We start from the raw sequence: 71905 nt of genomic DNA, 5'->3' as shown, positions 1-71905 counted from the left end.
AAGGGAGGCTACACTTTCTTCTGGAAGGGACTGCCTGAAGAAGAGTGAAGAATACACGGAGTTGGCTTTGCTATCAGAAATGACCTGATGAAGCACCTGACTGAAGCACCCATTGGCATTAAGGAACGACTCTCAGCCCTCCGAAATAACCTTTCCAAAAACCAACAGGCAACCATCATAAGTGCCTATGCACCAACTCTAGATGCTGACGAAGACATCAAGGAAAATTTTTATTGTCAGCTGGACACCGTCCTATCGGAGACACCTAAGGAGGACAAAATCATCCTCCTGGGTGATTTTAATGCAAGAGTCGGACGGGACTCTGACCTGTGGCCAGGGATCATAGGAAAAGACAGGGTTGGGTAACAGCAACTCGAATGGCATCTTGCTTCTCACCAAATGCGGAGAGCACAACCTTGTCATCACCAACACACTCTTCCGCCACAAAAACAAGCTCAAGACATCATTTATTTATTTATTTCCCTCATTTCTATCCCTCTCTTCTCACCTGAAGGGACTCACAGTCTGACAAAAATTCAACACCAATATACAGTATCATGGAAGCATCCCAGTCAAAGCATTGGCACCTCTTCGACTATGTAATTACACATGCCAGGGACCACTGTGATATGCTTCTCACAAGAGCCATTACCAGTGCTAATGACTGCTGGACAGACCACAGGCTAATCTGATCCATGATGGCTATCAAGATTGCCCCCAAATGCAGACTCCAAGGAAGAAAAATAAGGCGTAAAATGAACACCCAAGCCCTTCAGGAGCCTTCCAAGCGAGCCCTTCTCCAAACAACACTCAAGGATCATCTACCCATAGAACACCCTGAAAATGTTGAGGAACACTGGAACAAACTGAAGACCTCCATCATCACAGCCTGTGAAGAAACCATTGGATATCAAACTAAGAAACATCAAGACTGGTTTGATGATAATGACAAAGAGATCCAACAGTTAATTGATAACAAAAGGAAAGCCTTCCAAACATGGCACAGAGACACCAACTGTGGTGCTAAGAAAAAGATCTATGCTAGTGCAAAAGCTGAGGTCCAAAGAAGGACCAGAGAACTCAAGAACATCTGGTGGACAAAGAAGGCTGAAGAAATCCAACACTTTGCAGATACCCATGATGCTTAGGAATTTTTCAAAGCAACAAAAATAATCTACGAACCAAGAAACTATGGCATACAGCCTCTACGCTCATCAGATGGAACCAAACTTCTGAAGGACAAAACATCAATTGCACTATGTTGGAAAGAGCACTACCAGAACCTTCTGAATCACAGCTCCAATGTGGCCGAAGAGACCCTCTCACAAATCCCGCAACAACAAACCAGGGATGAGCTTGCAGCACTGCCTAGTTTGGAAGAAGTCAACAATGCCATCAGCCAACAAAAAAACAAACAAAACAAAACAAAGCCAGCAGATTAAAAACATCCCTGTGTGTATTTCTGTTCACAATAATTTGATGAAATTTTTTGAGATGTGCATCTATCTTATCAGAACTGTGTGGAAATAGTTGTTTTTTCTCACAATGAGGTAAAACCTGTGGAAATTAGTCCTCACCTCTGCTGTGAAAATAATTGAATATTTACATGCCTATTTTCTCTTGCAAAATTTGTTAAGTACAGTCGTCCCTCCACAATCATTGGAGTTAAGGGCTTGGGAAAATGAAAAGATAGCCAGCTTCCACCAAAAGTTGACCATAGAACTGAAATGGAGGACCTAGAAATTCTTAAAATGACAATATTAATCAAATCCATGAACAATCAAATCTACAAATGTTAGACTGATAAATGTGGAGGGCCAACCGTAATGTAACTTTAGGACATAACTGTGAAAATACCAATGATATATGGGGAGAGAAGCATACTGTGATCATTGTAGGTCACTTGCTTCTGGAAGTGCTGTTATAGCAGGGAAATAATATACTGCAAAAGCATTTCTCTCCTTCTTGTGTTATGTATGTGCTTCAGCGAAGTTCAAGGAGGATGCCATTTGAGCAGTGATAAATCACGAGGCTTGTGCTGCTGTGAGTAATTGATGCTTACACGATTTAACAAGTCAAATACTCGGGAGCAATCTGTTTCCGCATGCTTGTCAGACATTGATCTAAAAGTTGTTCCTCAAGGTCCCACAAGTAAAAGCTATGATTTTTCCATGGAGTGTTTTCCATTGGTATTCGGTGCCAAACAAATAATAATCCACTGTATAATGTTCCAGCGGTGAACTGCAAGACAGACTCCAGAACCACTTCTACTTTTGTGTGATGATCAGAAAAGCTTTGATGGAGGTGGAAGGTCAGATGTTTTATCAGCATTGGTCAAGAAAGATATTCAACATGATTCACATACATAAATATGTCATTTTTGAATTCTAGGAATATGCACTGCTGTCAAAATTCTTTATCCGCTTCATCTTCTTTAAATATCCTGTGGCTTTTCAATGCCTCTGGATATTTATGAAATGTTACTCCAAATTATTTAAATCCTTTATTAACTTAAAAATACACAGGAGTTCTCCACTTACTTGATAGTTTAGGGACCAGAGCTCTGTCAAAACTGGAAATCGTCAAATTGTTTTCACTGTCATTCGGTTTTACTTTAAATCAGCTGAATTTTAATTTGGCTTTATTTTAATAAATAACCAAAGTACATACATTGAATATATGAGTTCTGCAATACAGTGATACTTTGACTTAAGAATTTAATTTGTTCTGTGACAAAGCTCTTAACTCAAAATGCTCTTCTCTCAAAGTGAATGAGGCACAGATGGTGCTTCCTTGAAGCCCTAAAGCCCTGTACTCTCACGCTAGTGCTTCCTCTGGCACTAGCTCTTAACTCAAAATGCTACTCTTATGCCAAAGCAAAACCTGGGCTGAATGACAGCTCTTAACTCAAAATGCTCTTAAGTTGGGATGCTCGTAAGTAGAGGTTCCACAGTATAGTAATTCAAAAACAGTCAAAATAGCAGGTCATTAAAAAAATTAGAGATATAATTACATTATAACCCATTACAATTTATTTTATAAATTCCTCATATCCAGAGCTTGGAAAAGTTACACCTTTTGGATTACAATGCTGAAAATCCTATAGCTTTTATGGATAGTGTTTCTGCTGGATAGAGGTTCCACAAGCTCCAATTCCCCAAACATTCATTTTTCAAATTTACAGCCATATTTGCTAATGTTTACACAAAAATAGTCAGTGGGTATTTGTTAAAGACGTTGAAACGGAGAATAGAAATAAAATAATACAGTCTTAAACTGCAGTTAACATTAGATACAAGCAAGGCTTATACATGGGCCCTTTTATATTATACCATTATGATGCTATGATTCCACTTTAATTGCTATTTCAATATTCTGTGAAATCTGGGGAATGGCAAATTAGAGAAGCAAATTTTGAATTTTCAGCCAGAAATTTCTTCCAATGCCTCACAAAATCATAAACCCCAGGATTCCATAGGAAACAGTAATGATAGTTGAATTGGAATCATACCGCTGTAATGTGAGAGGGCCTCAAATCCCCAGAGTCCATTATATTAACAGAGACCCTAGTAAAGATGCCACCATGTTACCCTCCTGGCAGCTGGGGATGTGGGGCGAAGAGCTCTTTTTGGATGAACACAATGTTTTCTTTACAGATTTGGTATTCAAAATTTGCATTCTCGAAATCTAGTGTACCCTACACTTGGTTAAGAGTAAAGCAACAGCAACTATTGTACAATCTGTCATTTTCTTCATTTCTTACATAAATCCATTGCAGCTTATATATGCAATTTATCAGTAGTTATCTCTTTTCTTTCCCACCTACTGTTCTCACTGACAATATTAAATCATTATGTATTTTTAGATTTGTATAGAATGCTTTTTCTGTTTGGTATTTTTCAGCAAATGCCAAATGAATGCTAGCAGTGCAGAAAGTTCCATCAGCATAATTCTGTTGGATCACTATATGAAGTATTGTGGAAAAGAAGATCAAAATCATAAAAGGGTAGCACCAGTTTACACTGTGAGGTAGTGACCACCTACAGTATATGCATAAGCAACAGTGAAGCTACAATGCTCATGCTACAGTCTGTTGTGTGTATGGTTTCTCTGATAAGGTCATGGTAAGAGGGTGGAGCTGTATGTGAGCACTAGGCTTATGTTCACTGGCTATGACTCAGACAACTACTTAACTTGCCCCTCCAAAAGGCTTTGCATTTGTATTTTTACATGATATGGTCCCTGCTCCCATAAGGCTCCATTGGAAACACTCTTCAAATTCAGGATAGAGGACTAAGGCTAGGACAGACAGCGTGTTTTTTTTATTATCAAAAAGATGTCAAAAGAGTGTGTTTGTATGTGTTCATGTGCGGATTTGCATATACTAATTTATATCTATCAATGATAATGTGGAAATACAGTATGATTTCATTTATCCACGTCTGATAAAACATATACCCTGCTCTCTAGGTTTTTTCTAGGTCTGCCAGAGGAATGCAATCTCGATGTGAACCCTCAATAAAACCTTGGTATACTCCACAGATTGATGACTGTGGGGTTGAACGAGAGTTCCCCATTGATTTTATGAACATCTTTGTGCTCTTTTTAGTTGAGGTGCTTCAGTAGAGTAAGAAATTATGTTGTGGAAATTCAGACACGTTTTCTGAAAAGATTCCTTAATAGGTGGGAAGATTAAGCCCAAGATATAAAGAGGAGATAATTAAATTCTTGGTTATGGTTTAGTGGGCTGAGTGTGTTTTGTCTACTCTGGCTGCTTTCTCCCTGTGTTGAAAGCAGTTGCTATGGTGGAAAAGTAGTTAATGACATCATAAAGCCCAGTGATGCTGGTCCTGTGAGGCATGTAAAGTCAATGCTGGCTTGAGCTGTTCTCCCAGTTCATTTCAGGGTTGAGTAAGAATTTGAATTCTGGTCTTCAACAGCGGGGCTTGCTACTCTGCTGACTGCACTTTAATGTTTATATTTCAATCAACTTTCAGGCTTTTTTCTACTGTTTAGGTGAGTAGTAACTAAAGAAATCTGCTAATTTTTAAATTCATTAATCATCATCTGTCTAGTTATTATAAGTGTTGGATTGCTTCTAGAAAATAGATTGCCGTTGGAGAATCTCCAGAAAATACTGTATAATATTTATATAGCCATTTATGAACATTCACAGAAGTTCACATGCATCTGTCTGACAATGACAGGCTTCCAGATATGCCCCCCCCCCCCATTTTAATTGAGTTTTCAACAAAATTCTCCAGATCTTGTTAGACTACACTCCCATCATGTCTATTCAGGATAGTCAGTAGTGGGTAATTATGAGTGTTGTATTCCAATAACATCTAGAGTTCATATGTTCCCTTTCTCTGTTTTAACAACAATTCTTCTGGTAGCTCAGGACCACAGCCTTATGTAAAGCTGAGATTTGAACTGGAGACTGCTTAGTGCACACCTCGAACCAGGACTGGGAGTCATGCAACATTCCAGCTGTTGTTGAACTGCAAGCTTAGGATCCCATCACAAAGGGCAGATTTCAGCAGCATATGCCGGCTCCACTTTACTTCAACCACGGAACACACCGGCCCCATCAAACAATGCTGGCAGGACTCTGTCACTGATGTGGGAAAAAGCTGGTGCATGGCGGTGCCACAGCAACACAGGAGGCTTCCCATCTTGTCATTATAAGCAATGGGAAACCCTATGGGTTCACCAAAAACTGGAGTTGGGCGATGCGGGGTATGGGACGCCAGGTTCCCCATGCCCCGACAATGCGGGCTGATTCCAGCAGCCATGTGACAATGTAGTAATCTAAAATAGCATAGCCAATGGAAAAGAATGCAGGGATTTGTAATTTGAAAACGTCTGGGGCACTGTCTAAATTTTAGTCCCTGCCTTAGTCATAGCGTTCTGTGCTGCTAAATCCAAAGTCAGATATGGATTTAGCAAATTGCCTTTTTTGCTTGCCTTTCCTGCGTTCTCCAAAAGTACACAGTACATACCAGAGCTGGCCTTAGGTATTTTTCAAGTGTAGGCAAACAGAATTTTGGTGCCCCCCCCCCAAACCAATCACTGAAAAATAAAAGCGTTGGATAAGCGAAAATGTTGGATAATAAGGAGGGATTAAGGAAAAGCCTATTAAACGTCAAATTACATTAAGATTTTACAAATTAAGCACCAAAACATCATGTTTTACAGCAAATCAACAGAAAAAGCAGTCTCAACTGCGCCCCCGTACCTTTTGTGCCCGAAGCAACCGCTTAATTCGCCTCATTGTTGGATCGGCTCTGGTGCATACAAAGGCTTCTGCAGTTCTTATAAACAAATAGTTAGATTGAATTTTTAGCTTAGAGCCTGAAGACTCAGAGTAGCTATTAGGAGCTATGAGCTAAATATGGGTCCATTAGCTTTTAAAAGCAGGTAGTGAATATATGAAAGGCCAGATATTAACAGCAACTCATATCAGTCCTAGGGCAAAGTAGGTGATGTAAGAGATTATGAGAATTGCAGTCCAGTAAAGAAAGGATGCTCCTGCTTTATAAGAGGAGGGGCAGTGGTGGTAATGATGATGATTACTAACAACCAAATAAATGGTTCAAAAATGAAAGTAGACTTCAGGGCAGGAGATCAAGAGTACTTGAGTCCCCACTAAGACTGAGATGGGGGTCGGAGTCCTTTCCAATGATCCGGCAAAATTGGACCACAAACAGAGCCGGACCCAGGTATTTTTCAAGTGTAGGCGAACAGAATTTTGGCACCCCCCCAAAAAAAACCAATCACTGAAAAATAAAAGCGTTGGATAAGTGAAAATGTTGGATAATAAGGAGGGATTAAGGAAAAGCTTATTAAACATCAAATTACATTAAGATTTTACAAATTAAGTACCAAAACATCATGTTTTACAACAAATCAACAGAAAAAGCAGTCTCGACTGCGCCCCCTTATGTTTTGCGCCCCAAGCAACCGCTTAATTCGCCTCATTGTTGGACCGGCTCTGACCACAAAGGTTCTTGTGTTGTTGCGCCTCCTCTTGAATTGTCAGGCAGAAGTATACTAAATGTTCAGCACTCAGAAATATTAAGACCGCTATTGTCATTGAGCCCTCAGTAAATATTGCTTGAAGTCTATCCTACGCACGCCTTCTTGGAAGTGATACTGAACTTCTAAGTACACATTTTAGTTGTTAAAATCTTCATATTTAAAGGTGGTTCAGTGCCAGTGCACTGAGAATGCAAATGATCTTTCCACAGCTGGCCCATGGTCAGAGTGATTTATTGCAGCAAGCTGCTCACCAGCCTGTGCCACAGCCCGGCCCCCCTATAGATTCTTTTAACAATAATTCAACTTATATTTTCATGTGAATTATTAGGAATTCTTATTCCCCCTGAATTTCTTTGTTTGACAGAGAAAGTTGTTGTTATTGTAAGCTTTCAAGTAAATGCTATGGCTCTCCTAATGATTTTGGAATTCTCTAGGATTATTGCACCAGATCCTTTCCAACTTTGTAATATTTTTGTGCTGTTTAGGTAATGTTTTCCAATTGAGGTGAGTATCCATTGGGTACTTACTGGGGAAATAAGAGAGATTTAGTGTATCTCTCTAGTGGAGCTTCTGATGTGCTGGGCAGAAGCGCATCGGCCCACTTCCTCCACACACAAAGAAAGAAATCAACACACTATACTTGTGCATATGCACACAGGTTCATCTTCTTGAAGAAAAGGTAATAAAACAAAAGAAAATAGTATTACACAGTACTAGGAAAATTGGAATGTATAAGAGACAGTTCCTATGACATTTGCATCATGGCTTGCAAAATGTCTTAAGAAGGGACAAGGGCAGGGCAGAGATCACAGTTTCCCACTCCAATAGGGGAAGGAAAGAGATCTGTGTGTTTCTCCTGGAACTAGGTCTGAAAAGGAGCAGAGGCAGTGCTATGAACTATCATTTCTGTATTCTGTCTATATATATAATTAAATAAACCTTCTGTGATCTCCTGCCATGAAAATGAACCCTGAGCAAATTAGCTGAACCCCAGAAACTTCTCAATGCTCAGAAATGGGGTATTTGTGTGCATCAGCATGACCAAGCTCTCAGTGGTATAATTGCGGCCATTGTTTACTTCATGTAGAGAACTATTTGCACTGCACTTGTCATAGATTGGTAATCATAGTGGCAGCAACAGTATCAGGTTGCTGTGGATAAAATAGAACCCCATGTGCTGTAAGCCTGCTGGTCTGGATGGGAATTCCGTTTTTGTAGTAAAAGTTTCCTCTACCATGAATAGTAAACAGCAGAACTTTTGGTTAATAGGAACAATGCTATGATCACTTTGAGTGTGCAGACCGAAAGGTCCCAGGTTCAAATCCCGGGAGCGGAGTGAGCGCCTGCTGTTGCTCCAGCTCCTGCCAACCTAGCAGTTTGAAAACATGCCAATGTGAGTAGATCAATAGGTACCGCTCCGGTGGGTAGGTAACGGAGCTCCATGCAGTCATGCCGACCAAATGACCTTGGAGGTGTCTACGGACAATGCCAGCTCTTCGGCTTAGAAATGGAGATGAGCACCAACTCCCAGAGTCATACATGACTGGACTTAACGTCAGGGGAAACCTTTACCTTTACTTTATGGTTTCCCAACATTCCTTTTAATTTTTAATTATTATTATTATTATTATTATTATTATTATTATTATTTAAAAAGTAGTTTAAAAATTGCTGAATACAAAGGAGTAAATTTCCTCCTATTATTCCCCCCCCTCATGACTTTTTAAGGCCAGGAGAGGTTCTTTTAGAACTATGAAGTGATCCCAAAGAGAACCTCAGCCATTAAGAAAAGTCAGTAACATTGTAAGGAGAATATACTGGGATGTGGGTAGAATGCTCTCTCACAACCCATAGCTATAGTATGAGAGGCATTACATAGCTGTGTATCAGCTGTTGAAGAATGGAAATGGGGGGGGGGTAGCTGTATTCATGTCCCATAATTGTTCCATCAACCCTACCCAATGACTCCTTGGTATACTGGTGATAAATAAGACTATTGGTTTTTAAGGGTTTTTTTTCAAGCTTAGTATCAGTTTAATGCTTATTATCAAAGGGCTCTTCCACACAGCCATATGACACGGAATATCAAGGCAGAATAACCCACAATATCTGCTTTGAAGTGGGTTATCTGAGTCCACACTGCCACATATCCCAGTTCAAAGCAGATAATGTGGGATTTTATTCTGCTGTGTGGTAGGGGCCAAAGACCATTGCAAGTGTAGAGAAAAGAAGTAACAGCTAATATATAGATAGATTGATATAGATATATGCATTTTCAACAATTATTTATAAAAAATGGCTTCTGAAATCCTACAAGTATTCAACAATACAAATCCTAAAACCATCGGTCATCCAGGGGACTCTGGGACATCTCACTTCCAATTATACAAAGCATTATCACAAATTAAAATTAAATATGAAACCTAACTGATGGGTTTTCACAAAGCTCTCTTGAATCTTCCCTGCTGCAATAGCAAATTCAACTATGTTATAAAAAAACCCCTACAGTCAACTGTCAATATCTTTCAAGAAAATTTTTATTTTTCTCTGTGTCAAACTGTCTGTCAAAAGAGTTAAATACATCTTTGGTCTGTCAAATCATCATCGCTCTTCTTCTGTTCTTGTGTTTGTTGATACAACTCTGTATACAACTGTCTGCCTTGCTTGGACTCATCTTGAGACTTTCTCTGGGGACTAACATGTGAAGAAATGCACTTTCAAAATGTATCCCTCCTCCTCCACTGCTATCCTGCATTTTCCCAGTTTAGGATCCAAGTCAGTTTACAAAAATTAATACAGATATAACTAGGAAAAAAACCACTTCATCATCCAAAAGTTGAAAATATAGTTATTTATTTATTTACAGTATTTATATTCCGACCTTCTCGCCCCGAAGGGGATTCAGGGCGGATCACATTACACATATAAGGCAAACATTCAATGCCTTTAACATAGAACAAGGACAAGACAAACATAGGCTCTGAGCTGGCCTGGAACTCATGACCTCTTGGTCAGAGGAATTTGTTACAGCTGGCTGCAGCTGCAGCCTGCGCCACAGCCCGGGCCCAATAGTTAGAATATCAATAAAAATTAAAAACAGTTAAAAGCAAACCAGTAAAAAGACAGTTAAAAAGAAGAACAAATAGCATATCAAAAGCTCCTTTTCCCTGAACATTCAGCCCACCAAAGCTTGCTGAAACCAAAATGTTTTCACCTGCTTACAAAAGAATAGCAAGGAGCATGCCAGTCTAACTTGAGAAGGAAGCTATGTAGCCTGAGAGCAGCTACTGAAATGAGCTTCTCCTGTGATGGTAGTGGAATGAGAGAAGAGCCTCTGCAGAAGATCTCAAGACATCAACAGCTCATATAAGGATACATGGTCCTTCAAATAACCTGGATTAAAACCATAGAAGACTTTGAAGGTTGCAGCCAGAACTTTGAAATGTGCCCAGAAACAGATACCCTGTTTCCTCCAAAATAAGACAGGATCTTATATTAATTTTTGCTCCAAAAGATGTGTTAGGGCTTGCTTTCAGGGGCAGTCTTAGTTTTCCAAATCTGTTGGGGGTGCTTTGAATGCGATATCCTGCTTCTTGGCAGGGGCTTGGACTGGATGGCCCATGAGGTCTCTTCCAACTCTACTATTCTATGATTCTATGATTCATACTGAAAAATAAATGTACAAATTGAAAGGAGACATGTCTCAGAATGCTGAAAGCCTTGTTTCCACCCCAAGTCCTCAAAGCCCTAAAGACCACCTTTTCAGCGTCCTGAGCTGTATCTCAATGCAGAAGACATATACATAGGGGAGAAAAAAACCCAAGAATGTTGACATTGCTTACAAAAATTCCTCCACCCCCCCCCCCCCCCCAAGAAGAAAAGAAGACTGATGTTTAAAACAGGTAATGATATCTTAATCTTGTTTTGCAAAGGTAACATCTCTAATAATAAAGATTTGGGATATTGAAGAAGCAAAAAGAGCCGCTTAATCACATCAGCTCGAAAGCATTCATTTGCTATGGCATCTTATACACCAGAGCTTTCTTGAGCAGAAGGTAGTCTAACATAAAGCTATTCACCTGCCCTGAATCTCACCTCCCCTCCTGTTTATGCTCATCCTAAGTAATGAAAGTCCTTCTCTGAGGACACATTGAGCCCAACATCCAGCCTGTCCCAATTAGTAAACATTTTGCATCACTGATTTTACAATTAATAGGACAATAGTCTTCTGCTCCTTATGACATATTGACTACATCTCAAACACTATTAATATCCCACTGTCAGGAGGGATATTTTGGTTTTCACCATTTTAAATTATGAGCATCCATTCCCCAGCTGAATTCACTTAAAAGTGTTTCTGTATGTTGATATAAACTGATTGATTGCACACCCGGGCTCTGTAGTTATTTCTTCTCACACTTACATCACCTGAATTCACTGTGAGGTTTGCTGGTTGTTCTCTCTCTTTCCCTCCGCCCCCCCCCCCCCCCATAAGACATCAAGGTTGCTGTCTGGATTAACTCTTATTGCTTGGAAACTCTAAGCATTATTTCTGCTGCAGGAACCGCAGGTAGGAGACTTCTTTTTTCTAGTGTCACTTTAGTTCTAACAGATAGTATTTGGGAAGGAATGGGAAACATGTGACCATACAGATAGTGATGGACTAAATTGGTTAACTAGTTAAATTCATGAGTAAACCAGGTTTCTTTTTTTTCGGGGGGGGGGGGGGGGTTGAACCTTTAAACCACCCCTCTGGCTATGGCCCTGATCTACCACCCATCAGTTTTATCCAGCACAGCTGATGATCTGGAATCATGGGAGCTATAATCTCCAAACATTTGGTGGGCTTGTATGTTCATTATCTCTGTGCTTGAGGCTGAGTTGTTGATGCTCAGATCTAGGAAGGAGTCCATCTATATTATATATTAGATATATATATATATATATATATATATATATATATATATATATATATATCTATATATATAAATGAGTGATGGCATCACGGCGACCCACAAAACAACAAAACTACAGGCCCCCCAACCTCGAAATTTGACAGCACAACCCATCATCCACGCCTCTAGGATGATACAACAAAAAGAAAAGAAAAATAAAGTCCTAATTAGAGGGAGAGGAATAATTGCTTTTATCCAATTGCTGCCAGTTAGAAGGCTAAGCTCCTCCAACTTGGTCTCCTAGCAACCCAATAAAAAATAATAAAAAACACTAAAAAATAATTAAAAACACCAAAAGATTAATACAGTAAAATACTATAACAGAAAATCACTAAAAATAATACAAGAAAATAATAAAATATAATAAATAAAAAGATATCTTACAATAAAAGATTAATACAATAAAATACTATAATAACAGAAAATAACTAAAAATAATACAAGAAAATAATAAAATCTAATAAATAAAAATATAACTTACAATAAAATTTAAAAAATGCAAATAACGTCAAATAAAAATTACACAACAATTTTTAACCAATACTACCACCACTTTGCCACAGCAACGCGTGGCCAGGCACAGCTAGTATATATATATAAATGTAATGCGCCGTTTTACTATGGAGTAAACAACAAAACCACTGAATCAAATCACACCCAATTTGGCCACAAAAGACATAGTCATCCAGTCTATGTCTTTCAAACAAAAATACCTAGAAAAATAAAGCCCAAATTAGAGGATGAGAAAGAGCTGTTTTCCCCCTTTAAAAACAGCTCAGAAAGCCCAGCACCCTTTAGGCCTCGCCCACTTCATATCCTAGCAATTCCTTCAGCCAAAATGGTGCCCAAGGCACAGGCAGAGTGCACTTAGACCTCATCCACACTGCTTATAAAATACAGATTATCGGATTTGAACTGGATTATGTGGCAGTGTAGACTTAAGTCCCTCCCACACAGTTATATAACCCAGAATGCCAAGGCACATAATCCACAGTATCGGCTTTGAACTGGATTATCTTGAGTCCACAATGCCATATAACCCAGTTCAGTGTGGATTTTATACAGCTGTGTAGAAGGGGCCTCATATAATCCAGTTCTAAGCAGATAATAGAAGATTATAAATATAATCTATAATAATTACTGTGGTATAATAATTCAGAACAATATAATCTCTAAAATCAGGACAGTAAATAAAGAACAACACTCTGAAAACAGGGAAATTCCAGACAGGAAAAAACCAGGGCCAGCTAACACCTCCCAACAAAGGATTCCCCCAGGCAGGAAGTATCCAGGCTTTAAAGCTGCAAGGACATAAAATGTTAATCAAGGTGACTAATTGCGGCATTCATACTTGCCACAGCTAGACTATTAATTGCCATTCAACCTGGGCAACCAAGGATTCCACAATGTAGAAAGTGGCCAGGCTTGAAAGCAGCAAGACTATTCAGTGCAATTCAATCTGGCCAAACAATGATTCCCCTACAAAGCAAGTAGCCAGATTTCAAAGCGGTGCTTTGACTGAGGGTGCTACTCCAGCTTGCCAAACAAGAATTCCCCTAGGTATAACACAGCCAGGCATTGAAGCTGCAAGGCTATTCAGTGCTATTCAACCAGACCAACAAAGGATTAACCTTGGTAGAAGGCAGACAGGCTTTGAAGCAGCGATACTACTCTGTACTATTGAAGCTGATCAACCAAAGATTCCCCTAGGTAGCAAGCAGCCAGTCTTTGAAGTAGTAAGGTTATTCATTGCAATTCTAGCAGCCCAAAAAACCATTCCCCTACAACGCAAACATCCAGCCTTCCAAGCAGCAAGCCTATTCCTTTGTATTGCAGCTCACCAAACAAGGATTCCTATAAGAAGAAAACAGCTAGGCTTTGAGGCTGCAAGGCTATTCACTGCATAACCTGGTCAAAAAGCACTCCCATAAGCCACAGCAATGTGTGGCCGGACACAGCTAGTTATATTATAGATTCCATAAAGAGGCAGTGATACTTGCTTACCTTTCAGTGTTGAATATGGTCAATGTGTCTTACCACTTCATCACATGGAGGTTGGGAAGCATCCTAGCACACTGTAGAGGAAGCATCCTGGCCAGGGGTCCTCAAACTTTTAAAGCACAGGGCCGGTCCACAATCCCTCAGACTGTAAAAGGGCCGAATTATCATTTGAAAAAAAAACAAAAAAAAACAACGAACAAATTCCTATGCACACTGCACATGTCTTATTTGTAGTGCAAAACAACAACAATGAAAGAACAATACAATATTTAAAAATGAAAACAATTGTAACCAACATAAACCTATCAGGATTTCAATGGGAAGTGTGGGCCTGCTTCTGGCCAATAAGATAGTCAAGTTAATTAGGATTGTTGTTGTTGTGTGCCTTCAAGTCATTTCAGACTTTGGGCGAGCCTAAGTCTAAAATTATTTATTTATTCATTTACTACATTTATTTATTACATTTATATCCTGCCCTTCTCACCCCAAAGGGGACTCAGAGCAGATGTATGTACATATATATTATATTATTAGTAAAGGTAAAGGTTTCCCCTGATGTTAAGTCCAGTCGTGACCGACTCTGGGGGTTGGTGCTCATCTCCACTTCTAGGCCGAAGAGCCGGCATTGTCCATAGACACCTCCAAGGTCATGTGGCCATTGGCATGACTGCATGGAGTGCTGTTACCTTCCCTCATGTTTTTGAACTGCTAGGTTGGCAGGAGCTGGGGCTAGCAGCGGGCGCTCATTCTGCTCCCGAGATTTGAACCTGGGACTTTTTGGTCTGCAGGTTCAGTAGCTCAGCGCTTTAACACACTGTGCCCCCAGGGGCCCCCATTATATTATTAGCATAGCACATTATTAGCATTATATATTACTATATTGAACTATACCACTATACTGTAATATTATATGTAATATATAACATATTATTATTATTATTATTATTATTATTATTATTATTATTATATGGTATTATTAGTAGGCTTGCTCAAATAATTCGTTTTCCCCGTTTACCGTTATTGATTCGTTTTTTTCGATTGTTTTGAAGCAATATCGAACCTTGGTTGTCCACACGTCTGGATATCGCAGTTTCGAATCGCGAGAGGCCATTTTTTCTTATTTCTTCGTTTTTTTCGAAAAGAAAAAAAAGCTTTTGCAAAGCACCCAAACTCCTTTCCTTTTGCCCCTCAGCCAATGGGAGGCTCAGCCAATGGGAGGGGGCGAGGGGGAAGGAGGCCGAGGAGGAGGAGGAAGACGGAGGGGGGAAATGGCCGCCGCTGCCGCCTCGCCTCAGCTCAGTGCATTAATTAATTGGGCCTTAATGAGCCCCCTTCCAAGCCAAACCCACCAGAGAAACACCCTCAATGCAAACCTTGCAACGTCCTTCTCTCCTTCTTGGACACAAAGGCAAAGGGAGGAGGCACTTCGCGTTCCCAAGCGACCTGAAAAGAGCCATAGAGAAAGGGAGAGCCAGTGCGCATGCTCCACCCTCCAAGGCACACAAGGGGGGAGTTCGCATGGGAGCCGGAAGTGTTGGGGCCTCCGTCCCTCCCTTGCTTTTCCTCTTTGGTCTCCCTATCTTGAACACAGAACACGCATGAAAAAAAACACACCATAATTTCACAATATATAGTTTAAATAACAAAAGGAAGAGGAAGGAAGAGGCCCGGGATGCGAGGGGGTGTGGGCCAGGCCCGTCCTCGGCTGCTCCCAGGGGCCCAGATTCGCACCCTCCCTCCCCCCAATACAGGTCTCCATTCCATACTACGCTACATGAACTTGAATGGATACTGTGGTTGTGTTGTCGAAAGCTTTCATGGCCGGGATCACACTGTTGTGGTATGTATTCCGGGCTCTATGGCCATGTGCCAGAAGCATTCTCTCCTGACGTTTCACCCACATCTGTGGCAGACATAGAGGTTTTGACGTCTATGCGAAGCTAGGCAAGTGGGGTTTATATATCTGTGGAAGGTCCAGGGTGGGAGAAAGAACTCTTGTCTGTGGGAGGCAAGTGTGAATGTTGCAATTGGTCACCTTGATTAGCATTGAATAGCCTTGCAGCTTCAAAGCCTGGCTGCTTCCTACCTGGGGGAATCCTTTGTTGGGAGGTATTAGCTGGCCCTGATTGTTTCCTGTCTGGAATTCCCATTTTCTGGGTGTTTCTGGGAAGGTAATGGCACTCCATGTAGTCATGCCGGCCACATGACCTTGGAGGTGTCTATGGACAACACTGGCTCTTGGGCTTAGAAATGGAGATGAGCACCAACCCCCAGAGTCAGACATGACTGAACTTAACGTCAAGGGATACCTTTACCTTTACCTACACACACACACACACACACACACACACACACAAGCAGGGACTATATATATATATATACACAATATATATCACACACACACCAATTTAACAAAGTTTCAGCCACAAAAACAAAGTTTCTGAAGTAGAACAATGACTTTCACAGTAAAGACAACCCAATTTAACAGGAAATAAGACTTTCAAACCAGGAACAGATTACTGCAATTATTAAAAAAAGGTTTATTATAAAAGCTATGAAAATTTGCCAAAAATCAGAGGATAAGGGAAACGTTCCACATTTTGGTGAGCTATCAGTGTTAAATGTGTTCTACCACTGTACCAAGTTTGAAGAAGATCACTCAAAAAATGAGGGCGGGAGAGCCCCCTAAGTCCCCCCCCCTTCGGGCTGTTTTTGGGCCACCGCGCATGCGCGTCCGCCATTAACGAATTAATTTAGAAAATAACAAATTTTCATTAATTTCGAAAAATTTTGGGGGCCAAATTCGTTATTAGCAACAAAAACGAAAAAACTGCCCCCTCTAGTATTGAAACGAGTTTAGAATCAAATTTTTCATGGATCGATCAAGCCTAATTATTAGTATTATATTGTATAACATTATAATATTATTATCAATATTATATGTATATACAATATATTATTAAAAATGATATAAAATATTATATTATAAAACTGAGGGCGGGGGGCAGGTAAATGACCTTGGAGGGCCGCATCCGGCCCCCGGGCCTTAGTTTGGGGACTCCTGATCCTGGCAGCATGCTAGCATGCTTCTTTGGAAACACAGGAGACTTCTTGTGTTCCATAGAGAAGAACATTATCTTGGGGTTAAGGCATGGGACCCCCCATGAATCCACAGATAAAGAAATTGCTATTATTTTACTTGATGGAACACCTCTTTAGAAATGTCTAGGTCTTTCAGCACGATTGGAAGGCATTCACCATAAAGCCACATTGGATACGTTAGAGATTTCTAGAAGGAACTTTTCACTGATCCGTAAATATTAAAATTCACAAAAATCAAAACCACAAATGTGGAGGGATGACTGTATAACTGAAATGCACTCTCTTTGCGGCTGCACTTGAAGGCTCCTAAGAAAGACTCAATTAACCCAAAGATTGGGTTCTGTTCCACTATCTGGGGGTGCTAGAAAGAGAAGGATAGTCCTTATTATGGGGGTGGAGGATGGACTGAAGGAGTAAAACCATTTCCCAGTTTTCCTGTTATTTCTCCCACCCATGTTCCCGTCATGGAATCAACCCTCATTTATAATATGGGAAGGGGGGGGGGAGGGAGGGAGCATCATGAGCGAAAATAGGGGAAATGGTTTTCCTCCTTCAACTTCCACCATAAAATGGATTATCCTTTTCTCTCTAGTGCCCTTTAAAGGCCTCCACCCGGATAATAAAACAGTAGCAAAGATAGCAGCTAACTCAATATTTCCAAGTATCTCTCTGGCTACCATGCACTTATTTGGAGTTAGCCCCATTGTCTACGGTAGGACTTCCTTCTGAGTAAGTAAGTTTAAAATGGCAATAGCAGAATTGCTTTACTTCTTTGTTGCATTATTTATTGTAAATCACTGTGAATCTCTGAGAGAAAAGTGATGATAAAATTGCTTTGAAGTAAACAAGATTTTTTTATGTAGCACTAAAAAGTAATTATTTATTCTGGGGAAACTAAAACTGAAAAAAGCTTTCTGGTCTCAAAGAGTGGGAGATAAGATGTGTGCGTTTCTGAGTGGTGAACACTATTGTTCAGCATGGGATTCTTTGCCAGTAGAACCAAGAAGCAACAAGACTTAATGACATGGAATTAGATGTTGGAAGAAACCAAAAGGGCCATTCAGTTCATGCAAGACTGCATCTTCTATATATATAAAAGATCTATATATATAAAAGAGTGATGGCATCACGGCAATTCACAAAACAACAAAAGTACAAGCCCCCCAACCTCAAAATTTGACATCACAACCCATCATCCACGCCTCAAGGTTGATACAACAAAAAGAAAAGAAAAATAAAGTCCTAATTAGAGGGAGAGCAATAATTTTTTTTATCCAATTGCTGCCAGTTTAGAGAGCTAATCTCTGCCCACTTGGTTGCCTAGCAACCAAGGGACAGACAGGTGTCAGTTAGGGGACAGGCGGATGTAGGCCTCACTTAGACTTCTTCCACAGATTATCTAATTTGCACTGGATTATATGGCAGTGTAGACTCAAGGCCCTTCCACACAGCTATAAAACCCATTTATAATCTTATATTATCTGCTTTGCACTGGATTATCTTGACTCCGCACTACCATATAATCCACTTCAGTGTGCATTTTATACAGCTGTGAAGAAGGGGCCTCAGATAATCCAGTTCTGAGCAGATAATATAAGATTAGAAATATACAGTAGAGTCTCACTTATCCAACGTAAACAGGCCGGCAGGATAAGTGAATATGTTGGATAATAAGAAGGGATTCAGGAAAAGCCATTTAAACATCAAATTAGGTAATCGTTATACAAATTAAGCACCAAAACATCATATTATACAACAAATTTGACAGAAAAAGTAGTTCCATGCGCAGTAATGCTATGTAGTATTTATAGTAGAGTCTCACTTATCCAACACTCGCTTATCCAACGTTCTGGATTATCCAACGCATTTTTGTAGTCAATGCTTTCAATATATCGTGATATTTTGGTGCTAAATTCATAAATACAGTAATTACTATATAGCATTACTGTGTACTGAACTACTTTTTCTGACAAATTTGTTGTCTAACATGATGTTTTGGTGCTTAATTTGTAAAATCATAACTTAATTTGATGTTTAATAGGGTTATCCTTAATTCCTCATTATCCAACATATTCGCTTATCCAACGTTCTTCCGGCCCGTTTATGTTGGATAAGTGAGACTCTACTGTACTGTATTTACAAATTTACCACTAAAATATCACAATGAATTTAAAACACTGACTACAAAAACATTGATTGTGAAAAGGCAGACTGCGTTGGATAATCCAAAACATTGTATAAGCGAATGTTGGATAAGTGAGATTCTTCTTTAATATGAAATAATTACTGGGATAGAATAATGCAGAACAATATAATCTCTAAAACCAGGACAGTAAATAAACAGGGGAATTCCAGACAGGAAACAATCAGGGCCAGCTAACACCTCCCAACAAAGTATTCCCATCATCAAAGTCTGGAAAATCCTCTGTTTTCTCAGGGCCACAGACAGTAGAAGCACATAAAATATCGCAAACAACACCACTCTGAAAACAAGGGAATTCCAGACAGGAAACAATCAGGGCCAGCTAACACCTCCCAACAAAAAATTCACTCAGGGAGGAAACAGCCAGGCTTTAAAGCTGCAAGGCCATTACATCCTAATCATTTTTCCTAATTGCAGCATTCATACTTGCCTCCAACAAACAAAAAAACCAATCAGAAATATTGTATATTCACAACCTTTAGGAAATAATATCCCCTGATGGCGCAGCGTGTTAAAGCGCTGAACTGCTGAACTTCTGGACTGAAAGGCCACAGGTTTGAATTGGGGGAGCGGAGAGAGCCCCCACTGTTAGCTCCAGCTTCTGCCAACCCAGAAGTTCGAAAACATGAAAATGTGAGTGCATCAATAGGTACTGCTCTGGCGGGAAGGTAACGCCGCTCCATGTAGTCATCCCACATGACTTTGGAGGAGTCTACGGACAACGCCGGCTCTTCGGCTTAGAAATGGAGATGAGCACCAACCTCCAGAGTAAGACACGACTGGACTTAATGTCTGGGGAAAACCTTTACCCTTGACCTTAACTACCACCAATTCCTCAATACTTTATTTCCCATACCACCATACTTCGCCACAGCAACGCGTGGCCGGGCACAGCTAGTATATAATATAATCAAAGTACTCTTGATAGATGGCCATCAAGTCTCTGTTTAAACACCTCCAGAGAAAGAGTCTCCACCACACTCCAAGACACCATATTATATTGTCAAACACCTCTTACCATCAAGTTCTTCATTATATTTAGAGGGAGAGCAAAGCTGTTTATCTGCATGAGAAAGAAGTCCAGCGTGGAAGCAAAGAAGGAAATACAGTAGAGTCTCGCTTATCCAACCTTCGCTTATCCAATATTCTGTATTATGCAACACATTCTGCCTCCCGCCCGGATCCACAGCTGTTTTTTTAGGCAGCAACGTGCACCAGCCAACACGTCCAACAACAACATAAGCACAGCCACACTCCCAAAAGGCAGACTTGTAAAACATGATGTTTTGTACTTAATTTGTAAAATCATAACGTAATTTGACGTTCAATAGGTTTTTCCTTAATCCCTCCTTATTATCCAACATTTTTTGCTTATCCAATGTTCTACCGGCCCGTTTATGTTGGATAAGTGAGACTCTACTGTATACTGTACAAAGAACTTTATTTGTGTGTTGTCGAAGACTTTCATGGCCGGGATCACAGGGTTGTTGTATGTCTTTCGGGCTGTGTGGCCATGTTTCAGAAGTATTCTCTCCTGACGTTTCACCCACATCTATGGCAGGCATCCTCAGAGGTTGTGAGGCATGTATAAATGGGGCAAGGAAGGAAAAAATATTAGGATGGCTAATGACTCTTAACAAAGGATGCCCCCCCAGGCAAGAGACAAACCTTTCCAATGCTAATTAGGGTGATTAATTGAAACATTAACGCTGGCTTCCATCTGACAAAGGACTCTTGTCACACCCTGGACTCTCTACAGATATTTTTTTTCCTTCCTTGCCCAGTTTATCCATGCCTCACAACCTCTGAGGATGCCTGCCATAGATGTGGGTGAAACGTCAGGAGAGAATACTTCTGGAACATGGCCACACAGCCCGAAAGACATACAACAACTTTTATTTGTGTTATGGAAACCTTATAGTGCAACCGTATTATTTTGCTACAAAGAAAAGCCTCTGAAGGAAGAGATAACATTGGTCTGTGTGCTTTTATTCTTTTAATCACATTTGGCTACTGGTGCTGGGTCACGGTGCTGCTAATAAGTTACTCTGCTGTGCATTTATGGGAAGGGTCTTTTGTTAATAAGCCCACTCGCCCAATAAAATTTGCAGAAAAATCAACGTTTTATTAAAGGTTTGGATCACTATGCAAATTTATTTCATATTTACATGTATTTTTTTACACAATTACTTTGCATCTTAAAAATACTGTATTTCAAACCGTGCTGGCTTTTTGGAAGGACTTTATCAAACAAGCTGATATTTCATTGAATTCGCAGGATCGGAGATAGTGGTGACCTACTGGACTGATCACACCTCTCCGTAGGCAAACAACTGTTACACTTGGCTAATCAGTTTTCCATACATCCAGTTAGCAGCATAACATTGTCCTCACACAGTTCCAGACTTTTTTGAAAATATTTTAAAGCAACTTCACAATTCCAGTGAAAGTTAGATAGAACAGATTTTTTAAACCAAACTAATGCGAAGGGGTGTGTGGGAGAGGAGGGCAATCCCTCCTGCTGACATCACTGTCAGCATAGAAGTGGATATGACTCATCACATGAGGTTAAGTGATAGAACTATGATGCAATATGAGACAAATGACAGGTTATTCCATTAATAACAGGGAACTGGTTTATTGTGGGGAGGTGGCATCACAGCAATCAGTTGTATGCAATGTCATGAGATAGGCTTCAATGTCGGTTTGCCAACTTCATGTCCAAAGTTTCACAATATACTTTCTGATGCTTTAATTGTGGGTTATTTTTATCATTATCTGTGAGAACTTTGGGGCCCCGGTGGTGGCGCAGTGTTAAAAAGCGCTGAGCTGCTGAACTTGCAGACCGAAAGGTCCCAGGTTCAAATCCCAGGAGTGGAATGAGCGCCCGCTGTTAGCCCCAGCTCCTGCCAACCTAGCAGTTCGAAAACATGCCAATATGAGTAGAACAATAGGTATCACTCCGGCGGGAAGGTAACAGTGCTCAATGCAGTCATGCCGGCCACATGACCTTGGAGGTGTCTACGGACAACGCCGGCTCTTCGGCTTATAAATAAAGATGAGCACCAACCCCCAGAGTCGGTCACGACTGGACTTAACGTCAGGGGAAAACTTTACCTTATGAGAACTTTATTACACAGAAAACTTTTATACTTACTGTTGCCCAAACTATCTGTCTCCCTAACATTTATCACAGCTCTATACCCAAAATTTTCTCACTACATCCCTGTATTGTTCCTCAATACATGATGAGAGAAATTGCAGGTTCCCTATATTATAGAACTCAAGAAGCACTGCTTTAGGTAATTCCCCCCACCCCTAAAACCCACAATTTCACTAAGAAACAATTGTAGCTGGGTTGAATTGCTATACAAATGTAGATTAGGAAGACTAGGGCAAATTGGCCTTTGAAGCATATCTGATGCTATCTGAGACCTCTTATTATTCCCTATGAAGTCATTCAACAGCATCTGCCAATTTTTAATTAATTTCCTGGGGATCGTCATTAGTATAGATTAAATATCAAACAGAAGTTTTGGCAATAGAACTGTTTTTTCATGAGTGGATTCACATGAGCTACCTTAGGATCAGTTGTGCCCACACTTTTAGCTCTGTCTTAATATAATCAATTAAGTTAATATGATTGTTTTTTATGATAACAGCACAGTTTGATGTAATGCAAACTCCTGGATGCTTCATTTATCCATTTTATGCTTATATTATATTTAGATTTAATAGCTTCCTCAATGAAATATTGACTGCTATAAGCTCTGACTTTATGTAGTTTACCTTGAACTGAGATGTCAAGCCACATTGAGTAATTATGCACACAAAATAACAGTAGAGAAATAGTGAGTCTGTAATGTATGATGCTGCATGTCAAAAACCGTACTTGGAAGGCAGTGGTTGTATAAACCACCAGCAATACTGCTATAAACGTACACATAACCAATAATGTCTCCCTTATCCAAAATGCTTAGGAACCAGAAGTATTTGGGATTTTGGATTATTTTAGATTTTGGAATAACTGAAGTCATTCCACACTTGCCCTCACAATCTGTTTCCATGGTGTCCACCCTGTTGCACCCTGCCATTGGTGAATCCTAGATTGTGACTAGCCTTCTTTCCCCAAAGGTGAAAGTGTGTGGCTGTGGAAACAAGTTCAGGTTTTTAGATTTCAAATTTCCATATAAGAGAGAATAAACCTATATGAAATACAAGAATAGGAGGGCGACATTTATTTATTTACCTTATTTATATCCCACCTTTCTCTACCCCAAGGGGGACTCAAGGCAGCTTACAACGACACTTATGCAGTGCCTTAGAACATAATATAAACATGAGATAAAATTGGATTAAAATTAATCCATACAAAATAGCATAATTAAAATACATTTCAATGTTAAAAACACATCATCCAAAAGTGAAGTCTAAGGTCTAAGGCCATTCCGTAATCAATTACACAATTTTCCCATATTTGTATATTACACATTTATAATATTTTGTAACGGCGCTTCTCATCCCATATTTCAGTTGTCTTCTAGGCTTTTGCTTGAGAAGTGCTACCACTCCTTGTGTGAAAAGAAACGACCCAAAAGCCTCACCTCATTCCCTTTCTTCCTTTCCTTTCATTCCTTCCCTTCATTTGGGTGGCAGAGTAAGTGAGCACACCCACGTGATTCCAGTGGCGGTGACTCCTGCCTGAGCTCCTACAACCACTGCCATGAGTATTTTTAAATATTGTTTTATTTATATAATCTATAATCTATATTAAAATACACTATATAAACATTTCTCTATTATAATAATATATAAATATTTAATAATATATACACATTATACATAACATATAAAAATATTTCTTGGGGTCCCACGAGAAACTTTTGCTTCAAAAAAGATTCCTCAGCTGAAAAAGTTTGTAAACCCCTGCCGTCAAACCACTTCACTAAACTGACTTCTCAAGCTATTAGAATGGATACAAAAAAAGAAATACAGAATAGTGAATAAAAAATAATAGGTAAATATAGGTAAAGGTAAAGGTTTTCCCCTGATATTAAGTCCAGTCGTGTCCGACTCTGGGGGTTGGTGCTCATCTCCATTTCTAAGCTGAAGAGTCGGCGTTGTCCGTAGGCACCTCCAAGTTCATGTGGCTGGCATGACTGCATGGAGTGCCGTTACCTTCCTGCCAGAGCGGGAACCTAGCATGTTTTTATACTGCTAGGTTGGCAGTAGCTGGGGCTAACAGCGAGCATGTACTCCGCTCCCTGGATTCGAACCTGTGGCTTTTCGGTCCGCAAGTTCAGCAGCTTAGCGCTTTAACACACTGCGCCATCAGGGGCTCCCAGCTAAATATAAACAATTACAATTAATGCATAGTATTCTGGTATATCACTGTATCATAAGTATTCAATATGAACATAATTTCTTAACTGAATCTCTCAAATTAGAAAAACATTTAAATATACTAGAAATTCAGCAATGACCATTTAACATGCCTGCTGTTTACTATAATATTCTAAACCAAAAGTGATGGGGACAAGATCTTTGAATGGGGATACCCCTCAACATAAACGGACCAATTATGATATGATACTACATACAAGATTCTGACCAATCAGAGAATTGTCCCTACTTGCATTCTGTAGAGCTATTCTCTGGACTTTCCCACCAGGTAGCACAAAACACTTCTTTTATCAAATACTAGCTGTGCCCGGCCACGCGTTGCTGTGGCGAAGAATGGTGGTATGGGAAATAAAGTATTGAGGAATTGGTGGTAGTTAAGGTAAAGGGTAAACGTTTTCCTCGGACATTAAGCCCAGTCATGTATGATTCTGGGGGTTGGTGCTCATCTCCATTTCTAAGCCGAAGAGCCGTCGTTGTCCGTAGACTCCTCCAAGGTCATGTGGGATGACTGCATGGAGCGGCGTTACCTTCCCACCGGAGCAGTACCTATTGATGCACTCACATTTACATGTTTTTGAACTTCTGGGTTGGCAGAAGCTGGGGCTAACAGTGGGGGCTCTGTCAGTTCCCCCAATTCAAACCTGTGGCCTTTCGGTCCAGAAGTTCAGCAGCTCAGCGCTTTAACATGCTGTGCCATCAGGGGACATTATTTCCTAAAGGTTGTGAATATGCAATATTTCTGATTGTTTTTTTTTTTTTGTCTGTTGGAGGCAAGTATGAATGCTGCAATTAGGAAAAATGATTAGGATGTAATGGCCTTGCAGATTTAAAGCCTAGCTGTTTCCTCCCTGAGTGATTTGTTTGTTGGGAGGTGTTAGCTGGCCCTGATTGTTTCCTGTCTGGAATTACCTTGTTTTCAGAGTGGTGTTGTTTGCGATATTTTATATGCTTCTACTGTCTGTGGCCCTGAGAAAACAGAGGATTGCCCAGACTTTGATGATGGGAATCCTTTGTTGGGAGGTGTTAGCTGGCCCTGATTGTTTTCTGTGTGGAATTCCCCTATTTTCAGAGTGTTGTTCTTTATTTAGTGTTCTGATTTTAGAGATTGTATTGTTCTGTTTTATTATACCACATTAATTTTTTTATATTCTGATTTTAGTGTTTTTGAATACTTGGAGCCAGATTGTATTCATTTTCACGGTTGACCGCAACACAATAATAATAATAATAATAATAATAATAATAATAATAATAGTAAGGATAGTAATGATAGTAATAATAAGGACTTTGGTAATACATAGTGCTTCACTGCCTTCTCAGCTTCCTTTCCGGAAGAATCCTTTCTTGGGAGGTGTTAGCTGGCCCTGATTGTTTCCTTTGTGGAATTTCCAATTTCCTTGCTTTATTTACTTTCTTTATTTCTTTATTTCTTTATTACTGTCCTGGTTTTAGAGATTATATTGTTCTGCATTATTCTATCCTAGAAATTATTTCATATCAAAGTAGAATCTCACTTATCCAACATTCGCTTATACAATGTTCTGGATTATCCAACACAGTCTGCCTTTTCATAATCAATGTTTTTGTAGTCAGTGTTTCAAATTCATTGTGATATTTTACTGGTAAATTTGTAAATACAGTACAGTAGAGTCTCACTTATCCAACATAAGTGGGCTGGCAAAATGTTGGATAACCGAATATGTTGGATAATAAGGAGGCGTTAAGGAAAAGCCTATTAAATATCAAATTACGTTATGATTTTACAAATGAAACACCAAAACATCATGTTAGACAACAAATTTGGCAGAAAAAGTAGTTCAATACGCAGTAATGCTATGTAGTAATTACTGTATTTATGAATTTAGCACCAAAATATCACAATATATTGAAAACATTGACTACAAAAATGCGTTGGATAATCCAGAATGTTGGATAAGCGAGTGTTGGATAAGTGAGACTCTACTGTAATTACTACATAGCATTACTGCGCATGGAACTACCTTTTCTGTCAAATTTGTTGTATAATATGATGTTTTGGTGCTTAATTTGTATAACGATTACCTAATTTGATGTTTAATCAGCTTTTCCTGAATCCCTTCTTATTATCCAATATATTTACTTATCCTGCCGGCCTGTTTATGTTGGATAAGTGAGAGTCTACTGTATATTTCTAATCTTATATTATCTGCTCAGAACTGGATTATATGAGGCCCTTTCTTCACAGTTGTATAAAATGCACACTGAAGTGGATTATATGGCAGTGTGGAGTCAAGATAATCCAGTGCAAAGCAGATAATATAAGATTATAAATGGGTTATATAGCTGTGTGGAAGGGCCTTGAGTCTACACTGCCATATAATCCAGTTCAAATTAGATAATCTGTGGAAGAAGTCTAAGTGAGGCCTACATCGGCCTGTCCCCTAACTGAAACCTGGCTGTCCCTTGGTTGCTAGGCAACGAAGTGGGCAGAGATTAGCCCTCTAAACTGGCAGCAATTGGATAAAAACAATTATTGCTCTCCCTCTAATTAGGACTTTATTTTTCTTTTCTTTTTGTTGTATCAACCTTGAGGCGTGGATGATGGGTTGTGTTGTCAAATTTCGAGGTTGGGGGGCCTGTAGTTTTGTTGTTTTGTCCACTGCCCTGATGCCATCACTCTTTTATATATAGAGACTAGCTGTGCCCGGCCACGCGTTGCTGTGGCGTTGTCTGGTGGTGTTGGTGAGAACTTGTTGAGGTAGTGGTTGTATTGAATGTCTGTTGTATGGTTTTCTTTATGTTTAGTATGCATTTGGTTGTTTGTGTACTGTGAAAGTGGTGAGGGTAGAGGGGGTCTATGTCCCTGTGTAGTATTGTATAGTATTTATATGTTGTCCATGTGCTGTGAATGCTTGGATTGTGTCCTGCTGCATAGTAGAAAGGGTTGGGTTGGATGGCCCTTAGGGGCCTCTCCAAACTCTTGGATTCTATGCTTCTGTTATCATCATCATCATCATTATGTAGAGGCTGGATGGCCATCTGTCAGGAATGCTTGGATAGTGTCCTCCTGCATGTAGAAGGAAGTTGATCTGGATGATCCTTAGGGGTCACTCCAAACCTTAGGATTGTATGATGTTGTTGTTATTATTATTATTATTATTATTATTATTATTATTATTAGTATTGAGAGGCTGGGTGGCCATCTGTTGGGAGTGCTTGGATTGTGTCCTGCATGGCAGAATTGGATTGGACTGGATGGCCTTTAGGGGTGTCTCCTAACTGTCTGATACTATGATTCGATATGTATTATTATTGTGCAGATATTGGATGGCCATCTGTCATGACTGCTTCGTTTGTGTCGTCCTGCATGGTAGAAGGAGGTTGAACTGGATGATCCTTAGGGGTGTCTCCTAACCTTATGATTGTATGATCATCTTCTTCTTCTTCTTCCTCTTCTTCTTCTTCTTCTTCTTCTTCTTCTTCTTCTTCTTCTTCTTCTTCCTATGATTATTATTATTGAGAGGCTGGGTGGCCATCTGTTGGGTGTGCTTGGATTGTGTCCTCCATGGCAGAATTGGGTTGGACTGGATTACCACAATAATTATTTCATATTACAGTAGAATCTGACTTATCCAACATTCGCTTATCCAGTGTTCTGGATTATTCAATGCAGTCTGCCTTTTAGTAGTCAATGTTTTTGTAGTCAATATTTTAAATTCATTGTGATATTTTGGTGCTAAATTGGTAAATACAGTAATTACGACATAGCATTACTGAGCATTGAACTACTTTTTCTGTCAAATTTGTTGTATAACATGATGTTTGGTGCTTATCCAACGTTCTGCCAGCCTGTTTATGTTGGATAAGTGAGACTCTACTATATATTTATAATCTTACATTATCTGCTTAGAACTGGATTATATGAGGCCCCTTCTACACAGCTGTATAAAATGCACACTGAAGTGAATTATCTGGCAGTGTGGACTCAAGATAATCCGGTTTAAAGCAGATCATATAAGATTATAAATGGATAATATAGCTGTGTGGAAGGGCCTTGAGTCTACACTGCCATATAATGCAGTTCAAATCAGATAATCTGTATCTTATAGGCAGTGTGGAAGAGGACTGAGGCCTAACTGTGCCTGTCCCCTGGGCTGAATAGGTTGCTAGGAGAACAAGTGGGCAGAGTTTAGCCTTCTAACTGGCAGCAATTGGATAAAAAACAATTATTCCTCTCCCTCTAATTAGGACTTTATTTTTCTTTCCTTTTTGTTGTATGAACATAGAGGCATGGATGAGGGGTTGTTTTGCTAAGTTTAGTGTTTCTGGGATGTGTAGTTTTGTTGTTTTGTCCTAGGCCAATTTTTTTAAATCCTCAAATTTTCTTTAAATGCCTTATTGTACTTGGTTCAAAATCTGTTCTTTTCTTGAGGCTTATTATTCAGCCCTTTAACGATACTAGCACCTTTGAGATGGAAATTTAATTATCAAGCAATCCTGTATGCTCAATGAGGCTTTGAGTATATTTGAACTTAGGTATGCATTCAGTTTCTGAGATGATAGACTCTCTGAGGCCTATAAGTTTTAATAGTGCTTGGCAAATAGGTGTGATAATTGCCTAGGATCCATGAAATACACATTTCCTGTCTTCCTATGTGCAGATACCATGCCTAATTTTCCTTTTTCAGCTAAACTCCTAACTACCAGTTTGTTTACTCACCACCACCACCCTGCATACAGAGTTGTTGTGTTTCAAAAACAGGGTATTTTGCACCTGTTTGCCCTTAAGAGTTTTAACTTCTCTTCCAGTGATTAATTTCTCTCAGTCTATTGTCCAGCAAAAGCCTTATGCTTATGCTGATTAATGGCAGTAATGGTGAGTTACAATTAAATGTCTAACCTCAGTAATAATCCAAATATACCCACACTAAGGAACCTCTGGTTCTTTTCTATAGTTTAAAAAAAGCAATGAGAAAAAATAGTGAATTTTTTTGTCAAAGAATTTTATAGCTGGAATCACTGGGTTGTTGTGAGTTTTCCGGGCTGTATGGCCAAGCAGCTAACAAGCAGGGGCAGCTAACACCTCTGAACAAAGGATTCCCCCAGGCAGGAAGAAGCCAGGCCATGAAGCTGGCAAGGCCATTAATGCTAATCAAGTTGATTAATTACAACGTTCACACTGGCCTCCAACAGACAAGAGTTCTTTCTCCCATCGATACATAAACCTCCCTTGCTTAGTTTTCCAATATATCTCACAACTTCTGAGGATGCCTGCCATAGATGTGGGTGTAACATCAGGAGAGAATGCTTCTGGAACATGGCCATACTGTCGCACCTCAGGCTAGTTTCATCTTGCTTAATACACCAGGCTGCACACAGGTTGAAGTCTTTTTTAGTTTATTAGAAAATAGAGAACAAACAGTTCTTAAAAAGCAAAGGTAAAGTTCCAAAAGATTGTTGCAAAACAAGGCTTCAAAGTATAATCCAAGAAATCATAAGGAATAAACAAGGTTCCATTAAGGCATGACAAAGTCCCATGAACATGAAACACACAAAGGCTGCAAGATAATCCAGGAAAACGAGAGCTTGCTTCTTGGCTTGAGCGAGAAGATGCTTTGACAAAGGTTTGTCTCCCAACACACTGTTTTAATAACCTTTGCATAGCATGAAAGCATTTCTTTGGCCTTTGACCTCCTTCTTGTTTGCTATTCTAACACTCCTGCGAACCTTGAATTCCAAACGGCCAGCTCGATTTAAAGATTCCGTTTAGTCAAGGCCAGCCAGCTCGTGAGCATCAATCTGCTGGCGGCTATCAGACTGAGAACTATCCTCCTTTTCTGAGTCAGTTTGCACCTGGCTAGTTTCAATATCATCAACACCATTCCCTGCTGTGGGAAAGACTCCTTGTTCCACATCTTCTATAACAGGAACACTCTGAACCTGAATTCCATAATTCCCATCAGAGTCATCTTGAACCTGAATCCCATAATCCCCATCAGAGTCACTCTGAGGTTCCAGCTGAGTCACAACACATACAGCCTGGAAATTTCACAACAACCCTCCCTTGCCTATTTTCCAATATACCTCACAACCTCTGAGGATGCCTGCCATAGATGTGGGCAAAATGTCAGGAGAGAATGCTTCTGGAACATGGCCATACAGACCGGAAAACTCACAACAACCCAATAGTTAATTTGTTATATGAAGTGGGATGAAAACACCAGTTCAGAACCCTCTAGGACAATTATAAACATTAAAGTATTTCTTATGTACAAATATCCAAATACAGGTATTCCAAAATCTGGAAAAAATTCCAAACACTTCTGATCTCAAGCCATTCAAATAAGGGATATTCAACCTGTACTAACCTGGAGGTATATACTCGTAAATGTTACATATTGATAATTCCCTATACAGCCCCTAGTTTAAGGGCTAACTGTGAAAGTCACCCAATCCCTTGCGGAGTGGACAGCAGCTGCACCAATTGACAGAGGTGTGTATCTGTTGTCCAAGAAGTAGCTGGTTGATGTTCTCAACTCTGTTTATTTCACAAGCTGTCTCTGGCACAAGGGAAAATTGCAACTGCATGTCACACTGGAGATTGCTTCTGGAAGGTGGGTGGAAAGGCAGCCTCCCATGCAACAAGGAAACAGACTTTCATTGATCACAGCAGTTGCTGCCCAGTAAGTGGAGATGGGGAGGGGTCAGACCAAGTTTCACTATGTATGTAGCACTTTAGCTTCTGGCTATACCACAACACATTTTGCCATATTTTGCAGTAGAGATGTTCTTACGTTCTTAATATTTTCAAAAGGAACACGATAAATATAATACCATTAAAAGGTAAAGGCTTCCCCTGAAGTTAAGTCCAGTCATGTCTGACTCTGGGGGTTGGTGCTCATCTCCATTTCTAAGCCAAAGAGCCGGCGTTGTCTGTAGACAACTCCAAGGTCATGTGGCCACTGGCATGACTGCATGGAGCGCCATTACCTTCCCGCCGGAGTGGTACCTATTGATCTACTTACATTGGCATGTTTTCGAATTGCTAGGTTGGCAGGAGCTGGAGCTAACAGCGGCTGCTCCCGCCACTCCTGGGGTTTGAACCTGGGACCTTTCGGTCTCCAGCTCAATGCTTTCACGCACTTCACCACCGGGGCTCCATTACTTACCAGTAATAGTGAGTAATGTACTATTTCCAAGCATGCTGTTTCCTAGTGTTCATTAATAGCACATTTGAAATTCCCATCAGAAATCAGTTGTCTCCTCCAAATTGTACTAACCCATGAAACCCCAAGAATACACCCTGGTTGTTTTTCAAAGCATACAGTGAGTAGGATGTTAATGTAGATCTTTGAAAGTGTCCCCTTTAAAGAAGATGAAAAGTGGCCTGCGACACACAAAAGCGTTTGCTGACTATATCTTGTGGCCATTAGACTCTTTGTTGTCATTACAAAGAGAAATCTTCCCTTTGCATCTATTTTTGTATCTTTATTGTAAATAGAACCCTTTTGGAAAACAACACAACTATTTCCCTTGCCTTGAATGATCCAACACACACTTATTAAAAAGCAAACCACAGTGTTTCCATAGATATATCTTGATTGATATATTAATATAGCAGCATGATGGGGGACAAAAGAATCTTTGACCCCTATCTTTAAGAATGTCCTATTTAGTACAAATATATAACCATTGTAGAATGGAAATACCCAAGCCTTTTGGCTGTGATTTCTTTCTAATAGATCCATCCTGTGGCCATATTATACCCAGGCTTTAAAATCTGTAGCTATAAACAATTCCAAACCATCCCCTTTCACTCTAACTACAAAGCCTCAAATGCACATAATTTCTCCTGGACCAGTTTTCAGGTGCTTTCGATTATTTACATGTCTCATTTTCTTTTACAAATAAGTTGCTTCTGCCTATAATTTAAGTCTGAAGCTCATCATAACTATTTTTCCATGGAAATTGTTCATGCTTCAAAGTATTGTTATGTTGCTTGACAGCTGATTAAAGGATGCAATAACTTTCTGTACTTCAGCAAATATGGCACGATTGCTACATCTGACCTAAAGATAAAAGAATCAGATCCTCCATTATTGCCACTTTGTACAGTTCTACAATTTATGTGGAAAACCGCGGTGGCGCAGCAGATCAAACCACTGAGCTGCTGAACTTGCTAACCAAAAGGTTGGCGGTTCTAATCCAGGGAGAAGGGTGAGCTCCTGCTGTTAGTCCCAGCTTCTGCCAAAGTAGTAAAGGTAAAGGTTTTCCCCTGACATTAAGTCTAGTCGTGTCCAACCATGGGGGTTGGTGCTCATCTTCATTTCTAAGCCAAAGACCCACGGTTGTCTGTAAATGCCTCCAGGGTCATGTGGCTGGCATGACTGTATAGAGCGCCGTTACCTTCCTGCCAGAGCGATACTTATTGATCTACTCGCATTTGCATGTTTTTGAACTGCTAGGTTGGAAGAAGCTGGGGCTAACAGCAGGATCTCATCCTGCTCCCTGGATTTGAACAATCGACCTTTTGGTCATCAAGTTCAGCAGCTCAGTGGTTTAATCCGCTGCGCCACCAGAGGCTCCTAGCAGTTTTAAAACATGCAAATGTGAGTAGATCAATAGGTACTGCTCCAGCGGGAAGGTAACGGCACTCCATGCAGTGATGCCTGCCACATGACCTTGGAGGCGTCTATGGACAATGCCGGCTCTTCGGCTTAGAAATGAAGATGAGCACCAACCCCCAGAGAAACACAACTAGACTTAATGTCAGGGGGAAACCCTTGCCTTTACCTTACAATTTACATGGCAGATACCACACTGCCCTTAGATCCAAGGATCTGATCTCAGATTATCTGTTTATCCCAGATTATCTGGCAGTGGAGACTCATATAATCCAGTTTAAAGCAGATAATCTGGGATGAGATTATGGGATATAGGGTAGTGTAGAAGTGGCCTCTGTTTTTCTTAGGTCCCTTCTCTGCTTCCATATCACATCCAGATTATCTGCTTTGAACCGGATTATATGGCAGTGTATCAATTAATCAATGGTTGATTAATTGGATTTAAAGTGAATTGAAGCTTTTCCTCATGCCATTTCTAAAAGGCCTTGGGAAGGAAAACATAGCCCCCTTCTACATTGCCATAACATCCAGATTATCAAAGCAGATAATCCCAGAATCTGATCCCACATTATCTACTTTGAATTGGATTATGAGTCCACACTGCCATATAATACAGTTCAAATCAGATAATCTGGATTTTATATGGCAGTTTAGAATAGGCTATAGCTTCTCTGTGTCTGAATAAAACTTCTCTCCTCTTCTGGTTGATATTTCTGCCCCTTCTCTCCTCTAAGACATGCACATATATATGCACATAGATACATGCACACACAAAAATGTAAACTCATAGCATAAACACACACCATAGGCTATATAATGGACAATAGTATTGACTACTTACACATCCCTAGGGGATCCAGATCTGAGACAGTATAAACTTTGCAGTTTATACTGTGGGAGTTTTTAGACTAGGTGAAGGAACTGAATCAACCATGGTTTGTCAGACTGCAACTGCCAGTATTCCTAACAATTGCATAAAACTGCCCCACTAATATAATTTTCTATCAATTCCCAAATTTCTTAACATTTAGAAAAAAACAGACAACCCAAGAAAAGGAGCAGGCAGTTATGCAGTCAAAATGACTTAAAATGTCTTATTCTCTGCAGTGCTAAACTTTTCAAGAACTATAGAAAATTTAATTTGGGGTGGCAGAATACTTACTCGCAGATGCAGTGCCTTCAGTGTCACCTCATAGCTACACCCCTGGAATTCCTATTCCACATTTCCCAAGAATAAGCCTCATTGAATTCGGTGACTTTTATAGGTTTATACTCTTAATTTGATTTGATGGGGAAGGCAGTTTACAATCTTAATCCAGATAGGAATTAATGTCTTCAAATACTTGGGTACAGTGTCCTGGAGAATGGACATTTTCCAGCACCATCATCATTACTTCCTTATAGCAAGGGGTTGAACTTAATGGACCTTGAGGTCCCTTCTAGTTTATGGTTCAACCTTACCATCTCCCTCGCCCTTAACCTTTCACCACATCCTGATAGTTCAACACTCCCTTCAAAGTTCATTATTGTGCATTGATTTTCACTTATTGTTGGGCATCTTGGAGGCTGATTGTCTATCAGAAAAAATAAGATATGAATATTTTAAATAAAAGAAATGAATAATAGCCCTAGCTAGATGGGTAAGACTTCAGATATTCTTATAAAGCTACAGTCTTTGCAGTTATCCAAAGAGTGATGGAAGGCTTATTGAAAAGCTCAAGTGCCTTATCTAGTAGATTTGGAAGGGTTTCTTTGAAGAGATGACCTGCATGCAAGATTGCAAAGTTCCCCTGTCTTTCAAAATCTATCTACCAAGTGACATAAGAAGTTGGGCATTAGAGAAACCTAAGCCTAAAAGCTTTGTGGGATTTGTTACACAATTCTTTGGAACCTGGCCAGTGTTTTCAAATCATGTGACCGGCAAACTGTGATGCAATACACAACTAAGTCCCTTGTGCCAATGTGTGTTTATGCAAGTGGACAATGTCACACTCATTCTAACAAAAAGAAATTTCTAATCATTAGTTTGCATTCATCTCAGAAATGCAATAGTTTTAAGTACTGAGTTGTTGCCAGTAGATGTGATCAAGTAATTAACCTTGAGCTGTCACTTTTTTGTTGTTGGCAAAGTAGAATTAAAAACAAAATGTGGAAATGCTGGGAAGATCCTTGGAAAGGAAACATGGAAAGGTTGATATTGAATTCTATTTCCCTGCTTTGACAGCTATTGTGTAAAAAAACACTGCAACTACTTCTTAAAAGAAACATGTTTCTAAAGGAATAATTGCAAAATGGCACCCATGTTTCCAAGGGAGTAGGACTTATGCATGTAATTGTTCAAATTAATAACAGCATCAGCATGCTGGTTTTGAGAACAAAGCCATCTCTTTTCTATAACTCTGAGGAGATAATACACAGAAAATTGCAGTACTAGCCTGATGATCAAACTATAAGGCAATATCCACTGTCTATCAAACGCCATACCATCTGCACAACAACAACAACAACAACAACATTTATTTATATACCGCTCTATCTCCCATGAGGACTCTGAGCTGTTTACACATAGTAAAAACATTAGGTACATATACATCATCCAAAATACAAAAAAAAACCAATATAACAGCAATTAACAAAACATAATCAACATTCCATGTGATACCTTAATAAAAGCAAGAGCAAATTGTTCCATTGGGTGATTCTACAACCAATGGATATAGTATATAAATTGGACAAGATGGCAGTATGGGCCAGAGTAGGACTCACGTGATGAAAATAGACATAGAGCCAAGGGTGAAGTGTGACTAATAGCAAGGAACCTAGGCCAGGATTACACCACTTCAATCTACTGTATAGCTATCAGGTAGAATTAATAAAAGTAAACACAATAACAAAATCAGAAAGAGAAGGTAAAGTTCAGAACAAGAGTCATTTAGTGGCCAAGGTGGCGTCTAGGGTAAACTAAGGGTAGATAAGCAAAATACATACCCTTTGGAAAATGGCAATTTTATGGTTTCCCAAATCTATTTTCACCTTGTTTTACCCAAAAGGGAAATATTGAGGTTAGCACACAACATAAACTGATGAAAGGTGGAAGTTTTTTTTATCAGAAGGGTTTGCATGTACTGCAAATTATCTATATTTCTGGAAGAGAACCAAATATGAATTGCAGAGTTATGAAAGACACTGGGTAAAGCTGAGTAATTCCCTTATTTGCTGCAGCTGACTAGCCCCTTCTTACAAGAGGAAGTGGCTGGCCTTGACTTAAGGCACCACACTTCTATGTGAATGGCAAGGCAAGAGCAACTATGTTTGGCACTTAATACATAAGAACTAATAACTTTCAGGTAGAAAATTCTGTGTTCATTAGAAATGCATTATATGTAACTACATTGTGTGAAAAATGCAGTTCTAATGGACATGTGGTCACAGGACATTTCACTGAAGGATTAAGCAAGTGGAGCTGTGGAGCAGTGGTCCTCAATCTGGGGTCCCCAGATGTTTTTGGCTTACAACTCCCAGAAATCCCAGCCAGTTTACCAGCTGTTAGGATTTCTGGGAGTTCAAACGTATAGCCAAATCCTGTAGGGAAAAGGTTCGCAAGGCTAAAGCGCAAAATGAGCTCAGGATTGCCAGGGAAATAAAAAACAACAAAAAGGCTTCTTTGCTTACGTTGGTAGAAAAAGGAAGAATAAGGAGGCGATATGGCCTCTGCGAGGAGAAGATGGGGTGATGGTGACAAGGGACAGGGAAAAGGCAGAACTACTTAATGCCTTCTTTGCCTCAGTCTTCTCACAAAAAGAAAGCCATCTTCAACCCCAGCAACATGGAATGGATGAAGGATTGGGGGAAATCCAACCCCAAATAGGGAAACAAGTTGTCCAGGAACACCTGGCCTCTCTAAACAAATTTAAGTCCCCAGGGCCAGATCAGCTACATCCAAGAGTATTGAAGGAACTAGCGGAAGTTATTTCAGAGCCACTGGCAATTATCTTCGAGAGTTCTTGGAGAACAGAAGTCCCAGCAGATTGGAGGAGGGCGAATGTGGTCCCTATCTTCAAGAAGGGAAAAACGAACGACCCAAACAATTACCGTCCAGTCAGCCTCACGTCGATGCCAGGCAAGATTCTGGAAAAGATCATTAAGGAAGTGGTCTGTGATCATTTAGAAACAAATGCAGTCATTGCTAATAGCCAACCTGGATTTACCAAAAACAAGTCATGCCAGACTAATCTGATCTCTTTTTTCGATAGAGTTACAAGTTGGGTCGAAACAGGGAATGCTGTGGATGTAGCCTACCTGGATTTCAGTAAGGCCTTCGACAAAGTCCCCCACGACCTTCTGACAAACAAACTAGTAAAATGTGGGCTAGACAAAACTACGGTTAGGTGGATCTGTAATTGGTTAAGCGAACGAACCCAAAGGGTGCTCACCAATGCTTCTTCATCTTGGAAAGAAGTCACAAGTGGAGTGCCACAAGGCTCCGTCCTGGGCCCGGTTTTGTTCAACATCTTTATTAATGACTTAGACGAAGGGTTAGAAGGCACGATAATCAAGTTTGCAGATGACACCAAATTGGGAGGGATAGCTAACACTCCAGAAGCCAGGAGCAGAATTCAAAATGATCTTGACAGACTAGAGAGATGGGCCGAAACTAACAAAATGAAGTTCAACAGGGACAAATGCAAGATACTTCACTTCAGCAGAAAAAATGGAATGCAAAGATACAAAATGGGGGACACCTGGCTCGACAGCAGTACGTGTGAAAAAGACCTTGGGGTCCTCGTGGACAACAAGTTAAACATGAGCCAGCAATGTGATGCGGCTGCTAAAAAAGCCAACGGGATTCTGGCCTGCATAAATAGGGGTATAGCATCTAGATCCAGGGAAGTCATGCCCCCCCTCTATTCTGCCTTGGTCAGACCACACCTGGAATACTGTGTCCAATTCTGGGCACCGCAATTGAAGGGAGATGTTGACAAGCTGGAAAGCATCCAGAGGAGGGCAACTAAAATGATCAAGGGTCTGGAGAACAAGCCCTATGAGGAGCGGCTTAAAGAACTGGGCATGTTTAGCCTGCAGAAGAGAAGGCTGAGAGGAGACATGATAGCCATGTACAAATATGTGAAGGGAAGTCATAGGGAGGAGGGAGCAAGCTTGTTTTCTGCTGCCCTGAAGACTAGGACGCGGAACAATGGCTTCAAACTACAGGAAAGGAGATTCCACCTGAACATCAGGAAGAACTTCCTGACTGTGAGAGCTGTTCGGCAGTGGAACTCTCTCCCCCGGACTGTGGTGGAGGCTCCTTCTTTGGAGGCTTTTTAAGCAGAGGCTGGATGGCCATCTGTTAGGGGTACTTTGAACGCGATTTCCTGCTACTTGGCAGGGGGTTGGACTGGATGGCCCTTGAGGTCTCTTCCAACTCTACCATTCTATGATTCTATGAAAGCCAAAAACATATGGGTATCCCAGGTTGAGAACCACTGACCTAGAGGGACAGCTGAGTCATGACCATGTGATAGGCATGACAAGAATTGCATCATTTCCTTTGTTTCCTGTGAGTATATAAGGAAGTGGCAGACATGTGCGGATCCTCCATGATGTCTTTGCCATTCATCCCTTACCATGTGGTGCTTTTGCATATGGATCTTGTACCATGATCTTATGACACAGTTCACATTGTGGTTGTAGTGAGCATTTCTCTGTATATAATGATAGCAGAATTGATGTGTAAATAGCTGTATACAGCAATAAATGAATAATAAAGCCTCCAAAGGAGTTTGGATGAAAGCCAAAGCTCAAGTGCCTTATTAAAGCAGTAAGCAGCAAATAAGATCAAATGCTATAAATCTCTGCTAACTACATATAAGGGCACTGCAGTGTTTTGGTTCGAATTAACTGCTTGCCTTGAGAGACATTTAGTCCCATGCACAGCTCTGGGAGGTCATGAAAGGGAATGATTTTCATATCTACCCAGTGGGTGTTTGTTTATTTTAACCATGCACTGACAATAACATCACCAAGAATCAATCCTAGGTCTCAGATTCTGGCTCAGAAACCTCAAGACCAGGATTGGCCCTGAACTAGCAATTCTATTCAGATCTCACTTAACTAGACAATATTAGTTTTCTGTTAAAACAGGGGTGGGTACCACAAGTTAATCTGGGGATCATCTTCTGATTTGTCAGTGGGAGGGGGCACGCAACCAAACAAAAACTTTATTGCAGTGGTTCTCAACCTGGGGTCCCCAGATGTTTTTGTCCTTCAACCCCCAGAATTCCTAACAGTTGGTAAACTGGTTGGGATTTCTGGAAGTTGTAGACCAAAAACATCTGGGGATCCCAGGTTGAGAGCCACTGCTTTACTGCATGCCAAATGGCCACATTTGTCCAGTATTAGCTATAGGAATCAGCTTCCACATGATGGTGAATACAGATATTAATATTCTGAATATTCAGTGACTATATGAACATCCAGAGAATATGTGAAGTGTTTGGAAGCAAATATTTGGGTGCGCACTTCCTTTCAGCTTTGCTTCTAACAACTTATCCTAAACCCACCTGCTGCCGCCTTTCCTCTCTGCTTTCAGTGGCTCCAACTTTACATAAGAGTGGAATTGTTGCCTTGGATACTCAGGCAGCTTGCAGCATTAAAACAATAATAATAGAAACTTGTGTGATCAGTGCCAGTAAGTTGATCATCACGACTCTGCATAGATGTAATGTTGTTGAGCAAAAGGCAATTGCTTAAATAACACTCAAAGTCAGTCAGATACACAAGAATTGTTTGATAAAACACCTACTGGGGAGTTGGGCTATTACAAGCATTCATTACAACAATAATTGTGACACAAAGCAACTTTCACAGAAACTAACCTATTGTGGAATTTCACAGTTCTTTACTCTTCCCAATGAGTTTGATAGGGAACTGCCGATGACATGTCATTATCTATAGCTTTCTGGTAGGGTTGGCTGCATATTTACTTCTTTTAAAATGACAGGTATTCCTTTTTAAAATTGTCTACTTCTGTGGTGGTTTACTGTTGTATATAGTCTTTAATTCTTGTCCGTGGTCCTGTTTATTCTCTTCTTCTTAGTTCATTTATAGTAACACTGGTTCTTCACCACCCATCTGTATTGCATCTTCTTTTTCATTTATACTCCAATTTTCCTTTGTTTTAGGTATTTTTCTAGTTTACTCCAATCTGTTTCTTTTCTTGGTTGTCCCTGTTGTTTTGCAATTAAGTATGTCAATCTATCCATGTTTTTTATTTTGGTTATCTTACCTATCCTTTCTTCTAGTGAGGGGATTTTGTCTTGTTTCCAATATCTTGCATATGCTATTCTTGCGGCGGTTGTAAGAAGTTAAGATTTTTTCCTCATTAGTGCCAGGGGATATTTTAGATATTCCTAATAAATATGTTTCTAGTAATTTTGGGATTTTTTATTCCTAAAATGTTTTGAGTGCTTTCATGTATAAAGTTCCAGAACTCTCTTGCTTTCTTACATGTCCACCACATATGGTCGTATGATCCTTCTTCTTTTGCACATTTCCAGCATTTGGTATTTATAGATTAGTTTATCATTCCTAAATTTTTGGGAACCGTGTGCCATCTGTACATCCAGTTCACCTTTAGTTCGTATGCATATGTGAATTTTATTTTTCTCTTCCAGCAGGCTTCCCACTCTTCTAACTTAATTGGTCTGCCAATGGATTTGGCCAATTTGACCATGCTGTTTTTGACTAGTTCTGTTTCTGTATTCCATTCCAAGAGGACTGTTTTGTTTGATTTTTTAAAAAGGGATTATGCACAGATATATTTCTAAGTCTTTTTGCCAGCTCAGATGAATCCTCAGGGTGAACAAGGACATTTCAAAGGGGTGGCAATTGATCAAAAATCATGGTACTCTGTCCTTGCATGTCCTGATTTCTCCACACCAATGATTTCCTTCAATACTAAATGAAACAGGGAGGAAAATGCAGAAGTCAAAAAGATTGTACAATAATGTGGCCAATAGGCAAAGAGAAGAATGCAGTCATAGACACAGAATAATAATAATAATAATAATAATAATAATAATAATAATAATAATAATAAAAACAACAACAACAACTTTATTTTTATACCCCGCCCCATCACCCCGGAGGGACTTGGAGCGGCTTACATGGGGCCGTGCCTGACAATAATACAATAACAGCAATAAAACAATAAAACAAATATCAACAATAAAACAAATGTCGCATCAATAAAACATCAACATCAGTAAACAGTCATAAAAGTCGGTATACAGCATAAAATGTTAAAAACAGGGAGGCTAAAACACGGATCTGGGCCTAAGTGCAGAAAACTTCAACATGGGAGAGGTAGTTTCACAGTTAAAATAGTCAATAAAGTGCAAAGTAATCATGGCCAGGCATCCTATTGTTAGATGGGCAGATAGATCAGACCTACAATAATTAATCCTCGAAGGCCTTTTGGAAGAGCCAGGTTTTTAGGCTCTTCCGGAAGGAGAGTAGGGTAGGGGTCTGCCTGATCTCCCTGGGGAGCGAGTTCCAAAGCCGGGGGGGGGGGGCACGACGGAGAAGGCCCTTTCTCTCCTCCCCACCAACCGCAACTGCGAAGGTGGTGGAAGTGAGAGGAGGGCCTCCCCCGACGAGTGAAGAGAACGTGCAGGTTCATAGGGGGACATGCGGTCTCTAAGGTAGGTGGGTCCCAAACCGTTTAGGGCTTTGTAGGTGATAACCTGCACCTTGAATTGGGCCCAGAAAATAAACAGCAGCCAGTGGAGCTCCTTAAACAGAGGCATTGAACGCGCCCTGTAATTTGCTCCGGTTAGAAGCCTGGAGAATAAAAGCAGGTTACACAAAGCAGCTGGTTGTACTTGAGATACTTTCCTGGGGTTCTCTAGTGGGCTTCCATGACTGAGTTGAGATTTGAACCCTGGCCTCCACAGTTATAGTTCAGTGCTCATACCACAATGGCATACTTTTGTACACAATTTTTAAAAAGACAAGAGCCCAGTCTCTTATCTCACCCGGCAACCCTTAAATCTATATCTATATCTCTCTCCAGGAATGCCCTCTCACTTTCATTATGCCTTTCAGTTGAGTTATGTTTTAAGAAGCCACCTCATTTGTATGTGGGTAGTAGAAATGTTAAAAAATCCTAAAGGCACCAAATCCCATTTGATCTTGGATGCTAAGCAGGGTCAACCTTGTTTAGTACCTGAATGAAAAACCACCAGGTGGTGTATGCTATATTTCAGAGGAAGAAATATGAAATTCAAAGGGTTGCCAGATCGTCAGGCAACTTGAAGGCACATACACTTATTATAGGAATGGCAGGTTAAGGCAATAATTCTACTCAAAAGTACAGAACACCAGGTTCAATGGAAAATTCTTTCTTGTAGGTTTAAAATCTTTGTTTCATTCGCTTCTTCAAAAAGAAATAATTTATCGTTTTACATTCTCCCTCTATTTTTCAATTATCACAAGACATCACTGCTTAGCTATTCACAGACTTAGCTGAAGAAAATGTATTTTATAAATATATATTATTTAATAAATATTGTTGATATTAATGTATATGGCTAGCTTATATAAACATCTTATGTTCTCCCCCTTCCTCCAGTTTTCTTTTTTTCTTTTTTGTAATCTTCATTTTTCAAAATCCAATGTTTTTTTTTTAAAGGAAGCAATTCTCAAAGAAAAAAGTAGAAATATCTAAGTGCAAAGTCTGTCTTAGCAACAGGAGATTTACAATTAAACCAGCAAGCTAAAAATACACATTTTCTCTGTCTCAACTTTCTCAGCTGTCTCGAGTGTGCTAACTATACAGTAGACTTGTGCATGGATTTGGAGTGGTCGGTACCCTTCAGCCAATATGGCTTGTTTGTCTTCGCTAAATGCTCATAATGGCAAGGGCCCAATCATCATGTTTTCCCATCTGTAATGGGACCACGTAGCAACTGATCATGGCTCTTCTTCCCCAATTTGGCATCAGAATTGCATCCTGGAATGGATTCAGTGTATTTTTTTGGCTTGGCTTCTGGCTTGTCCTCTCTCTTTAATCGGTTTGATTTTCCTTTATTTTCTTGATTCTTTTTATTTAGTGGGACTGACTGGGAGTTGGGAACATGCAGGACAAGTGGGTGTGGTACGCGTGCATTTGTGGGTTTGGAGAGTCACCCTTTTAGCTTCTTTTTCTCATCTCCTCCTTTATTTCAGAAAATACTTCTAAAAGATAATAATAATTATTAACAATAGTAATCCCAGCAAACAAAAAGGAAAGCCTCATTCTCAGAAAGCTACTACCACCTAGTTACCTCTCCTCTATAGTAGAAAGCAGAAACAACTTTAAGGAAGCATTAAAGACGAAACAGAAAGGTGTGAGAGGGAAAAAGGCAGGCACCACTCCAGTGCAAATCAAGAGAAAAGAGGGGGCTTTTAAAAGAAAGTCCAGAGTAAGATAGTTCTAGGTCATTACTCTTCCTTATTTGGGAAGTGGAGAAGCCTCCTTAAGATAATGGAAAGTTTTGTGCTGTAGGGAAAGAGTAGCATGCACCGCTTGTCTCCTCTACAGTAGAAACAGCTTTAACTAAGCATTATAACTGGTTTCCTCTATAGACAGAAGGGAAAGGATCGCAGGCAGAGTGGTATCTTAACTCTGACGCTTTTAATCCAGGTCTTAATGAAGGATATAAGGACAAACAATGCCATTGCCTAAAATGACGGGAAGGGAAGCCTGGGGAGCCCCCCTCCCCATTGCTGCCAATGTGTCAAATCTGTCGATATTTTTCAGCTACAAAAACAGCTATTTGGCTGCACACTCAATTTCGGAAGGCATTTGAAAACAGATATAAGGGTCTGTCGGTATTCAGACATCAGAAACTGATCGATGTTCAGTCGAAATGCACAAGCCTAATATACAGGATTGTTCTCACTTTGTTTATCATGTAAACTGCAATCTTTTAGAAATTATTGAAATTTTCTTGTATCAGAAATGTCCCTTTCCATCTAAACCCCTGAGATTGAATTCTAAGATGTGCTGGTTGAATGGAACAAATTGAATGGGACATTCTTGGCCAATCTCCTCCCAACCCCCTCTCCCCAAAGAAAAAGCCTCTTGTGAATATGTGAGACACTCCTCGTTGGGATGGTCCATGGGACAGGGACTGAAGTAAAGGTGGAAAATTGTCGGAAGTTAGTTAGAATAATTGAATCAATTGAGAACCATTAGTGACTTCCTGAAGCAATGTTTCATCTATATATGACCAACAGGAAGAACATGACAAAGAAATAAAGTTAGCTGGTCTCCATTTAGCCTTCAATACTTCCAGATCCAGAAAAAAAATTGTGGAAAACCTGAAGAACTAATACACCAGCAATTTCCTGACAGATTTTGAGATAGACAGAGGTTGAGTCACTGCTTGTTAGCACCCACGCCATTTAGAATCCCCAACACAAGGGTTTCTTAAAGAGAAAGGTTTATTCGAATTAACTTCATTTTTCAAAGATAATAAAGATGAGGTCTGCTACCAGCTGGCTACATTACTAAGAGGTGTATCTAATGGGCCAGAGTATGTGGGAGAAAGTAAAGTGAAAATTGAGAACATTGGTGGATAAGGAAGCTCTCAAGCCGACAACAACCTGCAAGAGAATTCTAAGTACCGTATAAGTCTACGTCATGTATAAGAGAATAGCAGAGCTTAGGGCTAGAAATATGTTTTTTATGTGACTCATGGATAAGTCAACGGTCATTCTGCAGAGAGGGGAAAGGAATAATTCCATTGCAATGGTGCTAGGCACTCCTGGCCACCATTACCATTTTCCTGTCCAGGCATTCAAAAAGGGCAGAAGTGGTGGTGAAGCAAGGGCTTCTTTTAGGTTCTCCCAGGACAGACAGAGCTTTCACTTTTCACCATTCTACTTATAGAAGGGGGTCACTATCATTCACAGATATGCATATCTAGCATTATCTGAGTGTTGGAGGGGCTAACCCTCTCCTGATAGCCTTTTCCCTTCCTTTCCTTCCTTTGTTTTATTGCTTGTTTTTATATTGTTGATGTCTGGGCTTGGCCCCATGTAAGCTGCCCCGAGTCCCTTCGGGGAGATGGGGTGGGGTATAAGAATAAAATAATAATAATAATAATAATAATAATAATAATAATAATAATAATAATTTCTCTTCATTCCTTTCCTCCTTTTTCTTACTCCCCCCTCCCTCCCTCTTTTTCCCCTCTCCATATCTTTCTTATCCTTCTTTTTCTTTTTCTTTCTTTCTTTCTTTCTTTCTTTCTTTCTTTCTTTCTTTCTTTCTTTCTTTCTCTTTCCCTTTCTCTGTGTTCCACATCCGAGAGAGCCCAACTCACAATATTTCTGTGGCAACATGGTTCTCTTTGTGGCTTGCTCTTCCTTCCTTCCTTCCTTCCTTCCTTCCTTCCTTCCTTCCTTCCTTCCTTCCTTCCTTTCTTTCTTTCTTTCCTCCCTTTCACTCATACACAGGCCACCTTACTTTCCCAGTAACATTACAGAGAATAATAATAATAATAATAATAATAATAATAATAATAATAATAATAATCTTTATTTGTACCCCGCCACCATCTCCCCAACGGGGACTCGGGGCGGCTTACATGGGGCCATGCCCAGAACAATACAATATAAAACAACAAATCATAACGCATTAAACAATACAATAAAAGAAAATATACACTACAGTAAACAAAATCAAAAGAACAGTAGAACAATAAAACCAAGGGCAGGCCACATGAACACTAGGTTAAAACCCGGGGTGAGAAAGGAAGTAGGAGTGAAAACCACAGAGAACAGGGTTATAGAGTGGTGGGGCAATCTGGAGGACAGAACCACTTCACCTTTCAATAACCAATCCAGTGACATCAGAGAGGGCCACTTCACCTAGCAAAAGTGTTTGTGGTACAACAGATAGACAGATGGATGGACAGACAAGACTTTAACAGATAGATAGATGGATAGATAGGAGTTAAAGGACAATATTCACATTGATCTATGGACAAATTGACCCCAGGGGCAATTTTTGACTAATATTTCATCTTAAACATGTGTATATGCAGTACCTGTTTCTATCTTTGTTGCCCCCTAGTGGAAAATAATTACAGTAGAGTCTCACTTATCCAACATAAACGGGGCGGCAGAACGTTGGATAAGCAAATATGTGGGATAATAAGGAGGGATTAAGGAAAAGCCTATTAAACATCAAATTAGGTTATGATTTTACAAATTTAGCACCAAAACATCATGTTATACAACAAATTTGACATAAAAAGTAATTCAATACGCAGTAATGCTATGTAGTAATTACTGTATTTATGAATTTAGCACCAAAATATCACGATGTATTGAAAACATTGACTACAAAATTTATTTATTTCTTTATTTATTTACAGCATTTATATTCCGCCCTTCTCACCGCGAAGGGGACTCAGGGCGGATCACATTACACATATAGGCAAACATTCAATGCCTTTTAACATAGAACAAAGACAAGACAAACATAGGCTCCGAGCGGGCCTCGAACTCATGACCTCCTGGTCAGAGTGATTCATTGCAGTGATTCATTGCAGCTGCTCTCCAGCCTGCGCCACAGCCCAAGCCCAAATGCGTTGGATAATTCAGAATGTTGGATAAGCGAGTGTTGGATAAGTGAGACTCTACTGTATTTATAAATGTTTCATTGCACCTTTTTCACTTCCAGCACTAGGGAGGGCAATACTGTATAGTAGGCCCTTTACATTTAGGGGTTTACCTTTTGCATATTTTACCATAGATTCACCCTGTTGGACCTAGGGATTCCTAGAAAGGTCTTCTCTGAGGTTAAAAAAAGGTTTTGATTCATGGTTTTCCCACTTTCACAGGACAGTACTCCTCTAGCCTCAGCAATTATGGAAGGCTGACTGTACTCTCAAAACTGGAATTCATAAAAATAAATTCATACAATCATTAAAAAATCTTTGTGAGTCCAACATACCAATTTTTAGAGTAGGCTGACCTTAGTGTCTTTGTATGACTAAGACCCTGTCTCCACTGGGGACAGATAACTTTACTATGTTTTTGCACTGGGTATATTTGAATTTCTCAGTCAGTTCTGATGCAGATGTAACAGCACTACCTGCCCTGAGAAGAGCTACATGTTTTATCTATGTGAGTCACTTTCCTGAACTGCCTTCCTTTCCGCCAACACAGATAAAAATGACTCATCTAGAAACGGAAGGGGCTATCTTCCCTGAGAGTTGACAGCTCTTTATGTTACACATACTATGATGGTCAAATTAGATGTGACAACAGACAGGGTTGGCTCAGTCAGCAGATATGAAGGGGCAGGGAGTGGCAATGCAGTATTGTAGGACAGTGACATATGGCTTGTCATACTTCCCTAAAGTTTACCTGGCCTGGTCTGTCTAACACAGCTTTCTGCCTCCAGGTGTAGTAGAGAAAAAAATGAGCCTATTGCCAATGTGAAAGACTTGATCTTGTCCTTTGTTTCAGACAGCAGAAAGTCTTGGGCCAGCTCTGACAATGAAATGCAAATGGATGTCTGTCTTTTCTGGCTTGTTTGTTTGCTTGCTTGTTTGCAAATCATAGCCATGGAATAAGAGCCATATGGTATGTCTGACTGTAGGACCAAGACTCTAGAATGGCCTCGAACAAGTAGCACCCTTACGCCCCTTCCACACAGCTAATTAAAATCCCACATTTTCTGCTTTGAACTGCAATATATGGCAGTGTGGACTCAGATAACCTAAAGCAGTTATTGTGGGATTTTCTACCTTGATATTCTATGTTATATGGCTGTGTGAAAGGACCCTTAGCTTCCAAAGGAAACTCCCTCTGAACAAATCATGTCACAGAATCCCTATTAAAAGATAACCTGAGGGTTCCTGAAATCCAAAAACAACTTTAAGGCATAATTCTACAAAAACAAAGCCACAGAAGAGTCTCAGTGAAGAAGTCTAGGAAGAAGTGAGTTTAACATTTATATCATGGTTTTAATCCAACCTACTAACACAGCTAAAAATGATGAGAACAAAGTTTGTGCCTCATGTGCAAAAACAGTTTGTGTGCAAAAGGCAGGTGTGAACATGACCTCTGCCTGTCACCCTCGAGGTACTAGTAATAACTCTTAGATAATCTGATGATATGAAAACAATGTAATTGCAATACGTGTGACAAAGCCGATAATTTACTGTTTTCCAGATACAAACCCAGTGGCGAATAATGAAACCCAGTCATGGGCCGCTGAGAGTCCATGCTTAGCGAGATGAAAGGCTAAAAACCAATATTCTCCAATCAAAGAAATCACACCAGTTGAAGCCACCAAGGAGTTGATTTTATCTGGCCAGAAAGGATGACAGCTAGTGGTAAGCCATCAAAGAAACTGACATGTTTTAATAGAACAAAGCATACATTTTTATACAGAATGCTCTTTTGTTTTTCCTGCTCACACCCAGCTGGGGCAGGCTTCATGCTGATTGGCTGAGCCAGTTTCTGACATCACACCAGTTGGGAGGATTCCCTCAGTGAGGTGGGATTGTGGCAACCACCAGCCAATCAGAGAGCACTCCCCGCTTCCAATACAGATTTCTGCTTTCCAATGGCTGATACAGGGCAGGGTGACCAGCTGGATAAAAGAGTACCTAGTTTTATGAATGAATCACATTGTCTCTCTTTCAAGATGAACCAAGAAGGACCATTAGGTCCCTGATGATTATGGGGTTGTCCTTTGTATTGTGAGTGACCCATTAGGGTGGATGCACCCATATCTATTGTTGTCAGTGCCAGAGCTTTGTCCAAAGTGATGGGATTGTGGAATCCAGTCTGGAAAAAGGGAAATGGCATCTTGGATAAGTGTTGCTGGGTGATTAATGTTCCTTTTGTGTCCAGGTGGCTGCACAAAGAACAGGTGGCCCAGTATCAGGGTTCCATTATCCCTTGTACAGCTGGCTTTATGGGAATCAATAGAAATATATGGATTCCAGAGGTAATGGGTGTTTGAGTTCATTGTTGAAGTGATGACCAGGAATAACACTGGAGGGAATTCCAGGGTCAAGGGGTGCCAGTGAAAGAATCTTGATTCAGTAAAACATAAAATACTACATACACCTTGGGTGAGAAGGGTGGGATATAAATATTGTAATAAAATTGTAATAAGTACATTACATATTCACGAAGGGGTCCATGGATACTGGGGATTCCCAATTGTGGGAACCAGAGTACCCATTGTTGTGGTAATCTCTTGAGCGGTTAGACTCAATTTAACCCTCTCTGGGGGAGATTCCACCAAAAATCAGCAGAGTAGCAAAAGCAAAGCTTTCAAATGCAACAGTTACTTACACGGGGCGAGCAAAGAGAAGCCTTTGACCATTTAGGATTGCAGTGGACTGCAGAGTCTTAATAAAAGTTCAAAAAGGTATTTATTCAGGTAAAAAGAACTCCATTGTAGATAGAAAGGCTTGGGAACTGTCTAGTCTACTCTAGACTGGTTTCTAAGGAAAAATAAGAAAGGAAAAATAACAAACATCTAAATAGTTACATCTTGCCAGGAGAGATGGCAGGACGTGTTGTTAGCTTGAAGAACAAAGGGAGAAGAGAGAGCCAAAATGGTTCCAACCTCATGGTCCAGTTTATTGGGTCCATAAAAGACATTCTGACCAATGAGAAGTTAGTGTCCCTGGAGAGTCTAATTTCTGCTAACTTCAAAGTAAGGGATAGAGTGAAACACAGTAAAACCAATCCAGGCATGCTTTGGAAGCAGGGAAAGGATTCCCTCAATCTAACTCTATCTCACTACATTTAGACTTGAGTAGTCCAGGATGATTCCCAACACCCATGAGGGTGAGGGGTGACTCGGGGTTACTTAGGGTAAAGGGAGGTTATATTCTGGAGCAAGGAAGGAGAGGAGCCCTACTCCGAGTGCTGTGGGGGCCATGGGGCCAAGCACTAACTGCGGCCAGTTGCAAAGGCAAAAAGCAGAGAGGAAGACACAGGAGGCAAAGAGGACAAAAAAAAATCAAGTATAAGGATAACACACCGAAGTGTAGATTTATTAAAGGAGATACTTTGTAATAAAGGGAAAGAGGATTTTGGATAAAAAGTATCCAAGACACTGGTAGCTGCTGCCGGGCTCCTCTGATAATTCGCATGACCGATCAGCTGAAGTCCGGGCTCCCGCTCTCCACAGGTCTCTCTTGTCATGGCTCCAAATAGGTATTTTTATTAATTTGAGCCAGGGAGGTCAGTGCTCGACGTCATCAGGAGGGAAGAAGGTTCAAAGGAAAAATCCAGTTTGTACTTCAAAATGAAGCTTAACTTTGTTCAAATTGTCCAGGGATCCAGGATATCATTCCCTACTTTGCCAAAATGCCTCTTACAATGTTCAGGCAATAGGTAGCTTCCTTCAAGTTATATTTATGAAGCATGACTCACCACACATGAATATCCCTTGTCACATTCAAGTTCACCTTAGAAGTCAATATTTTCCAGATATTAGAGAGAAGGTTTTCAGGAAACAGACATAACAATGGTAAGAATGCATGTCAAGAAACAGCATCACCTAATGTTTTAAAATTCATTGTACATTTCTATATGTTTGCCTGAAAGAAATCCCAGAGGGACATATTTCTCCATAGGTTTTTTTTTTCATGTCAGGAGCAACCGGAGTTGCTTCTGGACTGAGAGAATTGGCCGTCTGCAAGGACGTTGCCTAGGGGACGCCCGGATGTTTTGATGTTTTACCATCCTTGTGAGAGGCTTCTCTCATGTCCCCGCATGGAGCTGGAGCTGATAGAGGGAGCTCATCCGCGCTCTCCCCGGGTGGGATTCGAACCTGGCAGCTTTCAGGTCAGCAACCCAACCTTCAAGTCACGAGGCTTTTATCCCCTAGGCCATCGGAGGTTCCATAGGTAGGCATAGCACTGAAGTCTTTAAGAAACAATGTTTCTTAGGGACATGTGAAATGCCTTTTGATGGAGTAATCATCATCATCATCATCATCAATTTTATATCTTAGCCATGTCTTCTCAAGGCAGAACACAGCACCATTAAAATGCATCGATATAAGCATAAAATTAATATATGTATAAAAATATAAGCATAAGATTTAAACACCAATTTAAAATTTATAGTTTAAAATTGATTGAGTAGGCCTGGCAGAAGAGATACATCTTTAATTCTGATTAAACTTCTGATGACTCATCTAGCTTTTGTGTACCTTCCAGCTGATCATCTCATAGTCTAAGGCAATGATGGGCAACCTTTTGTGCTTGGTGTGTCAAAATTCACCAAAAAACCTAGCATGACTTGGGTGGTGTGTCACTTTGAGAAAAAACCCATAATTTCACAATATATATAGTTTAAATAACAAAAATATATAATTGTAATATATAACTGTATTTAATAAGCAAAAACTATTTACTACCATTATTTCCATGTACAACAATCTATGGTATCTCTTGCAGTTTCTCTCTATTCTCATTTCAATGTAGTCATGGATAATGAATAATATAATAATATAATAGTACTAATATAATAATATACTACAATAATAATAGAATAATAATAGAATGATTGTGTGTGTGTGTGTGTGTGTAATGTGCATCATTCCCATGGAGTAAACAAAACCACTGGACGAAATCACACCAAATTTGGCCACAAAAGACATTAGTCATCCAATCAATCTGCATGCGGCAGCGTGTCAGCAAAAATGGCTAGGCGTGTCAGTGCTGACACGCGTGTCATAGGTTGGCCATCACTGGTCTAAGGGCAGCTGATGAAAAGGTCCCCTGGGTGACAGCTGTCATTTGAGTTCTGGTTGGTTGAAGTACGGGGATAATTGTACAGGAGAAGATGATCCTTCAGGTAGCTTGGCTCCAAAACATGTAGGGCTTTATCAGTAATAACCAACACTTTATGTTTTTCCCAGAGACCAACTAGCGAGCAGAGGAATGATTTTAATTGCATAGTAGTATTCACATTGATTAGCTCGTAGAAGCTTTTTCTGGCCCTTCCTGGAGATGGTAGGGATTGAACCTAGGTCCTTCTACATTAGTAGTTCTTAGCCTGTGGGTCTCCAGATGTTTTGGCCTTCAACTCCCAGAAATCCTAATAGCTGGTAAACTCACTGGGATTTCTGGGAGTTGTAGGCCAAAACACCTGGGGACCCACAGGTTGAGAACCACTGTTCTATACACAAAGCATGTTTTCCCCAATAGTAACCCGTAGTCCAAGGAGGTAAGATGTGGTGCTCCCCGGAGCACCACTTCAGAGCTTGCTTTTCCCTGATCCAATCCTTGATCAAAAACAATGGACATCAAAAATGAGATAGGAGGTGTTGTAGAAAAACTTTTTAAAATAGAAGGGGAAAAGAACATTCTCTTATGGTTGCTTAAAGGAGGATACTGACTGTATTAAATAAAAGCTGATCAAAGCAAAAAATGTAGTTCTTGGAGGCTATGGAAATATTGGAGGAGGTCATTAAAATCATGTAGCATCCACTTGCTCAATATCTTCATAAATTAACAATGAGACTGCAGGGCAGAACTGTGTAGTGATCATTGTGGGCGGAGGTCTTCTTATAAAGCCAGCCCTCAAGTGTAATATTATACCAGGAGGCAGATATGCCAGCAGAAGTTATGCTACCTACTTTTCTGGAGAAGTCAAAGAAAGTATGAATACCAAACTCCAAGAGTACATACATATGGTTTCCATGTTTTTTGAAGTTTCCTTTCATCTTTACATTTTGTGCCTTAGCAGTATTGATTCAAACTACACATTACACAGAATTGCATGGGTCCATAACTTCACAGTTGTCTATTTTATTTCCAAGCAACTGGCGGAAATATGGTGTATGCATATTGTAGGTTCTGTAGTCCTCCTTCTCCAACAATCATGGAAACCTTTCCTGCATCTTGAGACCAAAATCTTTGGCATCAAGATAGTTTTGCTGTTAATTTTAAGTCTGGTAGGCTTCTTCTGAAATTAATCACTATGAAAAAGATGTACTCTATCTTTACCTATCTATTATCTATCTCAAAAGCAGATAAGCACATATGTTTGCATATTTGTTCTAATGCTAATTTTGATAAGGAAAGCCTAAATGCAGTGAGATTAGGGTACTTGATCATACCAAATAACATGATCCCCTGATCTAGAGTTGCCAGGTTTTTGAAACATCAGTAAATGATAACCAAAATTAATATAGTTGACAATCAGGAATACATACAAATATTAATATGGTGTCTTCTGCCTAAATACTAAACAAAAGTTTAACTTAGCCACGTGTTTCTTTCTCAAATTAACACAGTTTTCATTTACATAAATTATATAATGCATAGACTTCTGTCTTTATGGAAATCAAGTTTTAAACTAAATCCATTTGAATTATACAAATGATGCTTGACATCGTTAGTTAAAATTCAGAGTAAACCATTTCTCAGATTTGGTTAGATTTACAGAAGATCTGATTTTCACAAAAGGTAAAGGTTTTTCCCCTGACATTAAGTCTAGTCGTGTCCGACTCTGGGGGTTGGTGCTCATCTCCATTTCTAAGCTGGAGAACTGACATTGTCTGTAGATGCCACAAAGGTCATGTGGCCGGAGCGCCGGTACCTTCCCGCCAGAGCGGTACCTATTGATCTACTCATATTTGCATGTTTTCAGACTGCTAGGTTGAAAAAAGCTGGGGTTAACAGCAGGAACTCACCCCGCTCCCCGGATTTCAACTACAGTAGAGTCTCACTTATCCAACATAAACGGGCCGTCAGAATGTTGGATAAGCAAATATGTTGGATAATAAGGAGAGATTAAGGAAAAGCATATTAAACATCAAATTAGGTTATGATTTTACAAATTAAGCACCAAAACATCATATTATACAACAAATTTGACAGAAAAAGTAGTTCAGTACGCAGTAATGCTATGTAGTAATTACTGTATTTATGAATTTAGCACCAAAATATCATGGTGTATTAAAAACATTGACTACTAAAATGTGTTGGATAATCCAGAACATTGGATAAGCGAGTGTTGGATAAGTGAGACTCTACTGTATTGACTTTTCGGTCAACAGGTTCAGCAGCTCAGTGGTTTAACCCACTACACCATTGGGGCCTCCCATTTAGAAGAACTAGGAAATATTTTCAACAAAAGCATGTGACCTGCCGGACATCAAAGCAACAAATTCTAAGCTCCAGCAACAGTTGCATTCAAATCCACACACTGAATAACAACCCAATTTGACTTCAAGGTCTTTGCAGAAGGTCAAGCATTTTGTTGTATGGAAAATATGTCAACTCTCAGATTATTTTTATTCACCTTTTCTGAAACTTTCTGAGCTCTGTAATATTCTGCTTGATCTAGAGTGATAGAATGTAACAGGAAACTACCCATAACTTGGATTCCTGGCACAGGGTAGGATTAAATGTATTTTGGGAGTCCTTCCAACTTTAAGGTTCTATAAGAATCTAAAGATGTACATGATGAAAATATAAAATGCAAATCCCAGCTTCCCTATAAGGTACATGTGGTTATCATGAGCCAATTGCTTGGGTCATGTATATTTTTGGCCTCCCATTTAGTATATATACTATATTAGCTTTCCAACCATTAAATAAAAAAAAAATGTGATGGCAGGACCACAACTCAGGTCTTTCTCTCATTAGGCTCTTTGTTCTTGGAGATCATACTTCATGAACTGACATGTTGCCATTGTGGAAATAAAATTCAACAACCAGTTGAGTTTGCTTTCTCAAATGGAATGGAGGTGGAAAATATCCTTCACCACAAGCAGCAACGTATCCGAATGAAGTCTTAACTGATAATAACTATTTTGCAACACAGGTGCTTGGTTTACGACCGTATTTCCCCTATGAACCTGCATGCTCTCTTCGATCATCTGGGGAGGCCCTTCTCTCGCTTTCACCTTCATCACAATCTTGGCTTGTCGGGACAAGGGAGAAGGTCTTCTCTGCAGTGGTCCCCAGATTTGGAACTCCCTTCCTAGGAAGATTAGGCAAGTACCCACTCTATCATCTTTTAAAAAGGAGTTAAAAACTTGGCTCTTCTAGTGCGCTTTTGAATAATCTAGTCCCTGTGATCAAAACTCTACTTAACGAATTCACTATATTTTACCCTTTATTCTACTTTCTACTGTAAATAACTCACTCCAATTCTCTTGAGAATGTTTTGAGCACTTTGTCCTTCTACGCTCCCAAATGACACTATAATACATATCTTACACTTTCGCCTAGACCGCCCTCCCGTTTTATTGCACTTAGCCTAAATGGTGGTCCTTTTATGTCATCATTCTATATTTTATATTGGTTTTTACTGTTATTTTATTGTATCATTTGGTTTTAATGTGTTTTATTTGGTTAGGATGCTGTTTTTACATGTATTTTACTTAATGCTCACTATTTGTTTCCTGGGCTTGGCGCTGTGTTAGCCACCCTGAGTCCCTGCGGGGGGAGATGGGGGAAGGATAGAAAAGTAAAGTAGCAGTAGTAGTAGTAGTAGTAGTAGTTCTTCTTCTTCTTCTTCTTCTTCTTCTTCTTCTTCTTCTTCTTCTTCCTCCTCCTCCTCCTCCTCCTCCTCCTCCTTCTTGATGGACTATGGCCAGAATCCTATTAATGGCATATCTAGGCATAAATTGTGTTGCTCATATGGTGTGCTGTTTTGGACACAACTCCATGCACCCTCAGCATTGATGTATCCTGCTAATGGTGCAAGAAGGGTTCCACATGTGAAATCATTGCAAATTCATACAAATGCACTTTGTGCAATATATAATTGCACATTGCATACTGTCTCCATTGGGCAATGAGGTAACAACTATGCACAGGTATTGTTTATCATAGGTTGCACCACTGTGATATTCTGCATAGAGACTGCTGTGCTTGCATAGCAAAACTTGGCAGGTGGATGTTTCAGCTGTTGCTGCTGCTCAGTCGCATAGTCTTTCCAAAGGCTGAAAAGTTGGAAAGATGGCTTCTAGGGCTGTGCTAAAGGTGTCATGACTTCTATAGCACAGATGAAGGAACCCAGTTCCTCTCCCAGCTCTGTTGGATTTCAGAAGCTGTCCATTTCCATCTCCCATTCTCCCTGGCTTGGATTCCAAGGCAAAGAGCAAGTGGCGCTCTCCAAAGGCTGAAAAGTTGGAGAGATGGCTGCCAGGGCTGTGCTGTAGGTGTCAGGACTTTCATAGCACAGATGAAGGAACCCACTTCCTTTCCCAGCTCAGGAGGATTTCAAAAGCTGTTCATTTCCTTCTTCCATCTTCCCTGGTTTGGATTCAGCCTTTCTCAAAGGCAAAGAGCAAGAGGCGCTCTCCAAAGGCTGAAAAGTTGAAGAGATGGCTTCTGCTGCTGCTGCTCAGTCGTTTAGTCACCTCCGACTCTTTGTGACCTCATGGACCAGTCCACGCCAGAGTTCCCTGTTGGCCGTCGCCGCCCCCAGTTCCCTCAAGGTCAAGCCAGTCACTTCAAGGATACCGTCCATCCATCTCGCCCTTGGTCAGCCTCTCTTCCTTTTTCCTTCCATTTTCCCCAGCATCGTGATCTTTTCCAAGCTTTCCTGTCTTCTCATGATGTGGCCAAAATACTTCAACTTTGCCTCTAATATCCTTCCCTCCAGTGAGCAGCCAGGCATTATTTTCAGGATGATGGACTGGTTGGATCTTCTTGCGGTCCAAGGCACTCTCAGGAGTTTCCTCCAGCACCAGAGTTCAAAAGCGTCTATCTTCCTTCACTCAGCCTTCCTTATGGTCCAGCTCTCACAACCATAAGTTACTATAGGGAATACCATTGCTTTGACTATGCGGACCTTCGTTGCCAGTGTGATGTCTCTGCTCTTCACTATTTTATCAAGATTGGCCACTGCTCTCCTCCCAAGAAGTAAACATCTTCTGATTTCCTGGCTGCAGCCTGCATCTGCAGTGATCTTCATGCCTAGAAATATAAAGTTTGTCACTGCCTCCACGTTTTCTCCTTCTATTTGCCAGTTATCAATAGGTGTAGTTGCCATGATCTTGGTTTTCTTGATGTTTAACTGCAACCCAGCTTTTGCATTTTCTTCTTTCACCTTGGTGATAAGGCTCCTCAGCTCTTCCTCACTTTCGGCCATCAGAGTGGTATCATCTGCATATCTAAGGTTGTTAATGTTTCTTCCAGCAATTTTAACTCCGGCCTTGGAATTGTCAAGCCCTCCGTGTTGCATGATGTGTTCTGCATACAAGTTGAATAGGTAGGGTGAAAGTATGCAGCCCTGCCATACTCCTTTCCCAATCTTGAACCAGTCTGTTGTTCCATTTCAGCTACTGTGAGATTATTTAAGGTCTTAACCTATTTGTTTATGACTAGTGCCCAGAGTGACTTGAGGATTCTGGGAGCTGTAGGCACAAAGATAGATTCCAAGTTCTGCTCTAGACATTGCATTCAAAGACCCTCTATGAACTTATCACATCTAAAGCACAAATGTCAGACAGAGAGGCATGCACTGTCCTACTCTACTACTGTATGAAAGCTCTCAGCATTCAATGTAACATCTGCACAGAGCATAGTCCTAAATCAAAGTAAAATTTGTCTGCCATTTATGCATGCATTAATCATCTTGAAAATTGCTGTAAAATGGATACGCATAGCCTGAACTCTTTAAGGAAACCTATCATCATTTATACATCAGCTTGAGTTTTCAGGAATGAATGAGATGTTTCTCTTTTGTGACTCAGAAGTATGGTGGACTTCTATGTAAGGCTGGTAGCTCTTATCTTTAGAAGATTATGTGAGAAAACAGTCCAAACAGATTGTAGCAAATTGCTTCCACGCTGCAGGTCTGTAAGAGTGTTTTAAAGATAGCAAGGGCAAAAGAAAGAAAGTGGGGGAGCTGGAACTGATGGGAGCATCGCTCTGTATTTTGGAGACAAACAATGATTTCTGCAAACAGGGGATGGCACTGTTGTACTGCGGCTTTCTCAGCCCTCCATTTTAAAATGCCTGTTTACAAAAGACTTTCATATTTACTAGGATGAAAACAGACAAACCACTTCCATTACAGGTTCTTTTGTTTTGAAATTGTTCCGTGTTAAATATATTGCAAAACATCCCAGAGGTTACTGGTTGAATTGTGTTTTGATAACTGCCCTAAAGGAAGGAGTTAAGGTACACTATAAAAGGATTTTGGATTTATGTTTCTAGCCACATTAAATTAAAAGTTCTTCTTATGGAATCTTCATGCATTCAACAACAATTTGAAAGAATTTCTGCTTACAAGCTAAGCTCATCATTAAGGGGAATAAGCAATGCTCCTGATTTTTCTTGGAGGGAGGGAGCGAGATAAGTGTAAAATGCTAATGTGTGTTCTATGAGGTGTTTTTGTGGGGGAAAACAACATCTCTCCATGAGTTGTCTAGACAGCAACACAGCATAGGAAGTCAGTAGCATGGCTCAGTTGTCTAGGCAACACAGAAATGCTTTCTTGTCTTTTAGAGATGGGATGCACTGGAAGAGAAAGAAGCATGCCTATATTCCTTAAGCTGTTGAACTCCAGTCTGGGAATCTGGAGGCAGAGGCCTCTGATTCTCTAGGATAGGAGTGCATTTCATCGCCCAACAATGAGTAATACTGGTAACTGAGAAACAGGCTTCTTCCTGCCATCCCTAAACAAAGAGGCAATGCCACACATCTTCACAAAGTCTTCTTGCCATAAGAAATGGGAGGTGCATAGATCCAGATTTGCAATCTGGAAACAAGGCTGCAATGTGAACAGTGAAAGTGGTTCTGTTCATCTTTTCAAATCAGATGAAGGAACTCTAGACAACTTGTGGGACATTTCAATTCTCCCTTTGACCCTATCATAAAATCATAGAATCATAGTTGGAAGAGACCTCATAGGCCATCCATTCCAACGCCCTGCCGAGAAGCAGGAAATCGCATTCAAAGCACCCCCAACAGATGGCCATCCAGTTTGTGCTTAAATGCCTCCAAAGGAGCCTCAAAACCGGAAGTGATCAGAAAGTGGCTTTTGCTCTTCTTTTAAAAGGCTATTTCTGGACTAATGCACCATGCAACATGATTTTTGTTCCTGGGTTATAAAAGTCATTTCCTAATTGGTTCTATCATAAGCACATGGAAAACGTTTATTAAACTGCAAAAGCTTTGTTTTTGCAGGACATCCTGCAGCACATTTTGCTATAGTTTTCCAATCAATATTTCATTGATAAAAAAATCATTGAGCCTCAACTAGTTCAACATAGTTTGTGGTGGACACAAAAACAAAGTTTTTGAAGTATAACAACTACTTTCAAAGTAAGTACTACACAATTAAACTGGAATAACACTTTCAAAAAAATCCTACAAATCTCTTGAGAAAACAGGAGGACAGGAGGACAAATATCAGCATGCTGGAAGAAGCAAAGACCACCAGCATTGAAGCAATGCTCCTATGTCATCAACTCCGCCCGATCAGTTTCCCAAATAATCACTATACTCCCAACTCCCAAGATCAGAAAATGGAATGCTGGTGGACAGGAAAGGAGATGTAAAGATGGGCTTAAAGCTAACCTTAAAAACTGTGGCATAGACACTGAGAACTGGGAAGCCCTGGTCTTTGAGCGCTCTAGCTGGAGGTCAGCTGTGACCAGCAGTGCAGTGGAATTTGAAGAGGCACAAATGGAGGACGAAAGGGAGAAATGTGCCAAGAGGAAGGAATGTCAAGCCAACCCTGATCGGCACCACCTTCCACCTAGATGCCCTCACATGCAAGTCAAGAATAAGGCTCCACAGTCACCTACAGACCCACCGCCAAGACCCTATGCTTGGAAGGCCATCATATTCGGACAACGAGGGATCGCCTAAGTAAAGTAAGTTTTTTTTTTCGTGTCAGGAGCAACCGGAGTTGCTTCTGGAGTGAGAGAACTGGCCGTCTGCAAGGACATTGCCCAGGGGACGCCAGGATGTTTTGGTGTTTTACCATCCTTGTGGGAGGCTTCTCTCATGTCCCCACATGGAACTGGAGCTGATAGAGGGAGCTCAACCGTGCTCTCCCCGGGTGGGATTCGAACCTGGCAGACTTCAGGTCAGCAACCCAACCTTCAAGTCATAAGGCTTTTATCCCCTAGGCTGCCAGAGGCTTATTAAATGGTTTATTCAATGCTTAAACCATAGATCTTTCATATATAGGACAAACAAATAAGACAACATAAAAACCAGATTATTAAATACAATATGAAATATACCATTCAAATACTATAGGTAAAAGTAAAGGCTTTCCCCTGACATTAAGTTTAGTCATGTCTGACTATATAAATCATTAAAATGCTAAATAAATCAATGGCAAGACACAGCATAGTGATATGGGCCCCTGGGAGGAGCAAATATTCTTCAAATTGTCAATCCAAAGGGTTCTGGGACATTATTGGGCCTTTGTATCTTGCCTTTTTTGCAATCTGACAATGTTGAGAAACCTGGGTAAGCTACATGTTGTCCACTTCTAGTCTAGAGTTATTATAGTAGGTAGGTATTTATGTTGTGAAAAATGATTTCAAAAATGCAGTATAATTTCTGTGTGTTCACCAGGGGCAAAGGTGCCTTCAGTCAGTAGCATAACAACACGAAAACTTATTAGTATATCTAGTATCGCAGGCTCTAAGAATTCTCATATCAAAAGGTCATTATTGTCTTTTCTCCCTGACTTCTGGGGTCAAGTAGCTAGAAGTCAGAAAATGTCCTAAGACAAGTGCAAAAGACTTTCTTCCCCTTTCAAGGCAAACAATTCAATGATTGTATTATCAAAGGGGGTGAATCACTGACCAACAGAGCAGACCTCTCCCTCTTACCTCACACAGGAATGCCCCTAATAATAAAATTACATCATAATGTTGCCTCATTCTCAGAGCATGCAACATTTACTTTTTAAAAAGTGTCTACAATTTTAGTTACAAGGCTAAAAAAGAGTTGTCATTATGATTAGGGTGCTTTAAAACCGTGGTTCCCAACCTTTGGGCCTCCAGGTGCTTTGGACTTCAACTCCCAGAAATCCCAGCCAGTTTACCAGCTGTTAGGAAGTATGGGAGCTGAAGTCCAAAACACCTGAAGACCCAAAGGTTAGGAACCACTGAACTAGAAGCAATTCTTTACCTTCTCATTTCTAATAAGTAATTCGAATATTTTTATTTACTGTAAAAATGGCAAAAGTCTCTGACCTTTGGGACAAAATGTATTCTTTTTCTCCTCACTTTGGGCCATTCTACACTATCATGTAAAATCCAGATTATCTGCTTTGAACTGGATTGTATGGCAGCGTAGACTAATATAATCCAGTTCAAAGCAGATAATCTGAATTTTATATGAAAGTACAGATGGGATCTTTGTTTTCATCCTAACACTCACTACAGACCCCAAGGTAGCAGTATGAAGCACAGCATGAATTAGTCCAGGGGTCCTCAAACTTTTGAAGCAGAGGGCCGGTCCACAATCCTTCAGACTGTTGAGGGGCTGAATTATCATTTGAAAAAAAAAAACGAACAAATTCCTATGCACACTGCACATGTCTTATTTTTTGTAGTGCAAAACAGCAACAACAACAATGAAAGAACAATACAATATTTTAAAATGAACACAATTTTAACCAACATAAACTTATCAGGATTTCAATGGAAAATGTGGGCCTGCTTCTGGCCAATGAGATAGTCAAGTTAATTAGGATTGTTGTTGTTGTTGTGTGCCTTCAAGTCATTTCAAACTTTGGCCGAGCCCAAGTCTAAAATTAATTATTTATTTACTGCATTTATTTACTACATTTATATCCCACCCTTCTCACCCCGAAGGGGACTCAGAGCAGCTGTATGTACATACAATATATTATATTATTAGCATAGCACAATATTAGCATTATATATTACTATATTGAACTATACCACTATACTGTAATATTATATGTAATATACAATTAATATTATTATATGGTATTATTATTAGTATTATATTGTGTAACGTAATATTAGTATCAATACTATATGTATATACAATATATTATATTATTAAAACTGATATAAAAATATTATATTACAAAACTGAGGGCGAGGGCCAGGTAAATGACCTTGGAGGGCCGCATCCGGCCCCCGGGCCTTAGTTTGGGGACCCCTGAATTAGTCCTTCAAATCTGCTATTTTACCCCAGGTATAGGTAAGGTAAAAGTTTTCCTCTGACATTAAGTCAAGTCATGTCCGACTCTGTGGGGTGGTGCTCATCTCCATTTCTAAGCTGAAGAGCTGACGTCCATAGACGCCTCCAAGGTCATGTGGCCAGCATGACTGCATGAAGCACCATTACCTTCCCGCCGGAGCGGTACCTATTGATCTACTCACACTTGCATATTTTCGAACTGCTAGGTTGGCAGAAGCTGGGGCTAACAGCGGGAGCTCATGTCGCACCTCAGGTTAGCTTCACCTTGCTAAATACACCAGGCTGCACACAGGTTATAGTCCTTTGTAGTTTATTAGAAGATAGGAAATAAGTAGTTCTTAAAAGCAAAAGTAAAGTTCCAAAAGATGGTTGCAAAACCAAAGCTATAGAGAATAATCCAAGAAAACATTAGGCATAAAACAAGGTCCCATGAACTTGAATACACAAAACTGCAAGGAAATCCAGGAAAGCAAGAGATTGCTTCTTGATTCCAAATGAGACATTGCTTTTGACAAAGGTTTCTCTCTCAGCACACCCTTTAATATTCTCTGCATTGCATGAACACATTCCTTTGGCCTCTGACCTCTCTCTTGTTTGCTAATCTGACACTTCTGTGAACCCAGAATTCCAAACAGCCAGCTCAATCCAGAGATTCTGTTTCATCAAGGCCAGACAGCTCATTAGCAGCAGCCTCTGTCTGCGTTCTATCTAACTGGGAGCTGTCCTCCCTTTGCACCTGGCTAGCTTCAGTATCATCAACACCATTCCCGTGTTGAATGCCTCCCTGTTCCTCATCTCTCACAGCAGGGACACTCTGAACCTGAATCCCATAATTCCCATCAGAGTCATCTTGAACCTGAATCCCATCGTCTTGAACATCTGGAACCTGAATCCCATAATCCCCATCAGAGTCACTCTGAGATTCCAGCTAAGTCACAACAGCTCACCCCACTCTCTGGATTCGAACTGCTGACCTTTTAGTCAACGAGTTCAGCAGCTCAGCGATTTAACCCATTACACCTCCAGGGGCTCCACCCCAGGTGTAGCTCTAGCTATTTGTATAATTCCATGGTGAGGAGCCTCCTTAAATGATGAAGGAAGGTACTTCTACACTGTAGAATTAATACACTTTGACATAATTTTAATTACCATAGCTTAATGCCATGAAACCACAGGAATTTTACAACTCTTCAACCTTCTCTGTGAAAGAGTGCTGGCGCCTCACCAAACTACAAATCCCAGGATTCCATATCATTAACCCATAACAATTGGAGTGGTGTCTAACTGCATTAATTCTACAGTGTAGAAGTACCTTCCTTCATCATTTAAGGATTCTCCTCACCATGGGTTTATACAAATAGCTAGAGCTATATGAGTAAATATATGAAGTTATCCCTTCTTAAGTCACAAGATCATATAGCAATTGGGTTAAATAACATATTAATCAATCAATCACATTTTATTGATTAGCCCATCTGCCGTATCAAAACATTTAGCACATAGACATACATACAACATACAACCTGCAGTACAAAAGAAGTTAAAATTAACAAGTTGTTGACAAGATCCCGTCCAGGATTCTGGGCGGCATTTTTTTCTTTTTCTTTTGGCATAAAGATATAATGAAGTTTATTTGCCAAAAATAAAAAAGAAACCCAGAACTGAAGTAAAATACATGATGGATGAAAGAAAGAGGGGAGATCTAGCTACACCCGATTTAAAACTATACTTTGAGGCAGCAGCACTATTGTGGGCCAAAGATTGGACAAAACTTGAAAATAGCAAAATTTTGAATCTGAAGGGAATAGACCTGAGATTAGGGTGGCACTCTTATCTCTGGTATGAAAAAAAAGAAGAAGATATAAAATAAATTCGTTTTATAAGGTCCTCAATTCTTAAGATATGGGAGAAATACAAGGAATTACTATTGATGAAGGAAAAAGATAGGAAAGAGTTGGGAAAAGAAATTAAAAACTTCTTCCAAATTAACAGAAATACGGCAAAAGAAGGGATTATTTGGGATACAGCGAAAGCCTTTATAAGAGGATTATTAATAAAGAAGGAAATAGCCAAGAAGAAATTTATGAATCAGGAGAGAAATACAATAATCAAGCAATTGGAAGATAAGTACAGGGACCTTCAGAGTAGGTATGAAAAAAGAACAAAAAAAGAAATAGATAAGTTGAAAGGGGAGTTGGAGGAGATAGATAATTGGGTTAAATATAAAGATCTATTAATAATAAAAAATGGGAATTGGGCACTAAAAACACAACAGGAAATGAATAAATTAGATAAAAATATTTCCTGGTTTCAATATTATAGCATAAGGAGGGGTAGATCATGATCAGGCTCGGGAGGGAGAGTCTTGCTATAAAGCAAGATCTGGGAAATAACGTATTACAAATTATTAGCTATGGGTAAATTATTGCTTCCAAGCAGTGGGTCCGTTAGGACATGCTTTCCAAGAAATGGTGCTGCTGCTGAGAAATTTCAGGGAAGCTTTTGTGGGAGCTGAATTTTTCAGTGAAAATATTGCAAGGGCCGGAGTATTTGCCCAGCTTTATCTAAGATTAGAATGCAAACATTAGGTTCTATCCATACTGAAATAAATTCTTGTTGTTTTCAAAGGCACAGATTAAGGCTGTAATTTTAAGCATATAGAAAGGTAAATGTCCATGTGACCGTACTGCATTTCAAGAAACCTATCCTGTTTACCTAGAGACTGAAATATGGCAGAAAAGAACAATCTTCAGAACTGATCTCTGCATATCTTGCACAGATTCCTCTTTAACGAGTGATGATGAATGCTCCCGTCTCAGGCTAATCTTGTCTCTGTATGCCATTTCGGCATTCAGCACTATTGAAATTGGGCTGTGAGTCAAAACATTGATGACCTACCGAGCACTGAAATGAGACTGATGATGCTCAAAGTGGTGGAATGTTTATTTCCATACATAGCTGATGATGCTCAATTTATTTTAAGACTATTGAACTGTGTAATAGTTACACCGTTTATGAAAGGCAGTTATCAAACACACTAGCTATGTATCATACATTTAAAATGCCAGCTATATTGCAACCAAGGCCTTAAAACTGCTTAGCATCCAGATTTGGAGGTATATCAGAAACCACTCCTCTGCTTCATACATGCCTCTAGTTATATCAGTGGCACACGTAAAGATGTCCACATTGAATTTGTCATTTAGTTTCTTAAGGCAGATTAAGGGAGAACTGATATTTTGAATTTCAGCTCCTAACAGTCCTACATAATAAACAGAGCCACTCATAAGAGAATTGGGAGTTGATGTTTAAAACATCCAAAGACCTACACATTTGTCCACCCCTGTATTAAAGGATGTTGATGGTGCCTTTGAGTGTTTGTGAGCATAAGTTCTATGGGTGGGTGGATGCCTAGATGCCTATGGGTTTGCATGTATGTGTCTATATGCTAATCTGCTGTGAAAGTGTTCTTTAGCAAACAAGTCTGACACTGCCTTCCATTGGAAAAGTGAGTTGTGCATAATGAAATGCAAGAAGCAAGAAATGGCTTGTGAGAGCAAATGTTAAGGCAAGAGATGGGAGAGAGTAGGAGGAAAGGGGAATGAGCCAGACAATCGTCGTAAGTGATGGAGGGTAAGAAGCAAGAGAATCATAGAATCATAGAATAGTAGAGTTGGAAGAGACCACATGGGCCATCCAGTCCAACCCCCTGCTAAGAAGCAGGAAATCGCATTCAAAGCACCCCCGACTTCCTGCAGAGGCACATTGTAAATCCTTTGTCAGATGGAATATTTCACCAAAATTCTGATATGAAATTACCAAACTTCAAAACCTATCTTCTATAAACCTAACCCACATTCTATCTTTGGAATGTATCATGCATTGATTTGTTCTAAATTGCTATGCTTTTGCTTCATGCTGTTAAAGAATCCATATTTGAACATGAATTCTAAAAGCATAAACATGTTCAATATTAAATAACATATGACATAAATTATATAGATAGATAGATAGATAGATAGATAGATAGATAGATAGAATTTTGCTTTACCTTAAAAACCATATTCATACTAAATAACATACTGTATATACTCGAGTAAAAGCCTAGTTTTTCAGCCCTATTTTTAAGACTGAAAAAGCCCCCCTCGGCTTATACTCGGGTGAGGTTCCTGGTTGGCTTATATTTGGGTCAGCTTATACTCGAGAATATATGGTACATTTATTATTTTTCTCTATTATTATTGTTATTATTACATTTATTATTTTTCTCTATTATTGTTGCTACTATTACATTTATTTTACTCTATTATTATTGTTGTTGTTGTTGTTGTTATTAATACATTTATTATTTCACTCTGATCTTATTATTATTATATTTATTATTTTACTCTATTTATTATTACATGTATTATTTTACTCTATTATTATTATTATTATTATTATTATTATTATTATGCAAGTATTATTTTACTCTATTATTATTAAAAGGATACATAAGCACATTGACATTGAAGAAGATGAGAATAATTATTTAATCAGAGTTGAACAATCTTATCTTAAGTCTGAGCTTTATGTAAATATTCAAAAACATTTAAACTACTGATGCCTCAATTAATGTAATTTTATTGGTATCTATTTTTATTTCTGAAATTTACCACCCTCGGCTTATACTGGAGTCAATGTATTCCCAGGTTTTTTGTGGTAAAATTAGGTGCCTTGGCTTATATTCGGATCGGCTTATACTCGAGTATATATGGTAAGTCAAAAACAGCCAGAATTCCAACAGTTGCTGGGAATCAAACCAATGTTCTTCAGATAATGAAGGACATTGTCAAGTCAGGGCCCTGAGCAGCCATCCAAGGTAAACTAGGAAGGACAGACACAACAATTGGAGGTAAAGAATCAAAACATAAAAAAGCCAAAACAATCTTGTTCCAGCAAAAAGAGAAAATATTTTTACAGTACTTTCTGTTCGAAAAGTTCCAATGACCAGCCTAGGTGGCTTGTCAAGATGAAGGATTGGCTCTCAAATTTGAGTGTTGTAATACTGTTGGATTGTTTCTAACAAAATTGGCATGTTGGTTGAAGTTTCTAGGTATAAAAAGTCTAATGCTATCCGGGGACAATTGTTTGGGAACCACTGGTATGTAAGTACATTGAAGTTGCGTATACATATGGAGAACCCATGAATGTAATTAGGGTTTATTTTACAGCCCTTCTATGATGCCATATAATCCAGATTATCAAAGAAAATAATTCAAATTATCTGCTTTGAACTGGATTATATGAGTCTATACTGCCATATAATCAATTTCCCCTGAGAATAGGCCAGAGTGGTCTGCGGAGGAATATGTGGGAGACGAAGGTTTATCCAGGTCGAGTCACTTGGCGATTAGGAGGCAGAATGTAAAACAAAGACAAACTCTTTTTTTTCTCAGAGGCTTAGAGATAAAGAGAGAAAAAGCAGATGTGTGCAAAGTGATGTCATTGGAAGGATTGAGGTCTTTTAAGTGGTTTATGGGATCTCAATCCTTTTAGGGGGAACAATGTTGTAAAAAGGGGAAACAACTCCCCGTTTCCAGTTCCTGGTTCCTTTATTTCAAGATTCTTGGTTTGATTCCTGTTTCTGACTTCATGTTCTTGGAGACTTTGCCTTTCTTGTGTTCCTGTTTTTATGTTTATGAATATAACCTTTGAACAATACCCTGCTTAAGGATTCTTTTGCTTTGTGTTAACTCAAGTCTCGGTGGATTGCTTTTTGATGCCTTAGTTCACAAACTGATGAACTCCTGATCTCATTGGGAATTACTTTTTGTACTTTTGCTGCTTCTTTTTTGACTTGCTTTTTTTTTTACTTTTATACTTATTTATTAATAAACCTTTACTTATTGGATTATCTGAACATTGTGTTGGGTGAAAAGATGCTCCAGGGCTACAGTGCAACACAAGGAATACTTGAAGATGTATTCCTCTGAAATATATCCTTCTGCACCTGGCATTTATTGGCCATCTCTCATCCAAGTACTAACTAGGGCTGACTCTGCTTGACTTCCAACTAGGCTTGCTCAAATAATTCGATTTTCCCGTTAACCGTTATTAATTCGTTATTTTCGTTACTTTTGAAGCAATATACGGCCTTGATTGTCCACACGTCTGGATATCGCGGTTTTGAACTGCGACTGGCCGTTTTTAGTTATGTCGTCATTTTTTTTCGTTGGTAAAAAAAGCTTTTGCAAATCACCCAAACTTGTTTAAGTGCACTGGGGCAACCTAGCGTGTTGTTTGCAGCTTGTGGCCAATCAGAGAGCACGTTTAACCCTGGGGAGGGGCTGGTACGTCCTGAATGAAAAGAGCGAGCACAGGGAGCCTCATGGCTCATTTGCACCGGGAATCTGGAGAGGGTGGAAGTGAGATTCTAGGCAGGCAGGCAGGCAGGCAAGATTGCTGCGTCACAGTTTCCTTGGCTGTCTGAGCTAGAGCTAGGCTACAGATTAGAAGACCGGGAGAAAAGGTTGAGTGGGTGAGGTGGGGTGGGGTGGGTTTGGAAACTGTTGGGTGTTTCTTTTTTATTTTTTTCCAAAGGGCCTGTGGGTGTTTTTTTCCTCACGAGATTGGCGTTTTCCATTTTCCCACCCGGCCTGCAATTTTTCTGCTGCGCCATTTTTCCTGTTGCGGGCGGGGTGGGCTTTCTTCTTTCTTTTTTCAACGCAAAAGGGTTTTTGGAAACAAGGGAGCCTGCTTTGGCCCTAGGCTGCTCAAGCAGGGCTGTTTGTCTCTGCCAGGGATGCTGTGAATCCAAAGCCAAGTTTGGCAAAAGGGTTGCATGTCCCATACTCCTTTGTAGAACTACACCTCCTTTTTGGGAAACAAGGGAGCCTGATTTGGCCCTAGGCTGCTCAAGCAGGGCTGTTTGTCTCTGCCAGGGACGCTGTGAATCAAAAGCCAAGTTTGGCAAAAGGGTTGCACCTCCCATACTCCTTTGTAGAACTACACCTCCTTTTTGGGAAACGAGGGAGCCTGCTTTGGCCCTAGGCTGCTCAAGCAGGGCTGTTTGTCTCTGCCAGGGATGCTGTGAATCCAAAGCCAAGTTTGGCAAAAGGGTTGCATGTCCCATACTCCTTTGTAGAACTACACCTCCTTTTTGGGAAACAAGGGAGCCTGATTTGGCCCTAGGCTGCTCAAGCAGGGCTGTTTGTCTCTGCCAGGGACGCTGTGAATCTAAAGCCAAGTTTGGCAAAAGGGTTGCACCTCCCATACTCCTTTGTAGAACTACACCTCCTTTTTGGGAAACGAGGGAGCCTGCTTTGGCCCTAGGCTGCTCAAGCAGGGCTGTTTGTCTCTGCCAGGGATGCTGTGAATCAAAAGCCAAGTTTGGCAAAAGGGTTGCATGTCCCATACTCCTTTGTAGAACTACACCTCCTTTTTGGGAAACAAGGGAGCCTGCTACAGCCCTAGGCTGCTCAAGCAGGGCTGTTTGTCTCTGCCAGGGATGCTGTGAATCAAAAGCCAAGTTTGGCAAAAGGGTTGCATCTCCCATACTCCTTTGTAGAACTACACCTCCTTTTTGGGAAACAAGGGAGCCTGATTTGGCCCTAGGCTGCTCAAGCAGGGCTGTTTGTCTCTGCCAGGGACGCTGTGAATCAAAAGCCAAGTTTGGCAAAAGGGTTGCACCTCCCATACTCCTTTGTAGAATTACACCTCCTTTTTGGGAAACGAGGGAGCCTGCTTTGGCCCTAGGCTGCTCAAGCAGGGCTGTTTGTCTCTGCCAGGGACGCCGTGAATCAAAAGCCAAGTTTGGCAAAAGGGTTGCACCTCCCATACTCCTTTGTAGAACTACACCTCCTTTTTGGGAAACGAGGGAGCCTGCTTTGGCCCTAGGCTGCTCAAGCAGGGCTGTTTGTCTCTGCCAGGGACGCTGTGAATCAAAAGCCAAGTTTGGCAAAAGGGTTGCACCTCCCATACTCCTTTGTAGAACTACACCTCCTTTTTGGGAAACGAGGGAGCCTGCTTTGGCCCTAGGCTGCTCAAGCAGGGCTGTTTGTCTCTGCCAGGGATGCTGTGAATCAAAAGCCAAGTTTGGCAAAAGGGTTGCATGTCCCATACTCCTTTGTAGAACTACACCTCCTTTTTGGGAAACAAGGGAGCCTGCTACGGCCCTAGGCTGCTCAAGCAGGGCTGTTTGTCTCTGCCAGGGACGCTGTGAATCAAAAGCCAAGTTTGGCAAAAGGGTTGCATCTCCCATACTCCTTTGTAGAACTACACCTCCTTTTTGGGAAACAAGGGAGCCTGATTTGGCCCTAGGCTGCTCAAGCAGGGCTGTTTGTCTCTGCCAGGGACGCTGTGAATCAAAAGCCAAGTTTGGCAAAAGGGTTGCACCTCCCATACTCCTTTGTAGAATTACACCTCCTTTTTGGGAAACGAGGGAGCCTGCTTTGGCCCTAGGCTGCTCAAGCAGGGCTGTTTGTCTCTGCCAGGGACGCTGTGAATCAAAAGCCAAGTTTGGCAAAAGGGTTGCACCTCCCATACTCCTTTGTAGAACTACACCTCCTTTTTGGGAAACGAGGGAGCCTGCTTTGGCCCTAGGCTGCTCAAGCAGGGCTGTTTGTCTCTGCCAGGGACGCTGTGAATCAAAAGCCAAGTTTGGCAAAAGGGTTGCATCTCCCATACTCCTTTGTAGAACTACACCTCCTTTTTGGGAAACAAGGGAGCCTGCTTTGGCCCTAGGCTTCTCAAGCAGGGCTGTTTGTCTCTGCCAGGGACGCTGTGAATCAAAAGCCAAGTTTGGCAAAAGGGTTGCATCTCCCATACTCCTTTGTAGAACTACACCTCCTTTTTGGGAAACGAGGGAGCCTGCTTTGGCCCTAGGCTGCTCAAGCAGGGCTGTTTGTCTCTGCCAGGGACGCTGTGAATCCAAAGCCAAGTTTGGCAAAAGGGTTGCATGTCCCATACTCCTTTGTAGAACTACACCTCCTTTTTGGGAAACAAGGGAGCCTGATTTGGCCCTAGGCTGCTCAAGCAGGGCTGTTTGTCTCTGCCAGGGACGCTGTGAATCCAAAGCCAAGTTTGGCAAAAGGGTTGCATGTCCCATACTCCTTTGTAGAACTACACCTCCTTTTTGGGAAATAAGGGAGCCTGCCTGGTTTGGCCTCCTTTCCTGCTAGCAGGGCTGTTTGTCTGTTTAGGGCCCTCTGTGAATCAAAAGCCAAGATTGGCAAAAGTTTGACAAAGTAGGGCTTGCATAAACTCAAGGTCTGGAAAATACAGGTATCCCCTTTTTAACGTATAACAATAAGAACAACTGTAATAGAAGGGTTTGCGGCAGTTAATAGACCCAGAACACATTGCCAATCAAGAAACAACACATCTTTCCCCCCAGTAACACAATAC

The 71905-nt window shown here is 40.2% G+C and overlaps 1 long non-coding RNA gene across 1 annotated transcript; it reads left to right on the top strand.

Annotated features, from left to right (window-relative positions):
• The first annotated feature begins 11522 nt into the window (after window positions 1-11522).
• On the top strand, window positions 11523-55665 carry LOC134298028 (uncharacterized). The gene is made up of 3 exons (XR_010005002.1): window positions 11523-11611; window positions 48543-48706; window positions 55182-55665. It is a non-coding gene; the product is annotated as an uncharacterized LOC134298028 (long non-coding RNA).
• Window positions 55666-71905: the final 16240 nt, after the last annotated feature.

This window comes from Anolis carolinensis, chromosome 3, assembly GCF_035594765.1.
Source record: "Anolis carolinensis isolate JA03-04 chromosome 3, rAnoCar3.1.pri, whole genome shotgun sequence".
Taxonomy (NCBI): Eukaryota; Metazoa; Chordata; class Lepidosauria; order Squamata; family Dactyloidae; genus Anolis; species Anolis carolinensis.
The sequence above is the reverse complement of the archived record's forward strand: the minus strand, read 5'-3'. Positions and strand labels throughout refer to the sequence as shown.